This window comes from Gigantopelta aegis, chromosome 6, assembly GCF_016097555.1.
Source record: "Gigantopelta aegis isolate Gae_Host chromosome 6, Gae_host_genome, whole genome shotgun sequence".
NCBI lineage: Eukaryota > Metazoa > Mollusca > Gastropoda > Neomphalida > Peltospiridae > Gigantopelta > Gigantopelta aegis.
The window spans coordinates 88,352,571-88,413,518 of record NC_054704.1 but is presented as its reverse complement, the minus strand read 5'-3'; the positions used below and the strand labels follow the sequence as shown (position 1 = coordinate 88,413,518).

At 36.6% G+C, this 60,948-nt stretch overlaps 2 protein-coding genes across 4 annotated transcripts; one reads left to right on the top strand and one right to left on the bottom strand.

Moving 5' to 3' along the window:
* Positions 1-202: 202 nt before the first annotated feature.
* LOC121375220 (kynurenine/alpha-aminoadipate aminotransferase, mitochondrial-like) lies at positions 203-28,645 on the bottom strand. 2 transcript variants are annotated; one of them, XM_041502534.1, is made up of 12 exons: positions 28,369-28,645; positions 17,882-17,962; positions 16,747-16,846; positions 15,594-15,662; positions 11,488-11,620; positions 10,586-10,660; positions 9,928-10,203; positions 8,215-8,297; positions 7,364-7,460; positions 6,146-6,272; positions 4,420-4,628; positions 203-2,954 (listed from the first exon to the last, which is right to left on the bottom strand). In XM_041502534.1, coding segments are annotated over exons 1-12 (1,299 nt in total). In that variant the 5' UTR covers positions 28,370-28,645; the 3' UTR covers positions 203-2,906. The 2 variants fall into 2 exon arrangements, 1 of the variants encoding a protein (XP_041358468.1); XR_005958288.1 differs by lacking the exon at positions 203-2,954 and adding an exon at positions 5,292-5,369 and having other exon boundaries at positions 4,496-4,628.
* Positions 28,646-28,920: 275 nt separating this feature from the next.
* Positions 28,921-43,684, top strand: LOC121375588 (adenine DNA glycosylase-like). Of its 2 annotated transcripts, none has more exons than XM_041503117.1 (16): positions 28,921-29,084; positions 30,667-30,798; positions 31,020-31,056; positions 31,921-31,994; positions 32,548-32,589; positions 33,089-33,160; positions 33,894-34,007; positions 34,364-34,461; positions 35,025-35,169; positions 36,730-36,811; positions 37,482-37,533; positions 38,414-38,547; positions 39,743-39,879; positions 41,437-41,592; positions 42,355-42,396; positions 43,513-43,684. In XM_041503117.1, exons 2-16 carry the CDS (start codon positions 30,688-30,690, stop codon positions 43,603-43,605), a joined length of 1,389 nt encoding a protein of 462 aa, XP_041359051.1. In that variant the 5' UTR covers positions 28,921-29,084; positions 30,667-30,687; the 3' UTR covers positions 43,606-43,684. The 2 variants fall into 2 exon arrangements, with proteins under 2 accessions (XP_041359051.1, XP_041359050.1); XM_041503116.1 differs by having other exon boundaries at positions 28,921-29,120.
* The last annotated feature ends 17,264 nt before the right edge of the window (positions 43,685-60,948 follow it).

Here is a 60,948-nt window from a genome sequence, read left to right as displayed (position 1 = left end):
TTCCTACGGGCCTAATGCGTACCTATATGTGTACTGAGGATTCTTCTTCAAACGACAGTTCATTATCATTTCAGACAGGTCAAAATGCCGTAACGATAGGCGTGGAACGAATCAACAACCAATAGGCCTACATCAAATCAGCTATATTCCAAAGGATATCAGAACTTATCCTGACTGTTGAACAAATAAAACAAAACTCAAACAAAATATTGTTTTTTATTTTATAAATCAACTCATCATAAAGCTACTGTCAAAGATGACAGTACAGTAATAATGACTGCACTAGAAACGTTGATAACGGACTAGCATACTACATTAGTGGCCATTAGATATCATAGATACATCTCATAACGAGTTGTTTTAAACCGTATCTAATATGTTTTTTTAACGTTGTAAGATAGATGATATCTAACGGACACAATGTTGTATTCTAGTTCTTATATGTCTTTAAAAACCCTGGTTCAAAATACATTCAAATATATTTTTCATATAAAACTTGTTTACGGTCCAAGCGCGTGTAGTTAACTTATGTGTCACTGATACATCGGTTTCTGGTTAAATTGTACATAACAGAGTAATCAATTTCAATCAGGCTGTTTTGGATTGGATAGTATGGCACTGGCGACCTGGTCATCACCTAGGAACAGCCAGCCGTATGTCTTTAAATTGTTATCACACATATATGTGTTATAAAAAATAACTAATGCTCTTCTCAGCAACAAGTGTGCATAAAAGATAAATACAAAATAAGAAAAATTTGTGTACAAATACTTTAAAAATAGCATGTATAATATGACGCCTTTCCCCAGGAAAAAAAAAAAAAAAAAAAAAAGAGATGAAAATTATATTTGATGGAAAATTTAGTTTTATAATACAAAGAATGCAATTTTTTTTTTTTTTAAATCCAGGTATATATTATAGAACTGTGATGCAGTAACAAATTTTTAATCTCAAAAGTATTAATTATTGCAAGACTTAGAATGGGTGTCTCTTCGGCTTTAAATGATGTTAGATTTAAAATTAAAAAAGTTAAGTCACCCAACTGTTTAGTATGTCATACAATTGAAGATGTTAATCATTTTTTGATAAAATGTACTAAACATGACAAAATTAGACTGAAACTGGTTAATTATTTTATTAAAATTAAAATAGAGTTTAATGCTTATAATTTATTAAATCCACCTAAAGAATATAAAAATACAATAGACAGGTTGTTGGTCGCTTTTGTATATCAATCTAAAATAAATACATAATATTATAGGGTTCTCCTGGGGGCGGTTCCTGCCATAGCCTAGGCATTGTTAGATTGGTGCAAATGTCGCAGGCCCGTTCCTTTTATGGGACCCACAATAAATAATCACTGTTGGTGGGCTGGGTAATAGCACTCATTATTGTTTGCTCCTCACCCCTTCTGGGGTTGGAAGGATGTTACCTGCGCCCCTACTGTCCGGTCTTTCGCCCCTTCCGTCTGCAATGTTGCGCCTGGCTTGCTGGATTTTTAATTTTAATGTAATGTACCGGTTTTAAAATTATTTTAATTATATTGTATATAAATAGTATATTGTATTTTAATTTTTAAATTAATTTATATTGTGGTGTGGGTGTTTGAATGAATTTTTTTTGTAGTTTTTTTTACTTCGGGTTGATGATGGGGTTGCTATCTGGCAGTAACAGCCCCCTCCTCGCCGACCAAATATATTGTATGAACTGCTTTTAATTTTTATTGGGTGTTTATGTTTTAAAATTGATAGGTTTACAAGCGTGCTCTTTTAATTTGTTTTAATTTATTTTATACGTGTTTTTAACTTTATTGAGATAGAGGGAAATGGGACCCTGTGGCGGCTGCTTAACCTCCTTTAATCAACCTCCTACTAAATAATAATAGGGCTAAAATAAAGAGTTTCTGTACTATTTGTATTTTTGAAATGCTCGTTCTAAATTTGCGACAAAGTTTTAAATTAAATGGATTATATATTTTATATTAATTATTATTTTTGGAATTGCGCAAATAAAAACTAATTATATAATATCCGTATTCCCCATTGGTTTAATTTCAAAATTGTCCTAAGTAATTTCTGTCCCGGATTGGGCCCCTGGCCTCCAGAGACCGAACCCGGGGTGGACATGCTCGAAGCCTTAGTGGTATAGGAGCATGGGAAAGTCTTCACTCACTCACTCAAAAGTATTTTCAATAGCAACAAAATTTAATCATCTGTGTGTGCCCATTGGGCAATATAAAAAGTTTTAATATGTGAAAATACATATAAAATCTGAGTAAATGTAAATATGTTTTAAAACTACAAAAACAAGAAACATTACAATATAAGAGCATAATGTCCGTTAGTCGTTCATCTCAAGTCTGAGGTAATTAATACACAAAAGGTACACTAATATTAATAATAGCATTCTACCACTATACGGTTATAGCACTGTATGTTCTACATCGGATTCTCATGGGGCTTTTCAAGTTCAAATGCAATATGCAACATGGACTAGTTTTAGAAATTCCCGAGTGTCACGGGGAAGGGGGGGAGGTGGGGGAGCCAACATGGATGAAGGGAGGTAATCAGTAATAGTAAAACGTATTAGCTTAGTATCAGCACCTTTCTTGATAAGTAATGTCTTAATTTACATTTACCAGGTACATTGGTCTTGTATGTTATAATAATGCTGAGGAGACGAAGGGATCTCAGTTGGGTTTTTTTTTTTATATATTGATAGAAGAAGGAACATAACAAACTATAAAAATAACCAACCTTTGTTTCTAAACTTGTTTTAGTATTAAACAGCTGTATGTATTAAATAACCACCATGGACTATTTTCAGAAATTCACAGGGATCACAAGTTTATAAATATCAGCACGTCTGATTATGTATATAGCATATTGAACACTTGTAGGCCTAATCTACTGATTCAGTTCCTCCTTGATAAGTGCTGAAAGACGTTCAAAGGCCTGAAATCAACACAAAGTAAATAATTAGTTTATTAAGATTACTATTTCTTATCTTTTCAAAACCAAACAAATTAGCATCCATTGTACATCTACATCTAAGAAATGTTGAACATTTAAAAGAATCAATTAATAATCTGGGGCCCCATTCCATGAATTGCATAAGGTAGTAATGCACACAAGGTAGTAATGCACACAAGGTAGTAATGCACACAAGGTAGTAATGCACATAAGTAATGCACACAAGGTAGTAATGCACACAAGGTAGTAATTCACACAAGGTAGTAATGCACACAAGGTAGTAATGCACATAAGTAATTCACACAAGGTAGTAATTCACACAAGGTAGTAATTCACACAAGGTAGTAATGCACACAAGGTAGTTATGCACACAAGGTAGTTATGCACACAAAGTAGTAATGCACACAAGGTAGTAATGCACACAAGGTAGTAATGCACACAAGGTAGTAATGCACACAAGGTAGTAATGCACACACGGTAGTTATGCACACAAGGTAGTTATGCACACAAGGTAGTTATGCACACAAGGTAGTAATGCACATAAGGTGATCTTAGCGCTAAGATTGCTTCATGGAACAGGGCCTCATGAAGTTCCAGATAAGAACTGAGGATATATTTCCAAACTCCATTTAAATAAAATTACTGAAACGAGACACAATAATTCAAAATAAATAAACATCTGACATTTGGTACAACAAGTACATCATTTATTTACTAGCTTCGACTGTCTGGAAAAAGTAAATGTTTGTAGGTTTAACACATAAACAATAAAATTAATAACAAATACTGATTCTAATTGTATTTAAGCAAACCAAAACCAAAAAAAGAAAACAGACTGATATGGCAAGTGGTAGTAAATGAAAGCTGACAACCATTACTAGTTACATCCAAAATATAGTTTTCACAAAAACGGGTTTTAATGCTTCAAATATAAAAAAGATGGTCTTTTATTTCTTTACTCAATTTATATCAGGTGAGTGTTCTATCACTGAGCTACATCCTGTCTCCAATCCTACATCCTGTCTCCAATCCTACATCCTGTCTGCAATCCTGTCAGTACAATCTTGATACATACATATGTTAAGTTTCTTATTTACCTATGCCCTAACAAAAAACATTTTGACCCTTGGAATGGAATTACCTCACAACAGTTATACATTCTCAGTGTTTCTGCCAGAAAGAAATTTTTGGGTATGGTGCTTTGGAAATGAATGCAACCACAGTCAACAAGGGGTATAGGGGCCTACCCCAGAAAGAAAATGGGTTAAATTTAGGATTAGAGTTAAGAAAATCATTCAGTAATGATAAGAGTAATTAGTTTTGTCAAACGGTTAACTTAAACAAATAAAATCTGCAAAACAACTTGGGTATGGCGCCAACGCGTTTTACCCTCTGGCAAAAACCATGATTCTACTACATGTCTTATGTTACCCAAATCAAATCGTACCTTATCCATGTCTTCAGATGAGACTAGTGAGAATGAACTACGCAAATACTGACACGGAAGACTTGAATCAACCATGAATGCGTTACCGGGAACAAACAGCACCTCTTTTGCTCTAGCTTTCTCCGATATTAGCTTAAATGTGTCCTTGATCTGTGGAAACTTTAACCACAAAAACATCCCACCAGAAGGTTCAAACCACTCGGCCAGACCTGTCAATGAAAGTATTTTTTGGGTTAAAATATGTCTGATAATATTTTAAATGAATCTTCCCTTTATACTAATGAACACAGCACCAACTGCTACTCATTTTAGACTAAAGGGACAGAACCTGGTTTTTAAACAATACTGCATATTTTTCATTATTAGAGCTGGTTTTGATAATTAAAATCAGACACAACTAACATTTTATTGTTTAGATTATCCATTCCTGTACACCCGCAGTGTTTCTGGTCATTCTGTTTTTTCTACAACCACGAAATGCATTTTTCATATTTTTAAAAGTGCACGTACCTCTGAGAAGTAATGGTTATGGAGATGAGCTCATCTATTTTTACAGGGTGTTTCAATGACACAGACTCCTTGTTTCCCTCTACTGTAACTTTATCCAAATATGTTATAGGTTTGTAGTTAAACCAAACCAAGTGTCAATTTTCAAGGGTTGAAAATAGGATCTGTGAATTTAAAGGGGTTTGAGGGGTCATGCAATGTTTTGCCTTGTTATGTTGAAACCTTGACAAAACCCCTCTTGCATTAAACATTAAAATGCAAAAATATATGTTTTATTTGCAAAGTCGGTAATAACTAAAAGCACTTAAACCAGATACAATTCCTTCTGAATAAATTTCAATTTTGTGAAAAGGACGATATCGCACCTGTCCTCCATCTCACCAATTTGTTTGTTTATTCTCCTGAGGATGCTACCCATTGGGCTATCTCTCATTCCACAGCTGCTGTAACAAAGAAAGAAAGAAATGTTTTATTTAACGATGCACTCAACACATTTTATTTACGGTTATATGGCGTCAGACATATGGTTAAGGACCACACAGATTTTAAGAGGAAACCCGCTGTCGCCACTTCATGGGCTGCTCTTTCCGATTAGCAGTAAGGGATCTTTTATTTTGCGCTTCCCAGAGGCAGGATAGCACAAACCATGGCCTTTGTTGAACCAATTATGGATCACTGGTCGGTGCAAGTGGTTTACACCTACCCATTGAGCCTTGCGGAGCACTAACTCAGGGTTTGGAGTCGGTATCTGGATTAAAAATCCCATGCCTCGACTGGGATCCGAACCCAGTACCTACCAGCATGTTGACCGATGGCCTAACCACGATGCCACCGAGGCCGGTACTGGTGTAACAAAGGCCGTGGTATGTACTATCCTGCCTGTGGGATAGTGCATATAAAAGATCCCTTGCAGCTAATCGAAAAGAGTAGCCTATGAAGTGGCAACAGCGTGTTTCCTCTCTCAATATCTGTGTGGTCCTTAACCATAAATCCGACACCATATAACCGTCAATAAAAAAAAATGTGTTGAGTGTGTTGTTAAATAAAACATTTCCTTCCTTCTTGAGGATGTTTGATTTCTACTGCTGAAATGTTGAATAATTTTATGAACACAGAATTTTATGTTCGGTTTCAGTGGATCCTTCTGGTGTTTTATACAATATATGAGATATTTCTAGAAAACCTGATAAAACTAACAAGTCTAGATTGAAAACCACACCTGACAAATGTTTGTTAGCCATGGCTAGACAAGCATCACGCTGCCTCTTATAGAAGTCTGCCACTTTGTCACAGTGCTGTAGAAATCCATCATGACCCATTTCCTGGAGAACGGAAAACAGCACCACCTGTAGACAATGGAAAGGACTGTTTGTTTAAAGACACCTCGACACAACTTAAATTCTAAGCTAATTGGTGGTTAACATACGGTTACAGAATAAACACTTAGTCTTAAAGTATAAGAGAGGAAACTTGCTGCTTTCCACAAGCTACTCCTGCCAAATAGTGAAAATGATCTTTTATCCTGCAACTTTCTGTCCCACACTCGACCACCGGTCATGCCAGAGACTGGGTGTGGGAGAGACGTGCCTGAACCTTAATTGGATAAAGGCACGTTAATAGAGTTTATGCTACGTTATCCTGCAACCATAGTTAGTCTGTTTTTCTTTTATATTTATTTCTGTGCTTATATTCAATTAAGGTTCAAGAATGCCATCTTGGGCACATGCCTCAGCTATCTGGGCTTAAGTGGTTTAGTGGTTAGTTGTTCGTGGTTAGTGAGAGAGAAGACAGTGTAGTGGTCTTCCACCTACCCATTAAGTCGTTAAAACTCACTCTGGGTGGGAGCCGGTACCAGGATGCAAGCCCAGTACCTACCAGCCTTTAGTCTGATAGCTAACCACAACACCACTGTGGCTGGCTCACTGTTTGTTGCTACTAGCAAGATATCATTTGTCTAGTGACCTATGCCCGATTCAACTCATACACTATTTTCAGTAGATTAATTAATATATTTAATTTCAATAAAATATATGGAAATAAAGCTTTGTGTTGATGTGGCCATAAAAAAAAACCCATACATCTTTCTTTATTTATCTTTGATATAACATTTGTAGGACATTTATTATGATATGAAAAAAAGTTACAACAGTCAGTTGACTGAGCGGGATTGTTCCTAGAAACTCTGGCACTTGAGACAAGCACTCTGCCACTGAGCTACATGCATGCCACCATCTAAAAGAAAAGTGATTTAAAATTACCAAACTTACGTTTGGGCACTTCTTCATTATTTCCTTGGAAATGTGTCCAAAATACTGTAACACCATTACCATGGTAACTGCTGGCTCTTTGATCAATCACAGATCATGTAGGTGGTTTAATTCACAGTGAAAAAAAAGTTAATAAAAAATCTTTGAAAGTGAAATAATTTTGACCTCACCTGAGAAAGCCCACTGGAGTGAACTGCAGACACCTGTTGATGCTGGATGATTTTGTTCACCAAAGCCCTCGGTCCACTCAGACACCCAATTCGCATCCTGTGAGTGAAAGTACAAACAGATGAATGATCGGAGTACGATAACTTGAGTTAATAAAACCTAAATAAAACACCAGTGTGTAAAATGCAGTATACTACTGTTTAATAACCATTATGATGTTTTTCAATATAGGGGTCACACGTTTTAATAGTCGACAACTAAATCCGTGACACTGCTTATGGTTTTACATTTATTTTAGCTGCTATTACTACTTCCATATATGCTACTCCTACCAAAAAGGCAGTAAGATATCTTTTATCTATATTTTTATAAGCCATACAGTATATACAACATGGCCTTTTGTATACCAGTTGTGGGGAACTGGCTGGGATAGGAAACAACTCAACTACATTGTAAACTGAATGCAAGTGTGTTCTGTATTCAATTGGTTAATTACATTCTTTTTCCAGAATCAAATGAATATAACACCCAGAATGCTAATGACGTTATTAGCAATTGGAACAGGTCAAGTTGACGCTTCAAGGGTCTATAGTTAGATTGTAGCCAGGTATTTTTTTCAAGAAATAACAAATATACAGTCAGTTCCATAGAAAGACGATTAACACCTTCGGTCAAACATTAACATTAACATTTGTGGAATCTAATAGACAATAACACCCACAAATTTAAAAACTCTGTATATGGTTATCTCCTAATTGAACTTGATCAATCCTACAATTCACAGCACTTCGGACCCACAGTACGGATGTTACATCTGAATGAATGTGAAAATATTTTAATTACAAATACCTACCCTGATGATATTATTTTTGAAAATGAATCAAATCTCATTACTCTTCCATCTTCATCCATCGACAGGAAACTGGGGACATAGGGCTGTGAAAAAAAGTGAATACTGAAAATATATATAAAAATAATATTTATTTAAAACATATTTCATTTTTATCTTTGAAAATACATTTAAATACATTGTAAAATGTTTAACATTAGTCTGTGTAGAGTTACATGCCAATTCATCAGTTCCCTTTTGATGCAAACAGACTAAATAATAAGACCCTTACAATCGCAAGAAATAAAAGAACTAACATGCTACATTAACATGTTTGGAGGAAAGATCAACATACCCAACAGGAAGTAAAGTAAAGTAAAGTTTGTTTTATTTAACGACGCCACTAGAGCACATTGCTTTTTTTATCTTATCATCGGCTAGTGGATGTCAAACATATGGTCCTTCTGACACTTTCTTTTAGAGGAAACCTGCTGTCGCCACATAGACTACTCTTTTACAACAGGCAGCAAGGGATCTTTTATTTGTGCTTCTCACAGGCAGGATAGCACAAACCATGGCCTTTGTTGAACCAGTTATGGATCACTGGTCAGTGCAAGTGGTTTACACCTACCCATTGAGCCTTGCAGAGCACTCACTCAGGTTTTGGAGTCTGTATCTGGATTAAAAATCCCATGCCTCGACTGGGATCCGAACCCAGTACCTACCAGCCTATAGACCGATGGCCTAACCATGACGCCACCGAGGCCGGTCCAACAGGAAGATTCTTCATTAAAGGAGCAGACTCTAGTTTTAACCCGTGAAAATGGGCACAAAGTTTAATTAATCTACAAACCTGTAACACATTTGGATAAAGTCACAACAGAGTGATATTAAAACAGTTACAACAGTGTGACATTAAAACCGTGAACTATCCTTAAAAAATAGACTAGAACTCGAATCAATAACCGCTACTTCTTAGACACGTGTGCGTTTTTAAAAATATGAAAATGGATTTTGTGGTATTAGAAACAACAAGATGACCAGAACACTTCAGGTTCTATGGAAATGTTAATCTAAACAAAATATAAGTAATGTTTGATTTCAGTGATCATGAGCTAATAAAATAGGCTGTAGTGTTTAAAAAAAGAAGAAAAAAAGTTGTATTTAATGACGCACTCAACACATTTTATTTACGGTTATATGGCGTCAGATATATGGTTAAGGACCACACAGATTTTGAGAGGAAACCCGCTATTGCCACTACATGGGCTACTCTTCCGATTAGCAGCAAGGGATCTTTTATTTGCGCTTCCCACAGGCAGGATAGCACAAACCATGGCCTTTGTTGAATCAGTTATGGAACACTGGTCGGTGCAAGTGGTTTACACCTACCCATTGAGCCTTGCGGAGCACTCACTCAGGGTTTGGATTCGGTATCTGGATTAAAAATCCCATGCCTCGACTGGGATCCGAACCCAGTACCTACCAGCCTGTAGACCGATGGCCTGCCACGACGCCACCGAGGGCTGTAGTGTTTAAAAACTAGGGTATGTCCCTTTAAACTAATTAATTTTTAAAAGATGTAAATTTATCCAAGGTCCAATTTACTCATTTGTAGTTTTTACATTTATAAACTCTAGTTATAAAAATCTTACCATCTCCAGGAATATTAATTGTTTGCATGATGATATACACAATTAGGGGCAAGGACTGATTTGAAAAATCTTGTGTCCTTACCTTGCTGAATTGAAGATAGAAGTACGGGTCATCCTCCATAATGAGTATATCATAGTCCTGACAAAGTTTGTAAATCTCTTTCTTCCGTTCCCACGTCAACTGACTTCCTGTGGGGTTTCCACCATTCGGTACACAGTACAATATTCTTGGAATGCTGCAGTTTGGTTTCTTGGAATCCTCAGGTTTCCACTTTGACAAATATCTGAGAAGACTTCCAGGAATGATTCCATCTTTATCAGACTCAATTTCAAGAATCTTCGGCTGAAGGGGATTCAGCTGAAAGAAATAGAAACTTTGACAAAAGAGTAGGGGGGGGGGGGGAGGGAGAGAGAGAGAGAGAGAGAGAGAGAGAGAGAGAGAGAGAGAGAGAGAGAGAGGGAGAGAGAGAGACAGAGGGAGGAGGGAGGGGAGAGAAGGGGAGAGAAGGGGAGAGGGAAGAGGGAGAAGCAGAGAGATTGCTGCAATAGCATAGGCTACTCCCTCTGAAAAGCTGCAAGGGATCTTTTTTTAATGTTCGTGATATACCAGTTGTGGAACACTGGTTGGGATGGGAAAAAGCCTGAATCCATTGAGGATGTTTGATCCTATGAACCACTGCATCTCAAACAAGTGCTCTACCTCTGAGCTACATACTATTTCATAACAACAACAATCTTACGATGGCGAGGGTGCCTGCGTATGTAGGAACCTCGATCAGAACATTGTCACCAGCTGACACGCAGGCTTCCAGTGTCTGGAAATAGAACAAAAATCATAGACAGCTGTACATGTATATACATGCATGTTAAGCTTTGCTTACAAGGCATGATCAAACGTTATAAGACTTAGAATTTATTTCAAAGAATAATGTACCAATGTTATACATCTCTGTCAGATTATATACACATCCCTGCCACTTTCTGAAGCAATGCTGGAGGTCTTCAACTGTTATTGTCAATGGTTGGAATGTCATCAAACACAGATGAAGGTGGGATATTAACACCCCAACCTACTCAAAACAACAAAAAGTGAAATTTTAATATTAAGATTGGCTCTAAATGGCAAGTGTTGCATAATGGTGTAAAATGGTAGCCCTCATTCAGAATGAATGCAAAGTATTAGCCAAGACTGTATCTTAAGTTTTGTACAGAGAATATTTAAGGTTTTGGACAAACAACGAAAACCTGGAAATACAAGTACTGTACACTGTCAGGTGATTAAAAATCTGGAAAACTTTCATTTCTGATAAAATGATAAATAATTAAAAAAAAGCAAGCTTTACCATCTCAAATTTCATGTAAAGTAATTTCTTGGTTGTTTTTTTATTTAAAAAAAACATTCTTATCTTTCAAATGGTACATTCTATATTCCTGGATTTCTAAGAAGACGCAAAACAACATTCTACCTAATATAAACCAACTGGTACCATATATCTGATGCATAAATAACTTGTGATTTAATTTACATTTAGAAGAAAAAGTTCCATTTTCCTCACCTGCTACTGACATAAATTATGCAGCAAATATCTATGATATATATTTTTTTTAAAGTGAAAATATAAAAAGAATACTTGCAGCTTACTTTACAGATTCCATCTTGACTTCCGTTTGTAATGATGATGTCCAGCTTTTTGTTCTCGTCTGTGATTCCCAGAGTTGGTGGTTTGTGAACTCTTTCCTGGAGATCCTTTACCCAGTTGATAAGTTCAGGAAATCTGTAATAAAATAAGTATTAACTGATATAGTCAATTTAAACACTTCTCAACACACCAGACACTCACTCTCCAGAGGCGGATCTAGGGTGGGGGGGGGGGGCCCAGAGACCCGGGCCCCCCTAAATTTTGTGATAGTTATAATTTTATTATATATTAATTTTCATTTGTTTAACGATTCCCCTCCAAACCTCCCCCAAAGTTCCCTTGGCATTCCACCTCATGTCACTGGGGCCCCCCTAAATGGATTTTCTGGATCCGCCACTGCTCTCGGTTAGAACTAGTACTGAAATGTGAACCCTGCGAACTCATATCTGCCATAACATGTTTGGGCTATTTCTCATTCCAGCCCTTGCTCCACAACGGGTGTAACGAAAAACATGGTATGTACTATCCTGTCTGTGGGATGCTGCACATAAAACAAGTAGCCCAGTGCATGGCAACAGTGGGTTTCCTCTCTCATAACCAATGTCCAACACCACATAACAGTAATTAAAATGTATTGTGTCATTAAATAAAACATCCCCCTCCTTCATTCATTGATTAAACAACATTCTTTTAATTCCTATTGGCCAGTATATGTAGGTATTACTAGACCAAATAACTTCCGGCTGGGTCAAAGTTGGAGGTGCACCGAACTTTTGATAGAGAAGTGAACACCACAAGTCCTGTGATTGGTTATAAATGTGAGTGTGTTGGTTGTAAAAAATAATAGTTTTATCTGGGTAAAAAAAAATGCAATTTTATTTCATCTAGTACCAATGTGTCAAGTAGCCTTGTGCTTGAAACATGTATGGGGTACCTGTAAAAAAAAGTACTCGAATTTTGTGCGGAACTAGGGTAGTCATAGCCGCTACCCGTTATCTCAGAAACGAGCAGCTTGACCCCCATTTTTTTCTGATTCACTTTAAGTGTGAGGGGTGGTAGTATTTATATCCGTGGCGTTTATGTCGGTTGATACGTTGCAGGTAGGAGTTTTAGCCACATATGTTACTATTGTCGTCTATGGGATTTGATTTGGTAGTATACACCCTGTAGACTCCAGACAGCCCTAGTTTAACGTGCGCTTAAGTCTTGTTAAACAATTTTTTTTTTTTTATGATGCAGCATGTGTGCAGATATAGCTATCTTCATCAATATTAGCATCATTAATCCTGGGCCTATTAGACTTTTAGATCCAGTCAGCAGCTACATACCAGGCCTGGTGCTTATAAAATGTTTAGAGTCTAGACTCGAGACTCTAATAGAGTCTGAGACACTAATGTCATGACAAGGCCAGGGTATAAACTTGGGATATTTTTTGACTGGCCAACCGGGCCACTCACAGCAACACTTTGACTCGCCCATACAACTTTTGAATGGCCCGCGACCAAATTTCGTTAAAAAAACAACTTACTTCAATTGCACTTTAAAAACATGTTATCATATCATACAAACAATAATAACAACACAAAAGAAGGAAACAGAACTTGTTTTAGTTTTATTACAAACTGTTGTAATTAAATTATAATTATTATGTTGTCACGGGACCCACACAGTCAAACATCTGGAATGTTTTACCAAAGTCCGGTCTTGGAATGAATAAGGTGCTTTTATGACGAGGAATTAAAAAACAACAACTAAGCTGACAGCAATCTATAGAAACAATAACACATCCACTACAGGAATAAACATACAACACAAGTTAAAGGCATAATTATCACTATTTAACGGGAGTAGGTCAACTCGCCCCACACTGTTTAGTCAACTCATATCGTTACCATTTTGAAAATTAATTTACCAACATTTTAAGCTAATGTGCATTCAATATTGTTGAATATGCACACCAGGAGTCCAAAAGCCTATCCTGATCATTACTTTAAGGACATAAGTGACAAACTCACAAATGTCGTTAATTAGGCTTGACAGTTCATTGTAATAGATTATTATTTATCTGATATTAAGATCTCCCCAATATAAAACCATTTAATAAGTGGTGGTAATAGCAGAGTTTCACTGCAGTAATATCAATAAATAAAATGACACCAAAGTTGCAGACCTTGATTTTTAATTTTGTCACAATTATTTATGGACAGTAAAGTTTGGGGCGAGTTGGCTTTGGGGCGAGTTGACCAGCATTCCTATTTAACACTAGAATGTGCACATAGCTGTTGTTGACATCACTGGCAGTGACGATTGGGTGTTTGGTATAGTAGACTCGGTATATTCCGTAAGAAACGAAAACATTCCAACACAATGTAACTTCAGAAAACCTCAGGCTCGTAAACAAAATCATCTTGCGAAACATACCGTAACAGAATGTGACAAGTCGTTCTGATTGTAACTAAATGGAAAGTAAAGATGAACATGGCCGAGGTGTTCTGATAGAACCTATGAATACATTTAAGTGGCCGAGGTTTTCTGAATACATAATCAAAACCGGTCGAGGCATTCCGACTGGTTTTAGACTGTTCGATATAATGGGGTAGTGGTTGCTATTATGTTCTATATAGGTTTGGTTGTGCAGATATTAACAGGAAACCAGCTGAAAACAGTAAATAAAAAATAACTTACTGATCTCTTACAAACATTAGTTATTTGCATTTTGATACATAACACAATAGGCAGAAATATTCGGTCACCAAGTGGGCGACACGTGATAAGGTTTTGACTTGCCTGACGCTATTTTGACTCACCATGGGCGATCGGGCGACCGTAAAGTGCACACCCTGCAAGGCCATACAAATTGTATGTGTGTGATGTCATTAGGCCCTGGTCTAAAATACTTAGGAGGTGTACCAGGTGAGGGGAAGAGGGAGGTATAAATACTTAGGTGTACCAGGTGAGGGGAAGAGGGAGGTATAAATACTTAGGTGTACCAGGTGAGGGAAAGAGGGAGATATAAATACTTAGGAGGTGTACCAGGTGAGGGGAAGAGGGAGGTATAAATACTTAGGAGGTGTACCAGGTGAGGGGAAGAGGGAGGTATAAATACTTAGGAGGTGTACCAGGTGAGGGGAAGAGGGAGGTATAAAATACTTAGGCGTACCAGGTGAGGGGAAGAGGGAGGTATAAAATACTTAGGAGGTGTACCAGGTGAGGGGAAGAGGGAGGTATAAAATACTTAGGAGGTGTACCAGGTGAGGGGAGAAGGGGAGGTATAAAATACTTAGGAGGTGTACCAGGTGAGCGGAAGAGGGAGGTATAAATACTTAGGTGTACCAGATGAGGGGAAGAGGGAGGTATAAATACTTAGGAGGTGTACCAGGTGAGGGGAAGAGGGAAGTATAAATACTTAGGAGGTGTACCAGGTGAGGGGAAGAGGGAGGTATAAATACTTAGGAGGTGTACCAGGTGAGGGGAAGAGGGAGGTATAAAATACTTAGGAGGTGTACCAGGTGAGGGGAAGAGGGAGGTATAAAATACTTGGAGGTGTACCAGGTGAGGGGACGATGGAGGTATAAAATACTTAGGTGTACCAGGTGAGGGGAAGATGGAGGTATAAAATACTTAGGAGGTGTACCAGGTGAGGGGAAGATGGAGGTATAAATACTTAGGTGTACCAGGTGAGGGGAAGAGGGAGGTATAAAATACTTAGGTGTACCAGGTGAGGGGAAGAGGGAAGTATAAATACTTAGGAGGTGTACCAGGTGAGGGGAAGATGGAGGTATAAATACTTAGGAGGTGTACCAGGTGAGGGGAAGAGGGAGGTATAAAATACTTAGGCGTACCAGGTGAGGGGAAGAGGGAGGTATAAAATACTTAGGAGGTGTACCAGGTGAGGGGAAGAGGGAGGTATAAAAGGAATTATGGCACAGTAAATTTGAAAGTATAGTCTTCTTCAACAACACAAAAATGGAACTTTTAAACTAAGAGAGGAAGTTTTCATGTTTTTCTGGAGAAGCCTTACTGCCCTCCTTGCTCATCTCCTAGGTACAACCCTGCCAATAATTCCTTTAGAGACAATGAATGAAAGGTTCAACTGATAAATCTTTACCCCGATGAGGAGGAATACTGCATTGCTCTGGTTACCAAGGAAGTGTCTATGTTCAGCTTAGATCCATCTCTGAAATTAGATAATACATAGTTATATAGATATACTAGAACATTTTATTAATATTATTTATCAAAATTGATTTTTTTTAAATTAAAAATAACTAGGAACAAATTACTGTGGTGGGGAGATTTTTGTTTACAGCCTGGTTCACTGTTCCAGTTTTGCTATTTAATAAACATTACATTTTCTTATTGAAAAATGTATTTATTTATTTATTTATTTTAAACATTCTCTTAAATTATTATTAATCACCTGCAATTTGGTATGTAAGTTATAGCTTTTTATATCTGCAATGGTTTTATTTGGCATCGTTAGTCATTCAGAACAGTGATATTTTATTATTGAACAATTATTGGCTATTTCCGGTATTAACGGAAATGTCCGTGAATTACCATTTTCTAGTAATTTTCCATGAGCTTGGTAAAATGTCAGCTACAATCTCGTTATGAAATATTATTCTGATTGGTCAAAGTTTGGTTAAATAGAGCTTAAAGTGTATTGTTGTCTTTGCTCTCAGAAAATTAAAGGTGAAACATCTCACCAATACTTTTATTAACATTTCTTTGCTCTTTAGCTCTGTCTGTATTTGTTTTTGTTTTTTTAATTCTTTTATTTCAAATGTAACTTGAGGATTTTAGTTTCACCATCATTTAGATTTTGTCTCTTGGTTAGTCCGTACGTCCATCTATCTATCAATGTAGCTGTTTGTCACACTCCAACCCATTTATTTTTGTTATGTGCTTGTTGAAATAAAATGTATGAAACAGTTTTTTTTCTTCTGTTTCTTCTTTGTTTAATTAGTCTGGTTTAGAGAAATATCCAAAGAACTTTTTGGGACAAACAGGGTCAGTTGGCACATGTCTATGCCAAATCCTGTTAGATTACTTTGATGACCTTGAAATATAACAAAGTTCCAGTAAAACACAAACTACATCCAAGTTAATTCTTATTCATGTAATTTGTATTCATATCATTAAATGAGGTGAAAATGCTTGCTGCAATTATCAAAAATATTTCAACTTGTTATTAATAAAAATATGAATATGCTAATAACTTTGACATCATGGACGTGAGTATGAATAAAAATACTTACTTGAGAGTTAGTGAAATATCTTGTATCGGGAAGAAATCAGGATTTGGCATCCCTCCAGCCATGGAAATCAATGTTTTTGGTGAGTTCAGCACTATTTCAGCTGTGTAATAAAAAGAAGAATTTTAATCATGAATCTATAGTGTCATGCAGCCAGGTTAAACATTTTTATCACTTTATTAATACTGTATTGATTGCCACTAGAGCACATTGATTTTTTATCTTATCATCAGCTATTGGATGTCAAACATATGGTCATTCTGACACTGTTTTTTTTAGAGGAAACCCGCTGTCGCCACACACGCTACTCTTTTACAACAGGCAGCAAGGGATCTTTTATTTGCGCTTCCCACAGGCAGGGTAGCACAAACCATGGCCTTTGTGGAACCAGTTATGGATCACTGATTGATGCAAGTGGTTTACACCTACCCATTGAGCCTTGCGGAGCACTCATTCAGGGTTTGGAGTCGGTATCTGGATTAAAAAACCCATGCTCAACTGGGATCCGAACCCAGTACCTACTAGCCTGTAGACCGATGACCTAACCAAGGCCGGTTTAAACAAAAAGAGACCAACACTTCTTGAAAACAAAAGTGTAAGTTAGGTTAGGGCTGTTCCAGAATTGATCACGACAGTGGAGCAGGTTGTACAATAACTGTTATTTTAATAAAACCCATTATGCCCGATAGGTCTGCTCATTTTAACCACATAAATACATGTACTTATAAGAATACTTATAAATATGTTGTTACTAATATTTAAAAATAAATAATACATTTCAAAATGTGTGGATGATGAGTGTATCAAACTGTTGACCCCACATATGTGATTAATTAGTAAAGCTATCTGTAAATTATTCTATCAGAAACTGTTGACCCCACATATGTGACTAATTAGTAAAGCTATCTGTAAATTATTCTATCAGAAAATACTGTTTATTTACTAAATACCAGGGGTCTAATTCACAAAGATCTCTTAGGCTCTGTCAGACAACAAAGCATCCTCTTTGTAAGTCATTCAGCAATATTGCACTGCAAGATTGCAAAATTGTGAGAGTTTAGTGAATTAGGCCCCAGTACTCTAACTGGTGACAGCTTCCAACGTGAAGTAAGTTGTCTATCAAGAACACACTACTTACTCAGTACTCTGATTGGTGATGGTTTCCTACCCAGACTAGTCACATTTAGAAACCTTGAGTAGTTCATTTTGATCCAGTCCACTACAAAATAGGATTTTTGTATCATTATAATTGGTGCAATAAATAATAATAATAATTCCCTGAACTCCAGAGCCCTCCCATAGAAAACTTAAAACACCAATAAATATCAACTCATTTATTGTAAACACACTAGGCCGGACCGACTGACCGAGTGTGCATTAAGTAACATAACACATACTGCTTCACACAGTCACTCTTTAAGTAATACTTCACCATAATGTAAAATAACAAAAACACCACTTGCCCTGTTGGTCTCCTAGGCTGAATGACATGTGCTACAAACTGCACGTGCAGCATTAACCATATCAAAGTGCCACCTATAGGAGCTACTCTCAAATCAAAAGAAATTAATTTCTGTCAAATTCTCTACGACCAACCAACACAAATTATATTTTTAAAAAGGTTAAAAAAAAGAAGATAAATATCAACTGAGGTTAACAAAAGATCAGACAATGGTGTGGTACTCCTACCAGTACCGTGCTCCAACTTAACTGTCACCACACTGAATCAACATCTAAAAGATAAAGTTTATTCTGTTTAACGACACCACTAGAGCACACTGATTTATTAATCATTAGCTCTTGGATGTCAAACATTTGGTAATTTTGACATAGTCTTAGAGAGGTAACCCGCTACATTTTTCCGTTAATAGCAAAGGATCTTTTATATGCACCAGGCCACAGACAGGATAGCACATACCACGGCTTTTGATATACCAATTGTGGTGTACTGGCTGGAACAAAAAATAGCCATATATGCTACTCCCACCAAATAGTAGTAAGACATCTTTTCAGAGGCAGATCCATAATATTGTAATGGGGAAGAGAGTCATAAAATTCTAACAAGAACCCAGTACCAAACAACCTTAAACTTGTGGTAGTGTTGGTATAAAGTATTCCTGCTGGCAGTAGCTAATGTCAAAACCTATATTAGCTCCAGAACTTTCTTTTTGACCAACCGTTCAAAATTGCGCCCAAATTCCTCAATCAAACTTGCGCACCTTTTCTTTTGGTATAATTCTTGCTCCATTCAAAATTCCATAGGACCATTACCCCCCCCACACACACACTTTCCTGCCCAAGACAGGCGTGCACTACAACAGCTTGCTCTGAATGTGCACGTAAAGCCCTATGACCTGACCTGACCAGTAGCCAGTGGGAACTTCCCTTCTGTCTATCTTTTCATATTTTCTTTGGTTATTATATTCAGTTAAGATTCTGATTATATCTCTTACTAATTACATTAACAGCATGATCTAACTCTACTCACTTATGAATATCAGGAACGTTATCTTCTCATTGCTACGAGGGATAATACAATAAGTGTCGTACAACCGTTTTAAATGTTGTCGGCAGAAGTCCGTGCAAGAGTGTGGCCTGACTGAATCAACCAATCAGGTTGGTCAGGTTAGATCATTTTTCGACGCACGTTATTCATCCCCACTTGCGCTCGGGTTGTTTTTCTGTGAGGTTAGTTTTTGTGTGCTGTGTTGTTTCTCGTTTTATATATATGTAAACATGTTTGCTTACATTCCTAACTGTCTACCCATTTAAACATACGTTTAACCAATGTATATCTTATAAGTTTCGGTTATTAAAATTATAAATTAACTACGTAAAGCGAGTCGGGCAATGACCCGTGTTACGTGTAAGGTGTAATCATCCCATATATAATTCCGTGTTTTTACCGTGCACGAACTGTCCGCTTAATCGTTTTGGCTGAGTTAGAGAACGGACGACCCGTCTGAATAAATTAAACCTGATTAAATTAGGATCTCGTTGATTTTCATAAGCGGTCTTCGTCATTGTCGATGGTTTGTAACCCCATTCCGAATAAGTGAGTCCTAATTATATGGATTAACGACTGCTTTAATAGGGTGTTTTGGTTAAAAATAGCTTTGAAAGGGGCTGTCCAATATATATGATTTAAACGGAGTTCGTGTACACCGGCATGGATGGGTAATCGTGTTAGGTGTAGAACCTAATTATTTGGTGTGTGCTGTCCTGCAGATGTAAATTTAATTCCGCGAATATTCTCTTCGTCGGGATTATCCACAACACATTCATACACGTCCCTAAATATAAATATTTATTTGTATGGATATGTGGGTTTAAATTTATTTAATTAGTGGTAGTCAATTCATATATGGATCTTGGAGGACTACCATACATATTTGTTATCTGTTTGTACTCCCTCGAATAAATGTGTAATCTGTTTGTTAGTTTGGGTTTTCTGTGCTAGCCAAGTCTGTCTGGTTTATAGTAATTTAAGCCTTCTAGAGAATTATTAATAGACTCTTAGTACCAGCAAAAGTCTACAACCGAAAGGGGTAGCCGAACCCGTGGTCCCCAGATTGGGACCCAAAAAGTTAATTTCATTACAAGTGGAGCCGACGTAGGGACCCACAAAGTAAATTTCATTACAAGTGGTGCATCGACCGGGAATTGAAAAGTTTATTATTTGTCTAAAATAAACTACATAAACTTAACATGGCATCTATAATTCCTATAGGTAGTACTATACCAAATAACTTCCGGCTGGGTCAAAGTTCGAGGTGCACCGAACTTTTGATAGAGAAGTGAACACCACAAGTCCTGTGATTGGTTATAAATGTGAGTGTGTTGGTTGTAAAAAATAATAGTTTCATCTGGGTAAAATAAATGTGCAATTTTATTTCATCTAGTACCAATGTGTCAAGTAGCCTTGTGCTTGAAACATGTATGGGGTACCTGTAAAAAAAAATTGTGCGGAACTAGGGTAGTCATAGACGCTACCCGTTATCTCAGAAACGAGCAGCTTGACCCCCAATTTTTTTCTGATTCACTTTAAGTGTGAGGGATGGTAGTATTTATATCCGTGGCGTTTATGTCGGTTGATACGTTGCAGGTAGGAGTTTTAGCCACATATGTTACTATTGTCGTCTATGGGATTTGATCTGGTAGTATACACCCTACAAACAGAAGACCGGATTCTACGTCACAGGTCTCATGCGGGTCAAATCGACTGAGCAGTGGGTTTTTTCCCAAGCGTTTTACAAAAAGTCACTTTATTAATAACTGGGATGGTATTTTTGTTTTTTATTTTTAATTCTGTAATATTTATGTATTTGTTTTATATACTGTGTATTAAACCTTTAATTCCGTCCAATACAACCTTCTTGAGTTTGTTTAATGATAGGCTGACTGTTTTATTGGCCCCATTACGCGGTTGTCTGAATGTTATATCCGTGAACTGTAATACTAACTACGCCGTCTTTTTAACAAGGAAGTCTTTCACGGGAACAGCACGCTAACGTGGTATCTACGGTCTTCTACAAAGTTTAATAGTAAATGAAATGGAACCTTACTGAAATATGGTTTCTCCGTGAGTTAGTGTAGAGAATACGTCATTTATTATATTGAGTGTTTTGTTACTATAGTGAATAGGTGAGTTAGTACATTGAGTGTGTAGTTACTATGGCAAATACGCGACTTACTACATTGAGTACGTTGATACAACGGCGAATACTTGATTTTCTACATTGAGTACGTTCTTAACCGGTGAATACGTGAGTTATACATAGTACTTCTATATTTTGTAACTTAGTTATGAATACTTTCAAACCCTCTGGCTGATTTTCTGTGAGTTTTTGTATTTATGTATGTTATTGTACTTTCACCATCTTGTCACAATGTATTAATTGTTCTATGTAAACATGTCCTCATATGCCGTAGAATACGGCCTGAGTGTAAATAAAGTTCAGTTCAGTTCAGTTACTATGGCGAATACGCAAGTTACTCTGTTAACTTACTACAGTGAATACGAGTTACTACATTGAGTACGTTATTACTACCTGGTTTAGTACACTGAATACGTGATTACTACAGTGAATTCGTGACTTACAAAACCGAATTCGTGACTTACAACAGTTAATTCGTGATTTACAACAGTGAATTTGTAACGTATAACAGTGAATTCGTGACTTACAACAGTTAATTCGAGATTTACAACAGTGAAGTTGTGACGTACAACAGTGAATTCGTGACTTACAACAGTTAATTCGTGATTTACAACAGTGAATTTGTGACGTACCACAGTGAATTCGTGACTTACTACATAGACTAGATGACTTAGTACAAAATGGACATCTCTGATCGTCAACGACAACGTCGGCGACGTGATGCCATCCGTCAACTACAACGTGACGATAATGACAAAGTGTCCTACTTCACCAGCGTCGGTCGTGGTAGCACACCGCCATCCACGTTTGTATTGAAGGAAGGAAATGTTTTATTTAACGACGCACTAAACACATTTTATTGACAGTTATATGGCGTTGGACATATGGTTAAGCCATCGGCCATAAGGCTGGTAGGTACTGGGTTCGCAGCTCGGTACCGGCTCCCACCCAGAGCGAGTTTTAACGACTCAGTGGGTAGGTGTAAGACCACTAAACCCTATTTTCTCTCACTAACAAGTAACCCACTGTCTTGTTGATCCCCACCGGCCTCGGTGGCGTCGTGGTAGGCCATCGGTCTACAGGCTGGTAGGTACTGGGTTCGGATCCCAGTCGAGGCATGGGATTTTTAATCCAGATACCGACTCCAAACCCTGAGTGAGTGCTCCGCAAGGCTCAATGGGTAGGTGTAAACCACTTGCACCGACCAGTGATCCATAACTGCTTCAACAAAGGCCATGGTTTGTGCTATCCTGCCTGTGGGAAGTGCAAATAAAAGATCCCTTGCTGCTAATTGGAAGAGTAGCCCATGTAGTGGCGACAGCGGGTTTCCTCTCAAAATCTGTGTGGTCCTTAACCATATGTCTGACGCCATATAACCGTAAAATAAAGTGTTGAGTGCGTCGTTAAATAAAACATTTCTTTCTTTCTTTTTGTTGACCCCCACTTGTGTTTTGGTGTGTCCTTTATTTTTTAATATCGATAAGGAATTTTTTTTTTTTTAAATTTATGAAACATGACTACGTTTATAGGTAAAATAAGTCATGTGATCACTAACACCCATGCATATTATTCAATATCAACTATACTACCTAACATAATATTGGGGACGGGCGAACCGACAAATAGTTGGGGGCGAACTGACTTGGGAGAGGAAACGTCTGGTACCGAAACCATTGACGATAGTTTTCAAAATATCCTTGTGTAGCGTTCCTGGTTTTCAGTCTGTCTATCTTTTCATATTTTCTTTGGTTATTATATTCAGTTAAGATTCTGATTATATCTCTTACTAATTACATTAACAGCATGATCTAACTCTACTCACTTATGAATATCAGGAACGTTATCTTCTCATTGCTACGAGGGATAATACAATAAGTGTCGTACAACCGTTTTAAATGTTGTCGGCAGAAGTCCGTGCAAGAGTGTGGCCTGACTGAATCAACCAATCAGGTTGGTCAGGTTAGATCATTTTTCGACGCACGTTATTCATCCCCACTTGCGCTCGGGTTGTTTTTCTGTGAGGTTAGTTTTTGTGTGCTGTGTTGTTTCTCGTTTTATATATATGTAAACATGTTTGCTTACATTCCTAACTGTCTACCCATTTAAACATACGTTTAACCAATGTATATCTTATAAGTTTCGGTTATTAAAATTATAAATTAACTACGTAAAGCGAGTCGGGCAATGACCCGTGTTACGTGTAAGGTGTAATCATCCCATATATAATTCCGTGTTTTTACCGTGCACGAACTGTCCGCTTAATCGTTTTGGCTGAGTTAGAGAACGGACGACCCGTCTGAATAAATTAAACCTGATTAAATTAGGATCTCGTTGATTTTCATAAGCGGTCTTCGTCATTGTCGATGGTTTGTAACCCCATTCCGAATAAGTGAGTCCTAATTATATGGATTAACGACTGCTTTAATAGGGTGTTTTGGTTAAAAATAGCTTTGAAAGGGGCTGTCCAATATATATGATTTAAACGGAGTTCGTGTACACCGGCATGGATGGGTAATCGTGTTAGGTGTAGAACCTAATTATTTGGTGTGTGCTGTCCTGCAGATGTAAATTTAATTCCGCGAATATTCTCTTCGTCGGGATTATCCACAACACATTCATACACGTCCCTAAATATAAATATTTATTTGTATGGATATGTGGGTTTAAATTTATTTAATTAGTGGTAGTCAATTCATATATGGATCTTGGAGGACTACCATACATATTTGTTATCTGTTTGTACTCCCTCGAATAAATGTGTAATCTGTTTGTTAGTTTGGGTTTTCTGTGCTAGCCAAGTCTGTCTGGTTTATAGTAATTTAAGCCTTCTAGAGAATTATTAATAGACTCTTAGTACCAGCAAAAGTCTACAACCGAAAGGGGTAGCCGAACCCGTGGTCCCCAGATTGGGTGAAGCAAAGCCTTAGTGCTTACTGGTTTACATAGAATAAAGTTATCATATTAACTTTTTACATGCCTTACATATTGTCATTTATTTTCTGTAGCTAACACATAGTTGCAATACGTCTTATGTGTATTATAACAGCTTGGGTTGCCAAGAGAAACGAACAACGGGAATCTGAATTAGTATAATCTATATTTAGTACCGATGTGTTTCCGTGTACTTTGAATGTCGAGGGGACAGGGCAGGTTGGGCAGAATATAATTTTTGTTGATGCAATTTTCAAGTAAAGTTAATTATAAATTTTAACAATTTTGAAATGATAAGATAATTATTAATATAATAATTATGATGTGGGCTACAAAATATATAATTTGTATTTATAATAAAATTTGTATGCATGATTAAGTTAGTTATTTTTATGATTTAATAATTATTTTATTTCCAAATAATATGTAATAATTAAACAATGGCAAAGTTGTTACTTTACAAGTTCAAAATTACAATAGTATTATTGTCATATCTTATTATATAGATGTATTGGCAACAGTATAATGTTCCACTGAATACATTCTTTTATTCTTAAAACAAAATACAGTTTCTTGAAATAATGAAATGCTTTTGTTTTTACAGATTGCAAAATTACCACATGATGTTGCCCTTCCTTACCGGTTGAATGCAGGCAACAAAAAATAGCAATAATAAAATATAGCCATCCTCAGACCTAGACATCTAGGGGGAGCAATATCTCTCTCTACTTACCCATCACACCTGAGATTAGTTTCAAAGAGAATAATATATAGTTTCCTTTGGCATGTGAATTTATATACATGTAGTATCAATATGGTAATATTTTAAATTGCCCCCCATAAACTACATTAGGGAGCAAATAATCAGTTCCCTCAGTTATTTTCATGTCGAGGTCTACAACCTAATAAAACATAAGTGTTACCTCTTCGAACAAACATGCAAATGTTTTAATAATAGGGTTTAACCTGGTATATTTAGTAATAAAACACCAAAACTTACCTGAGTAAATAATGGTTAATATACAGGAGCGGATCCAGGAATTTTAGCAGGGGGGGGGTCCAGTCTTGAGCCTTTGATAGGAAATAGGATATTTTCATATTTGAAGATAGCTTTAGATGGATTTGAAGTATATTCCCGTTATCAAAATCCTGCTTGCTTACCCTGCCAGTACATCGCCACGCCAGTTGCGCATCAAAACCTCACAATCGAAAAATCGTTGGTCACGAGAGGGGGGGGGGCGTCTGATATATATATATGTATAATATTGGTGTTGTTTTATATCTAGTCACAATGGATATTGCATATATTTTCTTGTTCAGTCTTGTGCTGTATTGGAATTGTTATTGCAGTTCAATTTAAGTAATATTTACAAAACTAATTTTTACTAGTATACAGCTGGAGAAAGGAGGCAAATATGGTTGTTAATAAACTGATCTATATCGGTATGCCTTCTACTAGACTACACATATTTAACCAAAGTTGCTTTTAACCTGGGTTAAATTACCTCATGTAGATGCACTTATGTAGCATATTCAAGGAAAATATATGAATGAGATGGTTAAATGCTATATTCTCCATGTCAAACAGTGTTTTCAAAATGGAAAACAAATATCAGATATGGCAGTTGACAATTCATTTTATTTCAGGTAATTTCTAAAGCAGATTACACACACACACACAAACACACACACAAACACACACACACACACACACTGAACTGTAGAATACCATGAAACTACATATATATGTAAAAAGGTAAGTCCTCTAACTTGAACAAGTAAAATTTACAAATGTACCACAACCACCAAATTACATTGATCCACAATAGAATAGATTTTTATGTATTTTTAGATGTATGTATATGTATGTGTAGTGTTTTCCCTAGCTTGTTTTAGCACGGTGCAGCACCATGCCTCAATAGTCTAGCACCATCTTGCCTTAATCAGCACCATGCTGCCCTGAGATTAAATAAGCCTTTTTCACCAATTAATTCTAAAATTGCCTTTATAAAACACCCAAAAAGGTATTATTAATTAATAAAATATGCCTTTTACATCTTTTGCCATTCATTTATTAAAGCAAGCACATAAATTTCATTAATGTTTATTTCAATTAATTTTTGTGTATTTTTAATGGAAAAAAGTGCCCCGAAAATGGTGAAAATACCCCAAATGTGTTTGGTCTACCATGCCGTGACAAATTTCTAGGGAAATCACTAATGTGTGTGTGTGTGTGTAAATAATATATATATATATATATATATATATATATATATATATATATATATATATATATATATATATATATATATTGTATGTATGTATGTATGTATGTATATGTATACATATATATATATACATATATATATACATACATACATACATACATACATACATACATACATACACACACACATTAGTAATTTCCCTAGAAATTTGGCATATATATATATATATATATATACACTGAAACAAAGGCACACACACATTATTTACCCTCTGCACCAAAGAAAATACTAAACACACGGAGAGAGGGGGGTGGGGGGGGCGACCTATATTTTCTTACTGCAGGCCTGCTACAGACACATTTGCAAAAAAAAAAAAAAAAAAAAATTAAAGTTTAAACAAGAATTTAGGCCTATATTATAATTATTATGTGTGTAATTTAGCAGTATAAACTTTTATTTTAAAATTAAAAAATAAATAAATAAGATGTAGTAGCTGTGGTATTGCAAAATAAATACAAGTATAGATAATATCCAAGCAACTAAAATTAAATGAAAAATAAAGACCTCACAAATTTAATGATAAAGGAATATACTCTTTATTCAAGAACATGCATCGTTTTGTTGGGGGGGTTTTCATGGAAGACGTTGGAATTGTGTATTTTATTTACAGTATAATGTGGGATTTTTATCACTGCACATGCTTTAACCATTTTGTTTGCTAAATTAATCTGTTGGTGTCAACAAGCAACAACATTAAAGTCAACGTAGTCACATTCTGTGAGGGAAGCCATGGAATTCCATCAGGTTTGTCGTTTTAATGACCCTACCCACAAGCGGCGCCTAGTCTCTTCTTTTGGAAATTTGTAAAATGATATTTTTTTTAACATCATGTATGGTTTATGCAGCCAACTGCACAACATGTTAGGCATCGTGACCGTTAACTGTTGTAAATGATCGACCAAACCGGCCTCGGTGGCGTCGTGGTAGGCCATCGGTCTACAGGCTGGTAGGTACTGGATTCGGATCCCAGTCGAGGCATGGGATTTTTAATCCAGATACTGACTCCAAACCCTGAGTGAGTGCTCCGCAAGGCTCAATGGGTAGGTGTAAACCACTTGCACCGACCAGTGATCCATAACTGGTTCAACAAAGGCAATGGTTTGTGCTATCCTGCCTGTGGGAAGCGCAAATAAAAGATCCCTTGCTGCCGGTCGTAAAAAGAGTAGCCTATGTGGCAACAGTGGGTTTCCTCTAAAAACAGTGTCAGAATGACCATATGTTTGACGTCCAATAGCCGATGATAAGATAAAAAATCAATGTGCTCTAGCGGCGTCGTTAAATAAAACAAACTTTACTTTGATCGACCAAAGTTGCCTCATTTCACTATCAAACCATACGTAACTAAAGCTTCACCGCGTCACGTGATAAACAATGGCGGCCAGGGGTCGAAGTACCCGTATGTTCGGTTCCGAGAATAGCTTCAGCTGACAGAAAGTAAACAGCTGATAAAGCATTAATATCCAAAGACAGAAAATTACCTAATGTTTGGTAAATAATAATGAATAAACAGAAGAAGAAAAAAAGACTTCAAAACTATAATAAATATATTTATTTTGTGGGGCGAAACGACTCGGTACAATGAGATGTAGGGCGAACCAACCCTGGGTGAATAGGACTAAGGGCGAAACAACGCAGAGTTCCAAATGGTTTTAGGTCGAAACGACCCGGATTCAGAACATCTGTACTCCATTTCAGGTTTTTACCCAGTTAATATTAATCAACAATTCCCCCATTTTGAGCACACTTACTTTTCAAAAAGCTAGCACACCCAAATCCACCCTGTCTACGATTAAAACGTGTAAAAAGTTTTAGTCGTAGACAGGGTGGATTATTTCAAACACTATAAAGGTCGACGCAGCCTTTACAGTAATTTGAAATAATCGATTTTACTCATCACATCAGTCAGCTCTGTATAGCCTATTATCCAATATTGCCTGATCTAACTTTAGATAACCATTTTGTCACACATTAGTTATATTTCTGATTTCCACATATCATTGTTGGCTATAATACAACGAGTGTCATTGTGTCTTACATGTCTGTAGACATAAAAACAACAAAACTTCACGTCCAAAGGCACCCAAGGGAGAAGTATTTGCATGAAAACCAGAAACGACCAACTTAGCATCAAATCATTATATACATTCAAATATTAGTATTTAAAAAAATAGTATTTTTATACATTTAATGTAAAATGTTAATTTATTATTATTAGGTTATTTTGTCAATTATAAACACTAATTCGTTAAATAATATTTTCGTCGACTGAACAGTCTTCCCAGTTCGGTGTACAGGACATTTTTGTACCATGCAGAAAATATTAAATTTTTACGCGGTATTTGCAAACTGCAGAGCAAGACATTCTCATAAGCATTAAAATATTGTTTTTAAAAGACAGTATATTGTTGAAGTACTTCAGATGGTTTTATAAGACAGGAAGACGTATATATATATGTTTTAGCTGGTCAGTTGTGATAATAACTAAAAAGGAAAAAATACGGTAGGCCTAATCCCAAAATTGTTGCAGTGTGGGAAGCAACCAACGTATGCGAAATGCTTTATAATAACTGTTACATGTAGTAGTATTAGTAGTAGTAGCAGCAGTAGTAGTAGTAGTAGAAGTACTAATAATAGTGATACTGAATGTAACTGATAGGACTAGTGGTGATCTACAATTTAGATTTTTCTTTACTTTCCGATCGTTCTGACCATTTCTTCTGTTTTGATTTGTACTGCCAATCACCTTCTTTGTACTTCGCCAAAGTCACATTTTCAAAATGAGTTTGCAAGCATCTTTTTGTGCACAGGTCCAGTCAACTACTGTATACCTATTGAGCAAATATTGCATACAAAGATGAATTCTATAAATACAACCATAATGGAGGCTGCCATCAGTATCTTTGTTACTTAATGCAGAAGTGTATATAGCCTCGGCTAATGAGGGTTACATCTATAGTCCGTCCCACAGGGAACACATTTTTTCATGCTATGGAAATTCCTACAGGTTATTTATTTCTCAGCTGATTGTTTTCTAAATTGGACACAAAAATTGTATTTGTTTGTTGTTGTTATTTTCAAAATACGTTTACTTTTCTTCTTACGTAAAAAAAAAACCCCATGATATTATTTACAAATTGTTTTGGTATGAGGATGGGAAGGACTATAATACAGTACATTGTTGTTACTATTAGTCCACTGCTACCAGTGTTTTAGTAAACCCAGATTCCAACTCATTATGTTAAATTATATAACCTATGATATATGTTGTTTAAATGTTTTCACAGGGCTTCTAATTTTTTTTTTTTATAAAATCCACTAGCCACAGGATCAGTGATTTAAAACATTTACTAGCCACAATTAAAAATTTACTAGCCCTATTTTAAGTAAATACAATTTTACTAATAGGAAGAATTGGATATATGTCACCTAAAGATGGATATATAGCTTAAAAACCATTATATATTGGGGGGGGGGAGGGGGCAGGATTGGGGGGGGGGTTAGGATATTCATATTTTCAAAATAGTTGATAACTTGTTTCTTTTTTTTTCTTTTTTTCACTAGCCATCAAATACCGGCCTCAGTGGCGTCGTGGTTAGGCCATCGGTCTACAGGCTGGTAGGTACTGGGTTCAGATCCCAGTCGAGGCATGGGATTTTTAATGCAGATACCGACTCCAAACCCTGAGTTAGTGCTCCGCAAGGCTCAATGGTTCAACAAAGGCCATGGTTTGTGCTATCCTGCCTGTGGGAAGCGCAAATAAAAGATCCCTTGCTGCTAATCGGAAGAGTAGCCCATGTAGTGGCGATAGCGGGTTTCCATTCAAAATCTGTGTGGTCCTTAACCATATGTCTGACGCCATATAACCGTAAAGAAAATGTGTTGAGTGCGTCGTTAAATAAAACATTTCTTTCTTTCACTAGCCATCAGGGAATGTTGAATCTCACTAGCCATGGGAGTGGGCTATCATAATCTAGAAGCCCAGGTTTTCAATATGCAAGTGAGTGTGATGAATTCTAAAAATATAATTAAGAATATGTTTCTTTCAGAATTTCAAGTGGATTTCTTTTATGATGAAAGAAAAGAGCCACTGTTTTACATCTGATGAAGTTGATATTTTCAGAAGAAACTTGCTATCATGGTATGATAAAAACAAGAGGGACCTGCCATGGAGGAAGCAGGTACATTGATTTGAAAATTAATAATATCTTAGAAAAGACATTATATTCTTGTTATGTCTAAACATAAAAATTGGTTAATAACATTTAGTATTTGACCAAGTGTTTGAAGGATATACATATTTTCACAGATTTTTTAATCATGTGGTGTAGCGTTGTATTACTTTTCTGAGTTTTCTCTTTTGTGTTGTGAACAGATTTTGTCAACTTTTTCTCTGTTTTAGGTTGACAACCCTGATACAGATCAAAGGGCTTATGCAGGTAATGTTTGTAGGGTATGCAAAAATTGTCTACTTTTCAATATTAAAAACATATTTGACACATGGTGTTTTCTCCAGCAGGTGAATTGTAGAACTTAGCTTCAATAATGTCTTTAATAATGATTATTACATGTATTCATAATATCTTGTGATTTTACTTCTTAGAAGTACTTTTATATGTACATATTAACAAGTTCAGCTTAAAGTGCTGTTCCAGATGTATGATGTATTGAGCTATATCAATCAGGATATTATTTAATATGATTAGAAAATTTAAAAAAAAAATGTAAAAAGATTATATACCGGTATATTTTCCATTTAAAAATATTCTTCTGAAAAACAGAACCAGCTGAATTTGTTTCGGGAATTGCCGTAAGATTTGATCCGTGACGTCACGAAGGGAACTCCTTTCAATAGTCAGCGCCATTGTTCATTGCTTCTTTCGTGTTTATTATGGTTAAACGGCGTGTTGTTGGTGGCTGTAGCAATACAAAAGCCGATAAATTTAGTCTTCACGCATTTCCTAGTAATGTTGCTGTGAGAAAGCTGTGTGTGAATTTGATTAAAACAACTTGGAAATACTGGACAGGAAGAAAATGCCGGAGACTGTTGCGACACTTTAGTTTCGATTCGTCCGAACTGGCTTGTTGGCTTAAGTGAGATATGGGAATACCATGTGTTATGGCTTTTAAAAAAAGATGCCGTACCAACAATTCTGCGACACAAAACAAATGACAACAAGTCGACGAAAAGAAAGATTTAATTGTGGAATTTGAAATTGTAGTGTATGGTCTGGCACAGCACTTTAAGTATAGTATATAAGTTAGTAAGTATAACATTTATTTTCAAACACTTTACTTTTCAGTGTGGGTGTCTGAAGTTATGCTTCAACAAACTCAAGTTGCCACAGTAATAGATTATTACAATAAGTGGATGAAGGTATTGTTGATGATATTTTGTCATCATTCTACATGTTATTCAATCACTATCTTCTAGAATTAGATGGGCTTAATAGGGAACATTTTATTCAGTATTGCATTGTTATTCGCTAGACAATTCAAAATGTTAAATAGTGGCTGCTAATAATTTTTTTATCAATTTGCAACTGTTGCTAATCAAAATTTTTAAAACAAAATATTGCCTGCTGCTTAATATTTATTGGAGTTACGACACTTCATCTACAAATTGAAAGGTAAAATGGTGGGCACTGGGATGCAAATATTTTCATTTATGTTATTACCGTAGTACTTTTACTGGAATATATACACAGAGAAACAAATGTACCAATATATACAGTGTGTTCATTACTAAGTGGCAGGCAGCGATGTTTGATTAATGTCGCTGCCGCCTATGTTTTATGCTCAGTTATAAAGTTAACCTCTCTACATTCAGAAAATAAGCCACCTACGTTTCGCAAACAGTCTTCTATTTTTAAAGATAGTGAACACCCTTGAATTGTAAAAATTAAACTGGATTTTTTATTTATTTGTAGAGATGGCCAACTCTTCAAGATTTAGCTCTTGCCCAGCTTGAAGTGAGTTGTTGTCTTTGTTTTGTTTTTAAAAATTACATGTAAGCACTGAAAATATGATGGTTTTTCAGGGCTCACACTAAAAAGAATTCAGTTTTATAAATTTTTCTCAGATATGGTGCAGAATATTTCCTTGAAACTTATTTAAAAGTGGCTACTTTAAACAGACTTTTAATAGCCAAATTTTAAATGCTGTAACCATTTGGCAATGAGAAGGGTGAGCCCTGTTTTCTTTCTTGTTAATGGCGCTAAATGGTAGATTGGTTTATAAACAGAAATTATTATATCACAAACACGCACTTTCTGTAACCTTAATAATCATAACAATATTATTTGAAAACCCCCAACATAACCAGTAATTGAATAATGCACTGAAGTGGCTTAACAACATTTACATTTTAGAATCTGTTAAGAATGTACTTTAGTGGGTTTTTTTTTTTGTATTTCTGTTTTTAAGTTGATGTAGAGTATGGTTATTAAATGTTGTTTTTTAATATTTCAGGATGTCAATGAGATGTGGTCTGGGTTGGGATACTATTCAAGAGGCAGACGATTGTACGAGGGTACAAAAAAGGTAGAATGTGAAAGAGAATACTTGCATTAATAACTGCTGTATTACTGACCTAAGATGTCCATTTTAATGTGGAATATATATATATATATGCAATACAAATATTAATAGTGGCTCGTATGTTATGGCTCTAAAGAATATCTCCCAAATAATATTATTTGGGCGACTAACGCCATTATTTTTTAATATTTTAAGTTGCCCACACAGGACATTGGTCGCATTTGGTGACCTGGCCACAAGCCGTTTTGAGCCATGTGCTATTGCATTCCAATTGACTGGTCCAGACGTCACAACAGACAGTCAGATGCCTAAAATCTTCCACTGTGTTTGTTCCTTGACCCTCCCTGCTCATTTGAAGTTCCCTTTTTAATGACTTTTTGAAGTTTTTAAAAATTCATTATCCAAAATATACAACACTAACCTGCCCTGAAAACTGTAAGCATCTTTATTTCAAAATGAGCCATTAAACTTCATCCTGAGTGGGAGCCAGTGCTGGGATTTTAACTTGGTACCTACCAGCTTTGAGTTGATGACTGAGGCCAGTGTGCAACAATGCAAAGTTAAAAGTTGTTACCATACCCATACTATTTGTTGATAAGAATTGTCTATGAGGAGGCAGTAGGTTCCCTCTCTAACTTTCTCTTGACCGTTTGATTGATACTAGACACCAAATAGCTGTAGTTTAAAGTGTGCTGAGGAGCCATTAAACCAACATTCCTTTCTTTTCATGTTTCAGGTAGTGGACAAGCTTGAAGGTCGTATGCCACGAACAGCTGCAGACTTGATGAAGACTCTGCCAGGTGTTGGTCGATACACGGCCGGGGCAATAGCCTCCATTGCTTTTAATCAGGTAATTAATGCAGGTTTTCCTTAATCAGAATGAAACTACAGGTAAACCCCTCTAAACCAGACACCCTCGTGACCAAGTAAAATGTTTGGTTTTAAGAGGTATCTGATTTCTAGATGTTATTTTTGTACTGATTTTTAAAAAAGGACCGTGCAAAATGTCTGGTTTTGAAGGAATTCCGGTATACAGAGGGTCCAGTTTTGAGGGCTTTCACTATATTAACATTTTCAAGCATAATCAAGCATTCAAGTTTGTTTGTTCATTTGTTCATTCATTTGTTCTTTCATTTGTTAATTAATTAATTTGTGAGTACCATGGATATTACTTGTTGTCACTCCACCCCGTTTATTATTTTGCAGGTAACCGGTGTTGTTGATGGCAATGTGATAAGAGTCCTGGCTCGGTTACGATGCATTGGAGCTGACAGCTCGAGCCAAACAACGATGGACTCTTTCTGGTCAGTCAATATTGAGGGTGGTTTAAAACCTGAGTTTAATATTAAACAATCTAGCTTTAAACAACTGATGAGAAATGCCCTCACTAGGGATGGGATATAGTTGGGTGGTAAAGAAAACAATTAAAGTGTGATGGGTCATGGAATTGATCTTCATCAGTGGACCAGTTGGGTTTTCCCCTCAATCGCAACCAGTGCCCCACCTCTGATGTATCATTGACAATCTATGGAAACGTGCCCCAAAAAGGCTCCTTGCTGCTAATCAGAAAGAGGCCTTTGTGGTAACAGTTAGTTTCTCTTCTTTTCCTGCTCTCTAAACCACATGTTGCTTTTATTGCTAGTATGTTGGACACAGTTTGTGTAGTTTAAAATATGGTTAGACATTAAAACTATTCTTTTCAAGCAAGATCTATGAGTGAAAAAAACGCATCAGAGTCTGAGACTGCGACAATGCTTGCAATTGCATGACACATTATAAATACTAAAACTAATATAATAATTTAATATTGATGACTATATTCTCCAACTTTTGTTTAACAAGAATACTTTTGCTTTGTTTTGTTTAGGTCACTAGCTAATGACAGTGTAGATTTAGAACGACCAGGAGATTTTAACCAGGCTGTGATGGAACTGGGCGCCACCGTCTGTACACCAAAGAACCCTTCCTGTTCCAAATGCCCACTCACTGCAGTGTGTAGGGCCTTCAAACAAGTAATGTCAACAACACCAGTATTCTCAGATCAATATTAATGCACAGGCAAACTAGACCCAGGTGTAGGGTGCCAAATTTTAGGGGAAATTATAAAATCTTTGAATTTAGTGTTTTAATTAGAATCCACTAGCTCTTTATGCCAGATCCATCCACCACTCCCTTTCTTCAGTTTAAATTTTTTGCCATCCCAGCCAGCATTCCACAAATGGAGCATCAAAAGCCATAGTATGAGATGTCTTGTTAGTGGAATAAAAAGTTTATTTGTTTTGTTTAAAAACACCACTAGAGCACATTGATTTATTAATCATTGGCTCTGCTACATTTTTTTCATTAATAGCATGGGACCTTTTATATGCACCATCCCATAGATGGGGTAGCACATACCATGGCCTTTGATATACCAGTCATGGTGCACTGGCAGGAACAAGAAATAGTCCAGCGGGCCCACCGACAGGGATCGATCCTAGACCGATTGTGCATCAAGCGAGTGCTTTACCACTGGGCTAGGTCCCGTCCCAAGTACTCCAATATGTCTCTGAGTGTTGTGTTAAAATTAATTTATCTTACACTAACAATGGCAGATCCATGATTTGTATGGTGGGGATGGCTTTTTAAGTTCAACCTTTAATTTGTTGACCGACTGACTGCTTTTGCTTAGTGTATTGTCAGAAGATTCCACAAATTAAGATGGAGAGTGCATTAATCCACCAGTGAGTTATTTAAAGAATAAATAATGAGCTATGAAGAATTACAGATTATTGGTTTTTGGGTGAATTAATGTTGTAAAGAAAAGCTTTTGGCAAGGGTTTACAACATTAATTCATGAGATACAGATAATATGTAGCAAGTTGATTGTTCTCTTTATTTATCCATTGTTACTTTTAAGTCTATATTTAATAATTGTTGGTTTTTAATTTTGTGTTTATTTGTTGCAAAAATTGCTGGTTTAAAATTTCTGTAGGTAGGCTCAAAATTACCACAGGTGAGCATTCTGCCATTGGCAAAAACCTTTTAAAATGTGTAGGTAAGACATTGTTATGTCAAAGCAGTTGATGGTATATCTGTAAATGTGAAAAACATGCAGTTATTTACTCTGTAGAATGTTGTCTTTGTATTTTGCCTTTATTAACAATGTGGGGGCGAGATATAGCCCAGTGGTAAAATGCTCAGCAGGTTTCCTCCCTCAGTATCCGAGTGGTACTTAACCATATGTCCGACGCCATATAACCGTAAATAAACTGTGTTGAGTGCGTCATTAAATGAACCATTTCCATGTCCTTATTAACAATGTAGTTGTGTCATTGAAAACAAAGCAAACTTCCTTTTATAAACAATTTTATATAGGACAGGGAGGCAAGATTGTACCATTATAATAGCAATTTTATATAGGACAGGGAGGCAAGATTGTACCATTATAATAGCAATTTTATATAGGACAGGGAGGCAAGATTGTACCATTATAATAGCTATGTTATTGTCTAAAAGATTTGAGATAGACATAGGTATGATAAAACATTACTTAATTCCATGTTTTAAATATATTTAGTTTTTTGTTGCAGACTGAAGATCACAAGCAGCAATCAGCGAGGAAACTGGTCAAGAGAGATGCAAATAAAAACAAAGTTTTGGATATTGAATGTTGTAAGTGTGCATCATTTAGTCTACATGTTTTCTGAAACCAAGTTTTTAAGCTTGATGTATCACTACTGAGATGTTAAAAGCAATATTCGAATTACTGTATACTCGATTAATATTGGGACATGTTTGTGTTTTTTTCAAAATGTATCTGCAATGCACAGCTTCAAATAAATTTTGTGACTTGAGGTTGGGTGTGAATGATGGAAAAGGTATGCATGTCCCTTCTTCCCCACCAGTTTACAGTAATATTAATGTTTGTAATGTATAGCTGAAATTACATTGCTCCCCACCAGTTTACAGTAATATTAATGTTTGTAATGTATACTTGAAATTACATTGCTCCCCACTATTTACAGTAAAATTAATGTTTGTAATGTATACTTGAAATTACATTGCTCCCCACCAGTTTACAGTAATATTAATGTTTGCAATGTATAGTTGAAATTACATTGCTCCCCACCAGTTTACAGTAATATTAATGTTTGCAATGTATAGTTGAAATTACATTGCTCCCCACCAGTTTACAGTAATATTAATGTTTGCAATGTATAGTTGAAATTACATTGCTCCCAACCAGTTTACAGTAATATTAATGTTTGCGATGTATAGTTGAAATTACATTGCGCAGTAATTATTCAGTATGTACTAATGTTTGTTTTGTTATGTTTTTAAGGTGCAGAACCATGTTCTCTATGTCTTGGTAAAGAGGAACCCTGGGATAGCAGGTAGATATTTTCCAGGTTTCTTCTAGAAAACATTTTAAGGGATGGCATACATACATTAAGGGGGAGTGTGCTACAAGCAGAAAAGTGTTCTGATTAAAAAATAGTGATTTTCTTTCTCGTTTACTTGAAATTCAGGCTGTCCATGGGTTGTTTAAATTACTGAAGACAACAGCATTTCATGTGTCATTTTTCTATTTCTCGATCCAGCCAGTGCACCATGACTGGTACATCAGAGGCTGTGGTATGTGCTGTCCTGTCTATGGTATGGTGCATATAAAAGATCCCTTGCTGCTAATAGAAAAGAGTAGCCCATGAAGTGGCAACAGCGGGTTTCCTCCCTTAGTATCTGTGTGGTCCTTAACCATATGTCTGACGCCATATAATTGTAAATAAAATGTGTTGAATGCGTCATTAAATAAACCATTTCCTTCCTTCATGTGTCATTCTGATTGGGTTTAATGCTTAACATACAAGCTTAATGTCAACATTAAGCAGTAAAAATTATATTTTTTCACAAGGTCAGTTTTCATTCAGAGAAGTAAAATCCTTTGTAATATTTTTACAGATGGATTCTGGCGAGGATGGCATTTTACTCTGGCAGAAGCACCGATTTTTATTTTTTTTATTTTTTATGATAAATAAATATCAATAAATTTGAATGCTTTGTCATTGTAATCCCATTTTTAAACTAATAGCAGAAGAAATGAAAGTTCAACAAAGAAGTAATGTAAGTAACATGTTAAAAACAGTTTTGAAAAATTAGTAAGAGACCCAAATGACTAGTACGATACCTTGTAACTGTTGCAGATTTAGAATGTAGCTAGTTACTCATATTTCATGTAATGAAGTTATATTCTGATATGATGTATTTTGTTTTCAGTCTCGGTGTTGCCAACTACCCAAGGAAGGCCAAAAAGAAAGCTGCCAGAATAGAAACGACAGCTGTTTGTTTGATCTGTCAGAAAAATCGACATGAGCCAGACAAATTTTTCATTGTTCAGAGACCAACAAAAGGTGAGTATTTCTGTTCATACATAACCAGACAAGTTTCTCATTGTAAAGAGACCAGCAAAAGGTGAGTATTTCTGTTCATACATAACCAGACAAGTTTCTCCTTGTACAGAGACCAGCAAAAGGTGAGTATTTCTGTTCATACATAACCAGACAAGTTTCTCCTTGTACAGAGACCAACAAAAGGTGAGTATTTCGGTTCATACATAACCCGACAAATTTCTCGTTGTATAGAGACCAGCAAAAGGTGAGTATTTCTGTTCATACATAACCAGACAAGTTTCTCATTGTACACAGATCAGCAAAAGGTGAGTATTTCGGTTCATACATAACCAGACAAATTTTCTGGTGTAAAAAGTTATCTCCCTTGCACCGACAGCTATGTATGAATGCAAAAAACCCCCAGCCTTGGTGGTGTCGTGGTTAAGCCATTGGACATAAGGCTGGTAGGTACCGGCTCCCACCCAGAGCGAGTTTTAATGACTCAGTGGGTAGGTGTAAGACCACTACACCATCTTCTCTCTCACTAACCAACTAACAACTAACCCACTGTCCTAGACAGACAGACCAGATAGCTGATGTGTGTGCCCAGGACAGCGTGTTTGAACCTTAATTGGATATAAGCATGAAAATAAGTTGAAAGAAAGAAAGGATGCTAAATGGAAGATTTGAAATTTATTTATTACTTTCAAGTCCTTGTATCAAGTTCACACACTGGGCAGCACTTTGCCCAAAATAATTAGGAGAAGGCAGTCCAAAAAACCCCTGTTTATTGTCTTTCAATGATCTTCCTGAGGTTTGGACGTAGCCCAGTGGTAAAGCGTTCGCTTGATGCACGGTCAGTCTGGGATCGATCCCCGTCGGTGGACCCATTGGTCTATTTCTCATTCCAGCCAGTGCTCCACAACTGGTGTAACAAAGGCCATGGTATGTACTATCCTGCCTGTGGGATGGTGCATATAAAAGATTCCTTGCTGTTAATCAAAAAGAGTATTCCATGAAGTGGCGACATCGGGTTTCCTCTCTCAATATTTGTGTGCTCCTTAACCATATGTGTGACACCATATAGCCGTAAATAAAATGTGTTGAGTGCGTCGTTAAATAAAAAATGTCCTTCCTTCCTTCCTTCAACTGTCTTCCCATCAGCTCTGAACACCTAAGACGTTATTCTTTTTAGCATGGTTTTGTTTTATTCCAGGTCTGCTGGCTGGAATGTGGGAGTTTCCAAGTCAAATTCAACCCAAAGATGCACCCCCACCAGACATGTTATGTATCACCAATGACAAATATGGAATTTCAGTCCACAATATAAAGGAGAAAATACCAGTTGGCCAGGTAATCATAATCTGTGCCTCAGATCATGAGGTACCCAGTGAAAAGCTCTCCTGAGCAGAGCTTCTAGATTATGGTAGCCCCACTCCCATAGCTAGTGATATTTCATGTTGGGCTAGTAAATAACTAATATTGCCATGCCCAACCCCACCCCCAATCTTAGTGTTTTTATCTCTATATTCCTCTTTAGGTAGCATATCCGATTATTAATATTAGTAAGATTGTATTAAGTAAAGTAGGGCTAGTGAATTTATAATTGTAGCTAATAAGTTGTTAAAATCACTGATCTAGTGGATTTTGTAAAAATTCTAGAAGCCTTGCCTGAGGTATGGTGTGATGTAGGACATAATATTAACAGTTGAAATGTCAGTGGTCAGTAACAGTGATGTTAACAGACAAAATGGTAATGGACAAATAGTCTACTAGTCAAGTGGTAGCCAAGAAAAAAAGTTAACTTTCAGGTTATAAATTTGTGAAAATAAATAATAAATGTTTCCACTGTATTAGGCTATATACATAGAAAAAAGATCAAACCCTAACCTATATAAGTTTGACATTTTGTCTGTTCATATATTGATGATGGTCAATTTTATCCATTGACATTTTGTCTGCACCCCAGTATGGTGGGTTGTGTGATCGAATACCTTGAGTTATATATGTTTTTTGCCATCCCAGCCAGCATTCCACAAATGGTGCATCAAAAGCCATAGTATGTGCTGTCCTGTCAGTGAAATAATGCATATAAAAGATCTCAGGGGAGGGGTGGGATGTAGCCCAGTAGTAAAGCATCCGATTGATGCATGGTCCATTGGGATTGACCCCAGTCAATGGGCCCATTGGGCTATTTCGTGTTCGGTATATCAAAGTCTGTAGTATGTGGTATCTTGTCTGTGGTATGGTGCATATAAAAGATATCTTGCTGCTAATAGAAAAATGTAGCAGGTTTCCTCTCTAAGACTATATGTCACAATTACCAAATGTTTGACATCCAATAGCCGATGATTGATAAATCAATGTGCTCTAGTAGTGTCGTTAAACAAAACAAACTTTATCTGAGGATAGTGATGAGTGATGATAGCAAGAGTGCTAGCCCCACTTAAACGAAGAGGTGTGATTAATGCATGTTCGTTACTTGAACAGTATTAAAGGGACATTCCTCAGTTTGCTGCAATTTTCAACATGTTTTCGACTAACAGAGACTTTTTAACAATTGAAATTACATAACAAATATATTTTTCTGCATAAAATATTACTGGCTGTATATTAAACATGTTTCGGATCGTTCTAGTATTTGTATTAGGTTAAAATTCATTTTATTTTCTAAAATATAATTTTTTCGTACGTACGAAAATATTTGAAGACAAAATCCAGTTTTGGCTTCTTACAAATATTAAGATGACCAGAAACACATTGAATATACAGACACTGATATTCTAAACAAGAAAATATATTTAATATGTAAGTTCAATCATAGAACTATTTTAATAGTCAAAAACAACTTACAATTCAGCAAACTCAGGAATGTCCCTTTAAACATGTCAGTGTTTTTCCATGTTTTAGGTTTCCCACATATTTTCTCACATCCATCAGACGTACACTGTGGAGGCGGTGACAATTGCAGGAGATGACATCGACGAACAGCTCATTGTTGACGGCACGAGATGGGTTACCAAGCAACAGTTCATGGAGGCAGCTGTTTCTACAGCTATGAAAAAAGTAGGTCGTGCTGTGATTTATTCATCGATATTGTGCAAATCAGGAAATGTTAGCGAGAGTAAATTTTAGTAAATTTAGCAAAGCCACACAAGAAGCTAATATTTAATGACACTAAAATTAAAGTGACCTATTATAGACTGTTTCAGAACTGTTTTTGTAGGATTGTTTTTTTGGTGATTAACTGAACCACAACAATGGTATTGATTAAATAAAAAAGATAGCAAAAAGCAATGGTTAGTCAGCATGCTATTTGTTTTACTAAATTTAAGTTGTTTGTAAGCTGCATAATGTATAAATTGACCGTACGTCTTATTTCAGCTGATCCTACAACATAAGTATACATTTTTAAAGTATTTGATATGATGACCTTACTAAAGGTTTCCGCCGCTAATAGGATGGGATGTAGCTTAGTGGTACAGCCCTCGCTTGATGTGTGGTCGGTCTGGGATCGATCCCTGTCAGTGGTCCCATTGGCTATTTCTCATTCCAGCCAGTGCACCACAACTAGTACATCAAAGGTTGTGGTATGTCGTGTCTATGGGATAATGCATATAAAAGATCCCTTGCTGCTAATTGAAAAGAGTAGTCCATGAAGTTGTGACAGCGGGTTTCCGATCTCAATATCTGTGTGGTCCTTATAACCATATGTCTGATGCCATATAACTGTAAATAAAATGTGTTGAGTGCATCGTTAAATAAAACATTTCCTTCCTTCCTTCCGTAACTAATATGGCACTTATTTGGATTTCACTAACTTTTCAGGTGTTTAAAGCTTATGAGAAAACAGTCGAAGACAATAAGAAGGTTAGTTTATTATTACATCTTGACTTACAGCACTTGTCATTTACAGATGTTAAATCAGTAAATGTTCACATGATTTACGTATGTTAAATCAGTAAATGTTCACATGATTTACATATGTTAAATCAGTAAATGTTCACATGATTTACATATGTTAAATCAGTAAATGTTCACATAATTTACAGATGTTAAATCAGTAAATTTTCACATAATTTTAAGGCACTGTCCTGAGTTTGCTTCCATTGTAAGATGTTTGAGATTAACCAAGCCTTTTTAGTGACTAAAATTACATATTGAAGATATTTTCTTGTTTAGAATACCAGTGTCTGTATAAACAAGGTATCTGTTGCTATGCTAATGTCTATAGCAGTCCAAACTGGATTTTGCCTCTCAGTAATTTTGTATGTTGGCTATCACATTTTTTGCAGTTAAATTACACATTACTTACAACTTTTGGCTTTAATTATGAATTTTGTCCAATTCAGTGTGCTTCTGGTTAAACATCTTGGTGGTTGCAGTTTTTCAAAATACATTTTATATGAAACTGAAAAACTACATGCTTTGAAAACTACGGCCAGTGTCGTTAATATTCCTATAAAAAAACCCACCTGTTGTATAATTTCTTACACACCAGTTGGTGAGAACATCGTTAGTTATTTTTTTATAACACATACTTGTTAACACATATGTGCGTTAACATGTTAAAAACATATGAATGGCTGCTCCTAGGTGATGACCAGGTCACCAATGCCATACCATTCAAAATAACGGTAAAAAAAGAATGGTCGAATTGATCACTCCATTACCTACAAGATAACCTGAAATTGACTTGTCTGTGCTGCACAAGTTAACTGTAAGCACAAGGGCTGTAAATTGGTTTAGGTTGGAAAAAGGCATTTAAATTTATTTTAAAACTGTTTTTTCAGGATATGTAATGAATAGAATACAACATTTGTGTTCTTTAGATACTATTTATCTTACAACTCGTTGTTTAAAAATGTATCCGACTCACTTTCGCTCGTTAGAATCATTTTAAAACAACTCATTGTGAGATAAATGGTAACTAACAGACACAAATGAAGTATTCTCTTTTTAATACAAAGCATGTTTGTTTTTCAGGGTGTCAAAAGGAAACGACAGATTTCTGGGGAAACTACAGAAAAAAGAAAGCAAACTGCTATTCTTTCCTTTTTTAAGCAAACCACTTCTTAAAGATTGTGTGATGATTTTATTAATTATTCAGAATGGCAGCATGTTTTAAAAATATAGTAAATAAATATGAAAGAACATGGCTTTATTTTGATTAATAATTGCAGGAATTTGCGACTTGTTTGTGTGTGCTTGTTTGTGGGTTTAGTGATTGTGTGTGCCCTCTCTTCAATCAAATTAAAATTAGCTTCACCGGTTAATTACTATTACCTGTGGATCTAACAGCACCCTGTTGGAGCTCATGTCCAGCTGACCTTTCATTCGACCAATGTAAACCTTACTTGCAAAATCATGCCAGTGATTTTTAAAGAATTTGAAAACATTTGGGAATATGTCTAGAGTATACAAAATGATTCGGGTGAATTACGAAGTATGCCAGAAACTAATTTCAATATAAAATTTTATATAAAATTTGTTTCAAGATGAAAAAAAAATCCTGTGATGGTATAGCCATAAAATCTGTTTATACTAGTATACAATCCAGAGTTTATTACTGTACTTTTCCCCGTTTTTTAATGTTGAAATAGACAAACAAATTTGCCTATTTCATAAATAGTCTCACCCGATATTTTTAGAATTTGTATGCTCCCTAATAACGTTATAAAATGAGAAGTGTAATTAGTCGATGTTTAAATTGTTATTTATAGATGAAATGTTACCTGGACATGGGAGTCCATGCAATGCTGTTAGATCTACTGGTAGACCAGTAGAGCTAATTTTAATCAGATTGCCCTCTCTTAAGATCTAAACACGTTGTCCTTAGGGTATCTGGGCTGTCTGTCCAATACCTGAATTAATACAAAAGTGGTTTCCAATAGGATGTCGATCTACAATAACACATCATATTCCTGTGGAGGTCGCCAGAAAGAAAAACAGTAAATTTTCATTTTCTTCATAAATATTATCTCCACAGTCATACCTTTTATATTAGATTACTTATAAACACAAACTGCACACGTAATTAGCCAAATACTGATTTCAAATTTGTATTTGCATGGTATTAATTTATTTATTTTTTATACAAAACCGCAGTAGTAAATAACATAACAGGAGTTATTTCCCTTATTCCAGTGGACCGACATTCTTTCTCTAAAAGGTGTATGTTCGTTCCAGATTTGTTTACTGGGATTTAAATAAGAAAAACAAAAAAAACCTACATCCACTTTTACATGCTTTTCTTTTTACTAGGCTAACACCTGTGAAAAGGATATTTATTTTATATCTCCAAGTTAAAATAAATAAATAATGAATCATTTCTATCACCAGCTGTACTGTTGGGTTGTGTGGTAATTGAAATCATATTATGATACATACCAAAATATACGTTGTAATATTCCATTAATTATTATTTTTGTGAGAGTTTATTTATATATTTCCTAAAACTGAGTGCATCTTGTATTTTGTTTAACCAAACAATTTTACCATTATAACCATTTGCACACCTTGCAAGGCGTTAGAAATGTTATATTCGTTTTCCCCTGGATGCTGAGGGCTAGGTTTCCAATTTTCTTCTTTTAATTTTTATTGAACTGTTTTGTTTTTAAAAGTTCTGACTATAAGCTATTCCACTAAACATTTCACCCACTGAAACAGGTGACATAGAACTTTAAACAATATTTCGATCTGACGCATGCAACAAACGTTCATGAATCTAGAGTGGCAAACTTTGCTACTATATGTACTGCAGCCAGTTTAGTGCTTATTTGAAGGAGAGTGCATCTTGTATTTTGTTTAATCAAACAATTTTATCATTATAACCATACATTTGCACAACTTGCAAAAAAAAGAGAAAGTTTGTTTTGTTTAACGACACCACTAGAACACTGATTTTATTAATCATCGGCTATTGGATGTCAAACATTTGGTAATTTTGACATATAGTCTTAGAGAGGAAACCCGCTACACATGGGCGTCAATCCGGCTTTAAAAGTGTGTGTGTGTGGGGGGGGGGGGGGGGGACGTCTTAGTGTTTGTGTGTTTCTTACGTCGAATTACGTCAACAATGACGTTCGTACAAAACTATGATAAAAGGGATGACTATTGCCATTTTAAATAAATAATTAATACAGTAATTAAATTAAGGTGGGGTTTTTGGGGGGAGGTTATTATTTTATTTTTTTGTTTATTTTATTTTTGTTGGACGTGGTGGTGTTGTTTTTGCTAAACGAAAGGGTGGGGGGGGGGGGGGGGGGGCATTTATATAGATTGTCCCCCGGCGTTGAAAAGTGAGGGGGACGCGTCCCCCGTCCCCCACCGATCGACGCCCATGCCGCTACATACCAATCGTGGTGCACTGGTGCACTGGCTGGAATTACACAGCTTGCAAGACAGAAATACACTGATTGCTGAGGGCTAGTTTCCAATTTACAATATATATATATATATATATATATATATATATATATATATATATATATATATATATATATACACACACACATGTATATTAATTTAATACATTTTCAAAAGCACATGTTTTATTTTTTTTAAATTACATTTTGATAAACCATTATCTGATTTGTTTTGAAAAATTCTGTCTAAGCTATACCACAAAATATTTCACCCACCGAAACAGGTGACATGGTCCAACAATATTTCCATCCGATGCATGTAACAAACTTTCCTGACGCTCTTGTGACAAACTTTGCTACTATACGTAGTACATCCAGTTTAGTGCTCATTTGAAGAAGAGAAATAGTGATAAAAAGGAAATTGTTGCGTAAAATTCGTCTGTTTTTAAGCATTAGTACATTTTAGAGCTGATCGCTTGTGCTCAAAGAAACCGGGCTCCCTTTGATTTATTTTAAGTAACTTTGACTTTAGTAATCGAACTTGCCCCATAAACCCCACCTTTTTACACTTGTATGCAAAAACACCTTGTTTTACAACTTGCACAAACAACCATCCCCTTACACCCACATCTTAAAAAAGATTCCACCTTATTTTATAACTGAAGACAAAGATTTATCTTGGCACATGCACAAGAGTCGCCCTCCCCAACTCCATAGCTGATCACGTCAGAAGTGGGAACAAGCATTGTGACACACCATTATGATCTGATGTTCACATCTGAAACACGCTAAACATCCACTTTTCTTCAACGCAGTGATGCTGTCGTCATCAGAATTCGTGACAAAGTCATGTATTATACGTTCTTGAACTTGATTTTACATGAAAAAATAAACCCCAAACATTCATAACGGATAACGTATCAGAATTGTTGGGATATGTGGGAGATCCCACCTTTTATTATATTCATCCCTCAGACTTGTGTCGGTGGCGGACGTTCGCCCGTCTTTGATGGCGTCTTAGAAGTCGAGTGTTAGTTCACAAGTGGTATTCTTGTCTTCGCTTGGTGGGAGACTTGCACGACATCACGTGTAGGCGCCGACATCTTGGCTATTTCGGCTTTAAAATTCCAACAATATCAAATCAATGAGATTATGGCTACCGGTAATATTCGAGTATTACGGTTCCAGTGCATGACAGTATTGTAAGTACACACTACGTGCTTGCGTTCCGGAGACAGACTGAAAGCATGGTACTTTTCAAATAAGCCAGCTGAACGGGTATAAATAGCAGTATTGTCTTATGGAAGATCCATGTTTTCCTCTTGTGTTGGATGTCAATTGATACAAGTTTCAAGTTATTTCTGTACAAAAAAAAAAAAAAAAAAAAAAAATAAAAACTTTTCTCAGTAAACAGATGTTTACTGAACTAGCACTAGTCTGAAAATCTACATTCCAAATCCCTTGCTGCTAATAGAAAAGAGTAGCCTATATGGAGCAGAGGTGTTCTCTCATTTTGTAGACTCGGGTATCGCAAATTCACCTAATACTAGTTTCTGATTTGCAATAATTAGGCCTATACCATGCGTTGGGGTATCGAGATATGCAATACTCCTTTACTTTAGTATTGCCTCTATCAAAATCGATGATACAAAAAGTATGTACATGTATGTTTAATAATGCAGTGAACAAAAGCACATACATTTCTTGCAGCAAGAGAACAAATGTTAAAGTTTGTTTGTTTTGTTTAATGACACCACTAGAGCACATATATTAATTATCGGCTACTGGATGTCAAACATTTGGTAATTCTGACACGTAGTCATCGGAGGAAACCCGCTACATTTTTCCTAATACAGCAAGGGATCTTTTATATGCACTTTCCTACAGGCGGGAAAGAATACACTACGGCCTTTGACCAGTTGTGGTGCACTGGTTGGAACGAAAAAAACAAACCCCAATCAGTTGAATGGATATACCGAGGTGGTTCGATCCTGCGATAAAGCCTGCATCGTGATGACAATTTAGTGTGGTTTGTTATTTTTGCTGAATTTGGATATCCTTTATTAAACCGCCCTTAAAAACTACAATCCAACATGTCATCTGACATCTCTATATAAAACTGAAAATCAGTTATTGGTTGCTCGATGATTTGGTATGGTTATTTGACGTACCCAAAATACATGTGTTCCATTCGACCAATCACGATAAACATTTGGCCGTCTGGTACAAACTGATTTTGTTGATGCACCCTTGTAAGTCAACTCAAATTGACAAATAACTAAAAATGGTATGGATTGTTTTGAGATATTGATCAGAAAAAAGTAAAAAAGATTGCACAACAGGCAGAGCCTATAAAAATGGCATGGGTGCCCTTTTGTAGGTTTTGGCAAGTCAAACTAGGCTGATCGTAAACTGGTTGTAGAGATTTGAATTCCAAAATTCTTCCAGAAATAACATTTATACACACTTTTTTTTTTGTTCACCAAAATATTTTTAATACTTTTTTGTTTAAAAAAGTAGTTGACGCCTGATCTTATGCTAAAACTAGATTCAACATGCAATATGTCTGTATTATATCTTTGATTATTCTGGCATCGGTCCTAACTGCTATGAGAGAGAGAGAGAGAGAGAGAGAGAGAGAGAGAGAGAGAGAGAGAGAGAGAGAGAGAGAGAGAGAGAGAGAGAGAGCAGGGGCGTGCGCAGGAAATTTTGCAGGGGGGGGGATCGAGGTGTCAAATTTTGCAGGGGGGGGGGGGTCGAGGTGTCTGGCGAAGCCCGATAACATCTCAGTACTTCCATATCCATTCACAGGAATATAACAAATCGGGATATTAAAAATTTTTTCGCCTTGAGCGGGGGGAGGGGGGTCGACCCCCAACCCCCCCCCCCCCCCTGCGCACGCGCCTGGAGAGAGAAAGATCCATCCATCGATCCATCCTTCCTTCCTTTCCCCAAAACGAAATGCATTTTTTTAGGTTAAAAGTGCATTTAAAAAAAGCTGGAAAAAAGTCTATATCACAGTGCCATAGTTTACCTTTTTAAAACTACTATTCGCCATTGGCCAGTTGTTTTAGACTAGGTAGTGTCTTGTAGGACTGTAGGACAATGACACACCGTTACCTTTTTTCTCAACCCCTTTCAACTAAAATAGAGACAAATGAACACCACGCCTCCGCAAAACACAACAAACATTAATAACAAACACGAAACTTACCAAACAGTGACACATAAGTAATATTTCTTTTAAGTGACAACATCACAAACTATAACAAAAGGCAAAACCGAAAATAGTTTTAGGTCAATCAACATTCACACTATCGGCTAACACCGAAGTGCATTCGCACTTAGAGCAGAATGGAAAACCACACACACACACCACTGCGTATGTATGCACGAATATTACCGCTGTTTATTTATTACTTTCTCCTGTTCATATTTGTTTTGTAAAATAGAATTCACGGTGTTGATAGAAATCAAAATGCACTGCATGTCGCAACGTCCACAAAACACGCAGATAAATAGATCGCCAAAGTGTTACGTCTTGCCAACGTATCACCATTCTTCTGATATCCGAAATAATCTCGAGTTATAATTCTTCGTTACATATGAGCTAACTAGGTGCGAGTTGTAGCGCGCCAACAAAGGTTATAGCACGCAGAATATATACAACCCCCTACGTGTTTGTTATTGTTTTGTCATGCACACGAATTTCACATGTCAAGTCAAAATGTAAACGGACTATGTCAAAATGTGAGCAATTTTATTCACACACAAAAATTATGTTTGAAAATCTCTTTGAAGATCTTATCTGCGATGTTTGCATTCAGTGAATAAATTTTCGATTTTAAATAATAGCGCAAAGTTTGTTCTACACTTTTGGCGAAATGTTTTCAACTTGTACAACAAAAACATGACCAACCTCCCTCAAGACACCCCCCCACCCCCCCCCCCCCCCGCAAAAAACAATCGATGGAAAAGAAAAAGGAAGAAAGGGCAAACAACATTATTGCATAACATTTTCTTTGTATTTGTAGTGTTGAGACGTGCTCTGAATGTATACATTGCCCTATAGATTAGAATAGTATATACTTATATAGATATACTGTTAGTTAGAGAGACGTCGGTGTAGTCTCACCATTACATTGAGCCTTTAAAACTCGGCCAAGGGGAAAGTAGTACAGAGATGCGAACCCAGTACCTACCAGCCTAAAGTCCGGTGACCTAACCATTATGCCACTGAAGTTAGCACTCTCTGGTACACTGAAACAGCTAGAGTGGTCTTTTATGTGGACTTCCATTCCGACAGAGCAGCATCCCATGACCTTTAATATACGGCTGGAACGGCAAGAAATCAAATGTTGTTATATGGGAATGGTCCAGTAACTTTCAATTCCTGAAAAGTAATCGAGACAAAGCTCACTATTTTTCAGGAATGTTAAATTATGAGGATAATTAAAATGCACCAGTAAATAGTTATATAATTATGTAACTATGTGATTTATGACACAATTTGCACGGACATTTCGTCTGAAGTCTAGCTCTCACGTGTATCTGGACATTACTAAAACGTACAGGACAGATTTTCAATGGTTTATCAGTGCTGGTGTATTTTAATTGGAATTAATTTCTTAATGTGCAGGGCCTAGCAAAAATGGGACACAATAAGCGGGTGACTTGCCAAGAACCGTATCACAAGAGAAAGCCACGTGTCGGTATCGTAATCAACGGGATCGTTACTCCTGCCAACTCTCGAACTCTTGATCCGAAACCAAAATATCACAGCCAGACGAGTTTTAGGTGCACACATCGGTAACAAGAGGGCTAATGTGTTCGACGACATCTTCGTTGATTTTAATGTTTGCTTGTTTAACTAACAAGCACTACCTCTTTAACATGAGTAATTCTTGTTTTTCAATTAATGATCAATACTTACACGAAAGTTTGTTTGTAAACTTTGATAACCATTATTTTAAGCATTAAGTGTAAAAACCAGACTCCTATAGTATTTCTAGTTTAGCTATTGATTAATTAATACGTTGTTAAATAAATGTAAGGACCGTACCTAGCCTGATATAAAGAGGGGGCTAGGGTGTGTGTGTGTGGAGGGGGGGGGGGGGGGGTGTAATATTTTTTTTAATGTTTCTGCACCGCGTCTGCCCTCTCTAGTTATGGCAATAATTTTTGAGGAAAATGGGTTTACAAAAATATTAAAATAAATGAATGTAGTTAACAGTCTGCCGTTAAGGGCCAAAAGGCGGCCGTTGTGTTTTTGAGGCGATGTTTTCCCTCCAGTATTGCAGTGTAGATAGGCCTACATTACGCTACAATGTTGAAATACTCGTACATGAACATATAGCTATTATAACTAAATCAACCACCAATAACTAGTTTAGTATTTTTGTATTTATCATTCTGTAAAGTGTGAAGTGTCAACAAATCAAGGCTTTTTTTCTAGCCAGAATTAACGTCTCTGGATGCCGCCATTTTGGTCGCATGCCTTCGCATCATATTTGGCTCTGTTCATAGAAGTGTCTCACTCTGCCCTGGACAGAGTGCACCACGACTGATATATCAAAGGCCGTGGTATGTGCTATCCTGTCTGTTGGATGGTGCATATAAAAGATCCCTTGCTACCAAAGGTTCCATCGCTAAACATATATAATTATCATATTTGATCTTACTTGAAAAGGAAGGTGACCCTTTGTTAATATTAGTAACAGTGTACTGTTAATAACAAGTACGATTAAACGGATGGGTTGAAATCGCAGTCAAGTAAATCCAATTTTTAGTTAAAATCTTTACGTTCATACACAATTTTGCTAATTGTGACATCCTGACATTTCTGCTATAGTTAAAATATTTTTGTCTAACAGCCTTTTTAGCTGGTCAGGTCATGACATAGGGCTTTACGTGCACATTCAGAGCAAGCTGTTGTAGCGCACGCCTGTCCTGGGCACAAGAGCCGGCCTCGGCCGGCTCCTCCGTCCAGGACAGGAAAGGTGGGGGAGGGGGAGAGGAGGGACCGCCTGCACTGGCAGGTGCAAGGGAGCACCAGCAGCCCGACCGTGGTCGGTAGCAGGCGGAGGCGGGGGTGGGGGGGGGGGGGGGGGGTGAGGGTGCTATTGAATTTGGAATGGAGTAAAGTATTACGCCAAAGAGAAAAGGTGCGCAATTTGGGTTGAGGAAATTGGGCGCAATTTTGAACGGTCGGCCAAAAAAAAAGTTCCAGAGTTAATATAGGTTTTTTAGCTACTTAAAATACATTTAAATACAAATATATGTCCACTTTAATTTTTTACGACACTAATGTCTGACTATTCAATGTTTTTCGTCTTCTTAGTGCTTACTGTAGCAGAAATTTCATTTAATTTCGCGATATATGTTTTTTCGTGCGTGCAAAAATTAAGAGGTCTAATTCCGTTTAGGCTACGACAAATATTAGGACGTCACCTTGTATATGCACACCGATATTCTAAACAAGAAAAAATATATATTTAACATGCAAAATTAGTCAACAACAGAGCTATATCAGTTGAAAACATATCGCAACAGCTGAAAACTCGGGACAGTCTCTTTAACATTATAAACGGTGACTGCATTCGCACCACACGTCTAATTAGCACAGCCAGCGACAGTTCCAGCATTTAGACCTTGAAATGTTTAAACATGTGTACATCCGCGTCTCGCTGTAACCACTCAACTCATTTCCGCTAAATCTGCGGCTTCTGCACAAATACTTGCCGAACGCACTGTCACGACTTTGTAATCTTCTTGTATAAAGAGATTCTGGTAAATAAAAGAAAGGGGGAAAATACCCATACGGCGTGTTGTTAAACGATCAGAGAAACACCACGCATTTGTAGTGCATACCTGTGTGTCTCGACAACTGTTACGATTACTGATTTATTGAATATTACTAACCGTGCTGTACATGATGTCTTGCTAAAAATACATTATGATTATAATCAACGCGACTGTTTTAGAGGATAGGTACAATATGTTACTTCCGCGTGTTAATCAATTTAGACCGTCAGTACAGCACACACTTTACCAAAAGCACGTAGGGCGTACGTCTACGCACTGTACTAGATTTGTTATACAGTATGTACTGGTTCCGTACATTTTAACTTTTTAAATGTATTTATTTGTTTGTTTGTTATTTGATAACCTTGATTACAAGGCTGGATAAGAAATATAGGAACTATGTTCTTGTCATCATCATCATCATCACCATCGTCATCAACGTGTAATTTGTATTTCATTTATGATCTTTCCATCATGTTTGATACTGACTCGAGTAACCTCTAGCCCTCCCCTTGTTGGCCCTACAACATATTGATAAGTGGAGGGATAGACGTGACTCGAACTAGTTAGACACACGGTTCACAAATCTGTGTCCACCACTGCAGTTCCACAGCAGGATTCTCAACTAATTAACACTTACTAATTAACACTGACCTTCGCATTACCTACATCATCTGTCTGACCTTTCGAACTGGCCAGCTGGATTCTTGCCCCTAACCCTCCATTGTAGCTGTGTCCACTTGACCAATGCCAGTGTCCATTTGCCAGAGATTCCACACAAACGAGAATGCCGCTATGAGTACACAGAGCAACATCAAAGACCCACCGTCAGAATGGCCCACTGTACTACAATGTGTTACATTAACCCACGTGCTGACACCAGGATTAACAGCGCCCGGGGGAAGTGCTTGTCTTGGACTACTCGTCTGCAAAACCGTGACTGTTTGAGGAGAGGGGTGGAGGACAGTTGGGTCGCCTCACAAAAATACCTTTTTATTTTACACATCTAGCTGAAGAAGACATTGCATTATTGTGTCCGACTTCCTTTTTCTGCTCTCTCCCTGCCCCGATATTATTTACTTTTAGGCTGTACCTGTTTGACAAAATACGTATGATAGTTCGAAAATGCTCGTTTTTGTACACCTGTAATAAATGAAAACAAAAACTGTGTCAAGTACCAAATGGCGATTCCCCCTGTATAGGAACAGTCGCACCTTTTCCTTCTGTATAGCATGAAATTGGTATGTTCCTGACCACTTACATACGCCTATTTCGGTTACCATGACAATTGTGTACCGCAAAAACAATTGTTAATTAAATCGTGTGTAATACAGTAACTTTAGCCTGTGATGCTTTTAATATTGTTAATATTGTTATCCAGTTCAAGACTGTCGCAATGAATGCTTTGGAGTAGCATTCCCTCTGTCGCGTTTTAGAGTAGACCTAGCCTATGAAAGATACATTGTTAGAAGATGCCTAAATTATGAAAACAAAACTAATTAAACAAAATTAGCTGCTGCTCAGTGGAAGTATGCCAAGGTCAAAACGACAGTCAGCTGGGATTATTTCCTTACGGCGGATTAACCTCAGCACAAACATTGGGCAAGTTCCTGCCGCGTTCACTTCTGTGATTAAACAGGATTTGTGAAATTCTTCCACAAGGAAAACCTGATTGAAATTCCTTCCACGTCAGCGAATGACGTCATTACGGGACAACAATGGCTTAAGATATCACAGAATACATGTTGTAGACCCATTTCTAGAATGTTCAGTAGGAAGATACAACATTTTGGAATTTATTAAACAAACACACAACAACAAAACAATAATAAGAAAATCTCTATTTTGTTCTCAGTTATATTATTATTTTCAACCGTAGTAATATATCTTACATTATAATGTTGACATTGTGCTGACATTATGAAAACAGATTTTAATGCCACTAACTTTGAGTTTAATCCACATCCTTGAAAACTCTACCAAGAAGTTTTATTTTGGGAAATTACTATTATTTGAATATTTTCAAAGTTTAATTTGCTTACAGTTATACATCAGCTTGAACAAACAAATTAATGAATTGATTTTATAAACAACATGTCATAGTATTTTACTGTTAGGGTAATCATTATGATTCAGGGATGGAACCATTGTGTACAAATATTTCTGCTAGTTTAAAATTATCATTTGTTGAGAATTCATTATTTCTTGTTTTGAATGAATGAATGAATGAATGTTTAGCCACACCACATTTCTGAAATACTTCAGCTGGTGAGACGTATGTTTCGTGCTGGGGTGTCGTTAAACATCTATTCTATTCAGCTGGTGAGACGTATGTTTCGTGCTGGGGTGTCGTTAAACATCTATTCTATTCAGCTGGTGAGACGTATGTTTCGTGCTGGGGTGTCGTTAAACATCTATTCTATTCAACTGGTGAGTGACAATTACGCAAAGGTAATTGTATGCAAAAATGAGCGACATATCGATAGAAAAAGTCAATAATTCATTATTTTATCATAATAATGTAGATTTCGCTAATAATTATAATCTGTTTCAATTACTTTTTTCAGGTTAATTATTCACGTTAATTATAAGTTAAAAGTCCAGTTTTATTAAGTACACGTGGTTGGATTAAAAAAAACCTAATAACCATTAAGGTTCACAGTTGTCAACATTTTTGCAAATTTCAAACCGTACGCTGGAGGTGTGGTGGTGTTTATTAATGTTTTAAAACAAATAAACAATGTTGATTCAAATTCCTTTAAAAATCAACTTGTTTTATATATATACGCCAGAGGAAATGTTTGCTCACCGTGAACATCACCTTGCCAATAAAACGTATAATTTATTATCGACTGTAGCAAGATATGTGTGATTACAAGTTTTCCACTTTCTGGCTGAAAAGGCAAGAACACAAAGGAAAATATTTAACATTTAATCAAAGTTAACGTCAGAAACAAACAAAACGCCGTCTGAACTCGAAACTACGATAATCCCGATGGATTAAAGAGTTAATCCACGGCGTGCCGTCTTGACCTTGACTCTAGTCGTTAAGATTTTCACAACAAGCGAGTTTCGTGCCGGAATCCTACATATCTTGTCTTCACATACTGATTTATATACAGAATAACATTTTTACAGTTTGATAATATTTGAAAATGTATTACTATTTTCATTACAATTGACTTTATTGTTTTGAATTGTTGTTACAATAGTTCTTCAGCATATACCATGTAGACGCATGCTTACATTTTTACACACACACACACACACAAACACACACACACACACACACAATGCTCGCACGAGCGCACGCACGCACACGCACGGATCAGGCCAGAATCTTATCCAGCGGGTTTGTCGTTTTGTTTTAAGTTTGCCATTGTTATTTCACTGAAGAATACCGTATATAACTCTTCACCGATTATTTTTTCTTTACTGTTCCCCATTTTATTTTCGGTTAAGTATGAGCACGCATGCATTGGTAACCAATATTTTATATCTGAGGGGGTGAGGGTGGTGATCACACTGTATATGAGTTGTGTTATGGGGCGACAGAAAATATAAAAGGTCGGTGGCATATTGTCCTAAACAAACAACTAAACAAACAACAAAAATCCCACCAAGACAATTTCAAAACAAAAATAAAACAAACAAATAAACAATAAAAAAAACATAAAAAAAACCCCTAACAAACCATCCAACAACAACAAACAAACAATATAACAACAAGCAAAAACATCAAGAACATCCGTACCGAAAGTTAACAGATCTACTTGCGATGGTTTACAGGACAAACTGGACATTTCATTTTGCCTTGTGACAGACGTAATTTGTAAATTTGACACAGACTTGCTGAGACACCGAAGACGTCATCCGCCTTCTCAAGCATCGGTCACGTCCGTGCTACACAGCCGCTCCGTCGACACTCGCTAGCTTGAGGCTTTGATGTCCGACAGCCTCGCATACACGGTGTAGCAGAAACATTTCGCGTTGCCATGATCCAGCGATCACCGGACAGGCCTGGAGCGAGGACTTATCGTGTAGACTTCGGAATCCAGCCCAGGCCATAAGATTCGATTGCCATCAGCTGATCCAGATTTCTAACCTGTCCCAACAATTGCTCTACGACTGATACATCAAAACTCGTGGTATGTCCTGCCTTGACTGTGGAGATGTGCAACGAAAAGATCCCTTGCTGTTTTCGAAAGAAGTAGCCTATGTGTCGGCAGCGAGTCCATCCTTCTCTCTCTCTCTCTCTCTCCGTCTTGTCTCCTCTCTCTCTCTCTCTCTCTCTCTCTCTCTCTCTCTCTCTCTCTCTCTCTCTCTCTCTCTCTCTCTCTCGCTCTCTCTGTCTGTCTGTCTCTCTCCCAACAACAACACTACATAAAATCCCTCCCCCAAGTTTGAGTTACTATAAACATAAATTAAAAACACACTAAACGTACCGTCAATGACAATATTAAGAGGAAAATATATAATTTCAGTAATTAAAAATGTTTTGTTGGCCAATAACATCTTTTACAGTGATAACAAACTTAGGACAATATATTTAATGTGCACTTCCTCACATAATTATACTTAACGTTCAGTCTCTCTCTCTCTCTCTCTCTCTCTCTCTCTCTCTCTCTCTCTCTCTCTCTCTCTCTCTCTCTCTCTCACACGCACACACACACGCACACACACACACACACTATATTATACACTAGCTTGCCGTTCGCCTGTTCATTATTACAAAGTAATGTTCCATACTGAGATCTTAGATACATGCGCAAAAGCTGTTTAAAACAAAAGCATGTTACGTAGTTATCATTATATTGTTAAAATCAATACGTTTGTCTCTGTATGTATGACAGGAAGAAAAAATGGAATTCCCATGACAATTAGTCTGTTGGTGGCTCTTGGTGCATTACGTGATCCGGAAGTAGAATAGGTTCGCAGTCATGTGACATGTTGACATAATCTCGAAGCCAAGTTTTTCTGTCGTCAATGTTCGGGTGACAAGGGGACTCCACAAATTTACTCTCTAATAAAATCTCTTTGTCTTTTTCACAAAGCTAACACACAGGGCAGCGAGTAATTGATAAGCACATTTTATGTTTTCTGATGAAATTATAGTTCGTCAAAATTATGTTTTATAGATTGATATTACACTGTTATGATTAGCACAGTTTAATGTGAAAAATTAGCAACAGCAAAATTACACATTGTATGATATAATTATTTGCAATTTGTTGTCAAAGTCTGGAATCCCGTAGAAAAGTCCTTACAAAAAAACAGACGAACATACATACTAGTTCTTTCATATAATATATAAGTGGTATACATGTTTATACAGACTTCGAAGAACACGTTAGATCTGATTCACTTTAGACGTTGAATTACATTTACTTTGGAGTGACAGTCTTTCCTCTTCCACTTTCAGTCTACATTATGTTGCTTCTCCGTATAACTGTTTATTTTATTATCTTATTTTATTATGAGCCCACGCGAGCGAGCGAAATGAGACAAAACTTCGTTTATATATATATATATATATATATATATATATATATATATATATATATATATATAGATAGATAGATAGATAGATAGATAGATAGATAGAAACTCTCTCTCTCTCTCTCTCTCTCTCTCTCTCTCTCTCTCTCTCTCTCTCTCTCTCTCTCTCTCTCTCTCTCTCTAAACATTGAACTGAATGTGTAAATCACTTAATAGTCAATGATTACAACATAGTATTTTCATATATATATGCCTCATGGAGGATGGCTCATACCACGTCATTTGATATACTTACGGGTCTTCGTGTTTCTTCCCCTTAACCTCTTCTTAACCTCTTTTCTTATAAAACTTCAAAATGTAGACTTTAATGAAGTCTCGTCCATACGGAAAGCATGTAGTTAAAGCCTAAAGCCTTTGCTTATGTTTTGTGTCTAAAGTTTTAAACATTAATTAGATATATGAACCATGGACAAACTGAAATGCAAGCCAAAGAGTGCGTTTGACCGTAGTTGCGTATGAACACAAAACATTATGTTTATTAAGTTACATAATATAAACATCATGATCGCGCAGTATGGTAATAAACACAATTTGTTAATGGAAAGCATTTTATAAAGTTGTGGGTCGGGACGTAGCTTAATGGGCGGTCCGTCCAGAATCGATCACCGTCGGTGGGACCATTGAGTTATTTCTCGTTCCAGCCAGTGCACCACGACTGGTATATCAAAGACCGTGTAAGTGCTATCATGTTTGTAGGATGGTGGATATAAAATACCCCTTACTACTAATGCTACAATGTAACGGAGTTCCTCTCTACGACAACATGTTAAATTACCAAATGTTTCACATCCAATGGCCGATTATTATTAAATCAATGTGCTCTAGTGGTGTCGTTAGTAAGAACAAACAAACTTTAAACTTTAAGTGGTTGTTTATCATAGTACAATGTACTCAAAGACCTGAATTCTGTTGATTTTCCCGCCAATCGCGAGAGTCAACATCATACTGAATGTCCAGGCAGACGACACGTTTGATGTCACGTCAACATGACCTCATCAGTGGCGGGTCTTACCTCTTTCACACGGATCAGACTCATGTTATTCATTGGCAGATCCAGAAGGGTCCACAGGGGTCCCGTGACATCTCCACTTCCGTCTAAAGTTGCCGTTTTAAAAATTAATCATCCACAATATACAAATTGCCCTGAAAACGCATCTCTGAACATCTTTATTTCAAACGTTTCCGGTGAGCATGCACCCACACTCTCTACAGATCTCACTTACCTTGGGAAGGAAGGAAGTAAATGGTTTATTTTACGACATACTCAACACATTTTATTTACGGTTACATGGCGTATGATTAAGGACCACACAGATATTGAGAGAAGAAAGCCGCTGTCGCCACTTCATGGGCTACTCATTTCCATTAGCAGCAAGGGATCTTTTACATGCACCATCCCACAGACAGGATAGTACATACCACGGCCTTTGTTGTACAAGTTGTGGAGTACTAGCTAGAACGAGAAATAACCCAATGGGTCCACCGACGGGGATCGATCCTGGACCGACCGCGCATCAATTGAACGCTTTACCACTGGGCTACATTCCGCCCCCACACTTACCTTGGGAGTCGGACTCATTTGTCTCTGTCGTGCACGTGTCATTTCTAACGTGCACGTGTTAGAATTGTGTGACCCGTTACACAGTCCTAGTTCCAACCCTGGGTATTTAGGGGGAGGTGAAACAATTATTTTCAAAATATGATTTGAATTTTGTTTTTTGGCTATGGAACTAGAAAGTAATGAACCTAGGCACTTCTGACAAATGGACATATTTTCAAAATTCATTGCACAAGATATTTCTCTAAAGCCATCCTGAGTTGGCAGCCATTGTAACATGATTTTAACAGAACATCTTTAATTACAGATAATATAAGTGTCTGTGTATTTAATGTGTTTCTCATCACCCTAACGTTTGCAGAAGCCCAAACTATGTATATTAGGACATAAAATGACGTTTTAGCTGTTACAAACATTATAAGAGTCAAAATGAATATGCAGATACTGATATTCTAAACAAAACCCATTGTATTTAATATGCAAATTTGTGTTGTTAAAGATATCCTATTGTTTTGTTTTTAAAAATCTCTACAATGACAGCATATTCCGGAAGACGGACGCTCGCAGAAACTTGTGATCGTTTCCTGGACAGACTTATAATTTAGGGCCCTTTTAGAATTGATATGGAAGGGCGAGTAGGGGCAGGGTATGATGAAGCCCGAGTACTCTGACTGTAAGAGAGCTAGACGAATATGTTTTGTGTTTTTGTTTAAAGATACCATTAGAGCACATGATTTATTAATCATCGGCTATTGGATGTCAAACATATGGTAATTTTGACACAATCAAAGAGGAAACCCGCTAGCAAGGGATCTTTTATATGCACCATCCCACAGACATAATAGCACATACCACGGCCTTTGATACGAGACATTAGAAAGAAAGAAATGTTTTATTTAACGACGCACTCAACACATTTTATTTACGGTTATATGGTGTCAGACATATTTTTAAGGACCATACAGATATTAAGAGAGGAAACCCACTGTTGCCACTTCATGGGCTACTCTTTTCGATTAGCAGCAAGGGATCTTTTATATGCACCATCCCACAGACAGGGTAGTACATACCACGGCCTTTGATATACCAGTCGTGGTGCACTGGCTGGAACGAGAAATAGCGCAATGGGGCCAC

Bases quoted from the DNA above. Each gene is read 5' to 3' on its own strand.
- LOC121375220 (XM_041502534.1), bottom strand. The intron at 16,847-17,881 runs GTAAGTAGTGTG...TTTATTACACAG, and splicing joins ATCACCAATCAGAGTACTGA to CTGAAATAGTGCTGAACTCA. The intron at 6,273-7,363 runs GTGAGGTCAAAA...CATTGTCTACAG, and splicing joins ACTCCAGTGGGCTTTCTCAG to GTGGTGCTGTTTTCCGTTCT.
- LOC121375588 (XM_041503117.1), top strand. From the start codon at position 30,688: ATGATGAAAGAAAAGAGCCACTGTTTTACATCTGATGAAGTTGATATT. The intron at 31,995-32,547 runs GTATTGTTGATG...ATTTATTTGTAG, and splicing joins ATTACAATAAGTGGATGAAG to AGATGGCCAACTCTTCAAGA. The intron at 38,548-39,742 runs GTGAGTATTTCT...GTTTTATTCCAG, and splicing joins TGTTCAGAGACCAACAAAAG to GTCTGCTGGCTGGAATGTGG.